The sequence below is a fragment of the Raphanus sativus genome, chromosome 5 (assembly GCF_000801105.2).
Source record: "Raphanus sativus cultivar WK10039 chromosome 5, ASM80110v3, whole genome shotgun sequence".
NCBI classification, from domain to species: domain Eukaryota; kingdom Viridiplantae; phylum Streptophyta; class Magnoliopsida; order Brassicales; family Brassicaceae; genus Raphanus; species Raphanus sativus.
The window spans coordinates 18,432,299-18,504,387 of NC_079515.1; the positions used below are offsets into that span (position 1 = coordinate 18,432,299).

Consider the following 72,089-nt stretch of genomic DNA (forward strand, 5'->3'; position numbering starts at 1 on the left):
CACAGTATTATTGGTTCATTTTCTAATAATTATTAGAACATCCTCAATTAGTGTAATATATGGATATAGGATTAATTTTTGTGCTCTATGGACCAATACTATATTAAGTTAATCTATATTACAATAAGAATCTTCGAATTTGTTATATATGTTCTTAGCTTCATATCTAAGGCATATTTACAATCGATTTATGTATAAACATAATAGATAAGCTGATATTGAATAGTAGAAAATCATTTTCTCTTCCATATACTAAAATATTAAAAATATAAATCAGATCTTTGAGCCTACAGTAAAGACATTTAGTTGGTAATGATGATATCCACATGGAAATTCTCTTGTATAAGGTCAACTCTCTCTAGAAGACGATACAGCTGAGTTTCTACCTTATTCAATACCTCAAGACTCTCATTCTTCACCAATAATTAGACCTTTTCTAGTTACCCTATTTGACCGGTTTGTGTGTATAATATACATATATAAAATATCACCATATTTTATAGGTGTATATGGACATTGTTGCTAAACTGTTTGTAATTAGCGGTTACTTATTTGGATTAGGTTTCTGGAAAACTATACAACATATTGTACATATATGGTGTTTTTTGTAAATGTAGAATTTTTATTTGTGCTAACTAAGTTATGTATGTTATTCCAAAATGTTCTTAATGAACTTAGACTTAAAACACACTTTTAAGAAATTGCAGCACCAGAAACTCCGTCTTATGAGTCTTTTCTGACCCTTATCTTTCCACCTCATATGTGATTCTTGTAATCACTTAATGTAATATTCGTTTCCATAGTTCCTATAAAAACAAAAAATGTGCATAATGTTTATGAAACAATATTTATAAGAATATTCTAATAGATAATGTTGAAAAAGAAACAAAACGTTTATTTTTATTTGCTGAATGTAGAAGCTAGCAGACAATTGAACACTGCGGGCTAATAGTGGCTGTGTGTACAGATGGAAATGGATCACTCTCTTATATAAAAGAAAATAGAAAAGGAAAAAAGAAAGAAAGATTGCTTCCTTAGTAATACAAAGGGAAATTAAATTCAGCCTCCAAATTCCATATATTACTAAGAATATATATAATATATGAGTGTTAAAAAAAATACTAAGAATATATGCGCCTTTTGATACATATTTTCACATTATGATCAATATATATTGTTCTTAGAAAGTTATTAACCTATTCATTCTATACAAGCTAAAACTATAGATGGTACATACTACGTAACACAGAACATGATGTTTCTTTACGGCTCGTATCACATGTAATATCACAAGTCTTAGTTTTTGAAAAAGAAAAATCGTTATACAACATAAAAGCAGCTTTTGCAGATTTCTATATCAAATTAAACACATTTCTTTGTATTGTAATTTTGTAAGCTTAAGACCGTGTATTTATAAGTTCCGAAAAAGACAGTGTTTTTGTATTGTAATAACATATACATGTTTCTTTTTATGTCAGCAAATAGATTAGTTTGTTGTTCTCATAATTGTAAATAAATTTTATGGTTTATTATTACTTATAATTAAAAACATGAGTTAATTTTGTCTTCTAATTGCTTTGCACTAATAAATTGATCGCCAGATGCATGCATAGATGTTAGAGAACAGAGAGGTAAGTAAACCAAATCGACGGGATCCCCCAAATCAACTAACTACACATTTACATATGCAGCCCTGTTGCACATATAAATCAAAACTTTTAGTTTTTTTTTGCTAAAATTTGGGAATCAAAACTTTTAGTTGTATATGGAAGAGTTGGTAATTAAATTTAGAAGGATTAATTTAAGAACAAAATTTATGTTCACCCTCTATGATGAACCTTTAAATCCACTTCCTGTTTTAGAACCAATCAAAGTGTCACGTAGATTATTAAATAAAATATTAAATTAAATAAAAAGTAGTTAAAAAGAGTGATGCCAATTTTAACGACACTAACACCGCCAGTTAAACCATAAAACCTAAATTTAAAATTTTAACCTTATACCATAAATCCTAAATCCAAGTCTTATACGCTAACCCAAATCCTAAATCCTAAACTCAAACCGCATACCTTAAACCTATAATCTAAACCATAAATCCAGATCGTACACACAAAACCCAAACCCTATGTAAAATTATATATGTTATTTGTATCATTTTGTTAAATAATATTTCTATAATATTTTTATATATGTGCTATTTATTTATAAATTTTTATGAATTTAAACTAAGTATCATAAATATATAAGGATCATATCATAAAATAAAAATTGTTTTGAAGTTTTGTTTCTGGAGAAAAAAATAGCTTAAAACTTCAAATATGAAGTTTTGCAAACTTCAAAATTGAGTGTCTTTCTGAAGATGCTTTAAGTGGCACAAAAAAAGATGAATGGCTATAATATACAATCTGCATTGGAATACAGATAACAACCCTTTGATGTCATTTTATTCGGTTGGGTTCTCATCATCGGAAATGACTAATATATCCTTTTGTACACGTACCCATAGGGTACACCAGTAGTATAATTTTTTTTTGATAACTGTGGTGTGATCTCAAAGGCTCTCTAGGCCCAATGACTAATCACCACGAGACCTGCAAGATCCGCTTTTTCTTACCACTTATGGCGCTCCGGGTGGCCAAGGAGAATCGAACCCATGACGGTACTCACAGCTATGAGCTCTTTACCACTAGTCCAAGACCACTTGGTTACCAGTAATATAATTTATAAGGTAATAGCTAGTTTTACTCTAACGGTATATATGAACATCTAAAAGGTAAAAGCCGTTTCAGTGCATATACATGACGATTTCAGAAATTCCAAATTATTTAAGTTTTTGTTAAATAAAACCGCTTGATTTTAGATATGGGCTTTTATCATATCATCATTTCTATAAAATCTCAACACTCATTTTTGGTAACTGGTTTTAAAATCTTAACGTTTTGTATTTACGATCTACGTGTACAACCACAACATTTAAATGCAAAAAAGAAGAAAACAAAAAATACACATTGTAAACACCCGCTCCCCCGACGTCCGACCGGAGTTACAGAGCTGGTGTTATGGATACGTGTCTACCAATTATAACAATACTAAGTGTTCTGTTATCGGTCTTTAGAGATGACAGATGCACTCATTCTGTGAAATACCACCCACTCGTATCCACATACTTCCAATTACAATCTTGCGTATATGGAAATAAAAGGAAGGGCCTGAGTAAATGGTTTACTCACTAAAATGATTCTAGACCAGCCTGCACGCATGACAATCTACACTACTTGATGTGGGAACCATGACTGATTAGCCGCTACAATCAAACAACACAACATATCATTTCTAGCAACATCATTTCTATGCATCTCTATCAACCTAGCGATCAATCAACACAATGAACTCAGTTATTGATATGCGTAACTCAATAGACTCGACCGACTCAACATACACAACCGACTCGACAAGCCAGCACGCCAAACCGGCACTCGCCAATCCGACACACGCCAAACCGGCACTCGGTCACATTTCTACACAGCCCCATGGCTCAACAACATAATATTGACTCATAACATTCTCATTCATAACAACTGATACCATTTGACATCTCATTCACATACATCAATCATTCACATTTCTTACCAATTGTAATATTACTTTACATTCATCTTTTCATTCACATTTGATACCAGTTGTACCTCTATCATCTTAAGTATTCACTTCCTAGAAACCTACCTTTCATAAATCATTCATCACATAGAATCATAACAACCAATCACACAATCATCATTCATCAATCACTCATCACACATCAACGAAAGGTAGTCCATTAAGTTCTTTTAAATAGTGTGAATGTTCTTATGCATCATGATCCATTCATCTAGCAACCTAACAATCATCATGATCTATCAAATTAACTCTCAAACGGGTCTAATGAGACATAACTCCAACATTAATTAAGGAGTATAAATATCATGCGAACAAGATGGGTTCGACTAATCTCACCTTAGTCTAGATCTGGATCTGGATCTGGAAACAAGAGACAAGAAAGAGAGAGATCGGATCACCACCACCACTCGGCTACAACCACCACTCGGCGCCAACGAAGGGAGAGAGAGGAGAGAGAGAGAGAGAGAGAGAGAGAGAGAGAGAGAGAGAGAGAGAGAGAGAGAGAGAGAGAGAGAGAGAGAGAGAGAGAGAGAGAGAGAGAGAGGGAGGGAGGGAGGGAGGGAGGGAGGGAGGGAGGGAGGGAGGGAGGGAGGGAGGGAGGGAGGGAGGGAGGGAGGGAGGGAGGGAGGGAGGGAGGGAGGGAGAGAGAGTGAGAGAGATAGAGAGAGAGAGAGAGAGAGAGAGAGAGAGAGAGAGAGAGAGAGAGAGAGAGAGAGAGAGAGAGAGAGAGAGGAGAGAGAGGAGAAATAGACAGCACGAGAGAGAGAGTCTAGGGATTTCGGTCTCCGAAATTTCTCTGTTGAATTTCACTTCAAGTTTCTGATGGAGAAACAGAAGGGGACTGCAATTCTATTTATAGAAAAAGAGAAAGAAATCCTAGGTTTTCCCTAGAGAAACTCATTCTCCTTGAAAAAAAGTTGTGGCAGGTTTTGGGATGGTACACATCCTAATTCCCAATATAACATCTTACAGAAGATGGAACATGCATCATTTTAGAACTTCCTAAAAAAAAATTTTAGTGAACTGAGAAAAACAGTAATATATTTATTTCTATGTATATTATGGATCTTAAATCTGAGTTAGTCTTTGGAAATTTTATTTGAAAAATAACCTTTCGTACCAACTTCCTTATACTACCATTATGTCACTAACGTTTTGATAAATTGTATGCTTAGAAATCAAATTTCAAAATGTGTAGAAACAATAACCCACTGGCCAGCTAATTATCATTAAGTACATATCCTGGTTTATTTTGATATTATAATTATAAGAAAAATTACATAGACAATTCGATAACTGACAATACTACTTGTTTTATGAAGATCTACGCTTGCCTGCATCACCTGAGATGTCCTATGACGATTCATTCCTGACCAAATTTACTCTTGCACCATGTTGTAGATCATTTGTAAGCTTTTCTTCTATTGTCTCCATAATTATTTAATAAATCTTTTTCTCCGGGACTTAAAATCTGGATTTCCTGTAATATGCAATATTTTACATGGTTTAAAATTCGAACCCCAGATCTAGATATTAAAACTTATAAACCTTAACGATTAGGCTACCGTGTTTTCACGACCTATTTCTACACTAGGGAAGTTTTTAGTTGAAGAATCTTGTCATGTCCACTCAATATGTTTCAGTTGATCATTATTATTAACGATTGGATATCAATATCATACTTTGATTCAGTTTCTATTGTTTTCCACTGCTATACTCAATATTGCTGAACCAGATCTTTTATCATCATTAATATACTTTTTAAAAAATCTCAAATGCTCTTGGAGAATAATGATAAAAGAGATGATCTTCAAATGAGATTCACTCTTACAAAATTAGATCCAAAATTACTTAATTAAATCATCAACCATTACCCTCCAAACAACTAATTTGAAAAAAGTCTTATAACATTTTTACAACCATGCATTTGTATTAGATTATAGAGTTTCATGTTGATAAGAAGAAAGTGAAACTTAGGAGACTGAAATTGATTGAATGGTTTTATTTGACAGTGAAACATAGACTAATTAGTAAGGGATTTTAGTTATTAATAGAAAAAAACTTTTTTTTTTTATTTTGTCTTATATTTTAGGGATACTCATCCTTCTATTGTATCAAGTTTTTAGGTTTTAGAAAGTTAATAATAATCAAATAAACGCATATATAGGTAAGTTTATGTTCATTTTATGAAAAACTATCTTTTAGTTCATTTAAATTAGTTTTTTTTCTAAAGAATCTAACTCTCTAAATATAGCCATTCTAAATCTTTTTATAATCAATTTCTCGGATAATTGGTTTTCTTTCTGATTCAAATCATTTTTGTTGTTTCTTGATTGGTGATTCCTTAAATACTCATTTTAAAATATCTCTAATGTACTCTTTAATATTAGTTACAATAATACAGCTGCATAATTAAAAAGAAGGATAGATTCGGAAAATAGAGATAAAGGAAATGTTGAATTATATATTAAGACCACGAGCGTGGAAGCCAAAGAGCAATTTTCTCACCAAAAGACCTCCTCTCTTTTTTTTTATAACCAAACCTCTCTTCTCTTATGTCAAAAGATTATGTGTAACTAATAAACAAAAAATATTAATCTCTTTCTTAATCCCAGGAAGAATATAGAAACAATGTCTAAATTATCGTTTAATAATCTCATCTTCTTGATCATCATTTTCTTCGTCTTCTTGTGTTTGTGTCTGAGATCATCAGCGTTCACGAATCTCAATACCTTAAGCTTCGAAGAATCACTTTCTCCTTTATTCGGTGACGCTAATCTCGTCCGGTCTCCTGATGATCTCTCCGTTCGCCTCCTCCTCGATCGATACACTGGTATATATATATGCATACATATATTTATGTTTTCACCTGGGTTCTTTATTATTTTCTTATGATGGAAGATGATGATGATGATGATATATAGGTTCTGGTTTCATATCATCGAACATGTATCAACATGGATTTTACAGCTCTATGATCAAGCTTCCCGCCGATTATACTGCCGGCGTCGTCGTAGCCTTTTATGTATAGTCTCCGACCATTTTTCCTGTTTGATTAGCATAAAAACGTTTTTGTAACAAAATAGTTTTTTTTCTTTATTTTATTGATCTGCATGATTATTATTGTTTTACTTTTGTGATCAAATCCTTCCTTATTTTCTTGGACATCCATGACTATAACTCACTTGATCTAATAATAGATCACTCTTTCTGCCTAGAAAATAGTCATAACTTTTCGAGAAAATAGTTTATGTTTCCATTAGATGTAACTTAAGTTTTATAATCTAACAGAAATGAAATATATAAAAAAATATTTGCAGACATCAAACGGAGACGTGTTCCAGAAAACACATGACGAGTTAGACATAGAGTTTTTAGGGAACATAAAAGGAAAACCATGGAGGTTTCAGACAAATCTGTACGGTAATGGAAGCACGCCTAGAGGTCGTGAAGAAAGATACCGTCTCTGGTTCGATCCTTCTAAAGAGTTTCATCGTTACAGCATCCTCTGGACTCCTCACAAGATCATGTAAGCTTTTTTCAATCGATCATTTTTCCGGTTAAGCTCCAAAAGCGTTGACCAAACCTGGTTTTATAATTATATGACCAGCTTCATGAAAAAAAAAAAGAATGTTTGTCTTTCTAAAAACGTTTCTTTCTTCTTAAGATAGTTAATGAATCTACATTATTCTCTCTCTCTTTTCTCGTCTTTTACTTTTTTCTATTTTATTTAACGAAAGAGAATCAGATTTTCTGAAACAATTAATTCGGTATTGCTGTAAAAACACCAGCTTAGCTTTATGGGTTTTTACTTTTTACACGTAAACAATAAGTCTCAGTCATCACGTGTAGCGTATAATTAAAATCGAATTTGTTGATATGATTTTTTTGACCTTCTTGTAATAGGAAGTAAGAAACGTTACTTTAGTAGTATTCGTTAATCATCTATATTTTTCATTAGTGATAAGAAAATTTTAACCAGAACTAAAAAAATTGTTGCCATAGAAAATCATAATTAAACTTTTATCACATACTCAAGGTTAATTTTGTTAGTTATTTATTTTTTTAAAAAAATTCATCTAATTATTCAATATGTTTGGTTTTGTTTTTGTTAATCTTGTCATTAATAAAATTTGTACTTCTTTTGTTGGTAACTAATTCATTTAAATAATCATCAGATTTTGGGTAGATGATGTGCCGATAAGAGAAGTAATAAGAAGTGAAGCAATGGGAGCCGATTATCCAGCGAAGCCAATGGCTCTTTACGCCACCATCTGGGACGCCTCCGATTGGGCAACCTCTGGCGGAAAATACAAAGCTAATTACAAATTTGCTCCTTTCGTCGCAGAATTCAAATCTTTCTCCCTTGATGGTTGCTCCGTTGATCCCATCCAAGAAGTTCCTGTTGATTGCTCTGACTCTGTTGAGTTCCTTGAGTCGCAAGATTACTCCTCTATCAATTCACATCAACGTGCCGCCATGAGAAGATTCCGACAACGTTTTATGTATTATTCTTATTGCTATGATACAATTAGGTATCCGAAGCCACCACCAGAGTGTGTGATTGTTCCGGCAGAGAAAGATAGGTTTAGGGATACAGGGAGGTTGAAATTTGGTGGTACAGAAGCTCGCGAACGGCGGAGGAATCGCGGACAACAAAGGCCAGAGATTGAAAGTGATCCTGATGAGAGAAAGCTTTTATAATAAGATTTATGTTGTTGTTTTTACTTAAAATTCATTTGTGAGTAAAGATGAAAAAAATAAAAGAGTGAAGATATAAAAGAAGGAAAAAGAAAATATGGCAGAGTTAGATGTATAATGTAAATTATAAAACATATCAAAATGTAATATCTAAGATTAAAATTGGTTTTCTTACAAATAAATTTGAAAATATATGGAAGTATCTTGCCAAAAAAAAAAAGAAATGTTTAATACACTGTTGAAAGTTCACATTAAAGACTACTTGCTAGGGTACAAAGTATACCTCTTACAAGCTGGGAAAAAACATTGTTAGAATCAATTCAATTTCTATGTTTTATCAGGTTTATGTCCGGCTTCAAAGATACATGCTCAAATAATTACGAAGAAAATGTATTATAACAAGGTTTTGGTCGATGAAATGCTAAAGCGAAAAATATATTTTTGGCTAGCTTAGAAACGATTGAAGTATTCAAAAAAGGAAAAATAGAGTATAGAGATCTAAAACCATTTAAGGATGCCTTGTTTAAACCCTTTGTTCTAGTGAAACTGATTTGAAACATATAAGAAGAAACATGACAAATAAAATATGACAAAACGGCCATTAAAAATTTTAAACCGTAAACTTTCAAATTAAAACAAAAAAATCTTCGAACTCATATTTGAGCTAAAAAAATCATCAACTTTTAAATATTGGCCATTTAAATTTTATATTTTGTTGACTTGACCCTTTAAGAAACTCAATATTCAACTGTTAAACTCAAGTAACAGCCGTTAAACCCAATACAACGTTGTTTTAAAAAGAAAATTATGTTTAAGAAATTTCCTAAATCAACTTCATCTTCCTCACCCGAAAACTTAATCTCCAATTCAGTTTTATCTTCTCCAAATTGTTTTCAGAAGAAATCTCGCATAGAAGTGTTGGTTTCTCCGGTGACAGTTAATGATTCTCATCAGTTTGATAAAGTGGGATTGTTACTCTCAATTACTTGTCGGGATTTTAGAGTTAATATATAGATGTCACTATAAATTAAATATTTTTTGTTTTAATTTAAAAGTTCAGGATTTTAGTGGCTGTTTTCTTAATAAAATATAATAAGAAACTAATGGTTTTTCTGTATCAAACATTAGAAGAGAAAATACATTATTGGTTTTATAAACATTGTAATGTCAATTATAGAAAGTAATAGATTTACTTGTTTATTAAGGTTTCTTTGTACTTGATCTCTAAGTTAAACTCTTCTATAGTATCCCTATATAAGGAATTTATTATTCATGGATTAAAACACACCAATTCATTTTTTTTCTTCCTGTTTTGTGTTATATTGTTAATTTTTTCAGTCATTCTTCAGTTCATATTTATTGTCGATACTTAATTGAAGTATTATTTATCGATATTCAATTGATTCGAATTTGAAAGCTTTAATCGAGAATACTGATTTGGTCTTGTTCCAAGGAAAAAAAATCATTTGATCAAATATCTTGTCAACTTTATAAGCTAATGCTCAGTTTTTATAGTTTATACTCGTATTTGCTCTCTTTATTAATCATATTCATATGTGTTGCTTTATTACTTGATGTCATCACGTTAGTATATATGCTTATTGTTTTATTACTTATTGCCAATGTTACATCCATTCATAAAAACACACATTACACAGTCATAAATTAGTACTATTCACCACCTTTGGTGTTACATATCAAAATTCGAAGTTTACGACTGCATATTGATAATTTTTTTCATATAGCTGCTTATAGTTGATTAATGGTTGTCCACAAACAAAAAAAGTTTAATGATTAATGTTTCAAAGCATATTAGTCTATTAAATTGTGAATGATACGGCTGCATGGTAATAATGTTTTATAACTTACGATTTTTTTTACGGCTGCACATATATAACTGTTGATATATGATAATTAGTAAGAACAGCTTATCTTTTTTGTTTCGAAAGGCATCATATAGACATGTAAAAACAACGCGCTTGCATACCGTTGCATACTTTTATTATTATTGTTCATGTTAAAACTACACGCCTACATGCATGTTGCTAATATTGCCTATGGGGCTACAATTAGAAATTATTGATGTTTTGTATTCCCTTAAGCCTCAAAGGAATTTATTGAGTTTAAAGATATTCGTAGAAATTGGTATCCTATTGAAGCTATGAACAAAAAATTTATTGAAAGTTTTCATATTACAAGTATTATTCATGGTTCTAAGAAAGTTGTAGAAATATTACTATCATTCTCCATTGGATTGTATTATACTAAGATTAGTACAATTAAAGTAAATGATATAGTAATCCAAAAGTTTACTCAAAACATTACTGTTTGAAATGATCGGTTAGCTAGGCTTTCCAGTTCAATAATGATGCGAAAGATAATCAAAAATACATGAGGACATCCACTGAAGAACCAGAATATTCTTCCTGATGAATATTCGTGTGTTACTTTTTCACAAGGCAAGTTGATCATTCAGCTTTCACCAGCCAAGATAGATCGATTAATGTTAATGAATAAAGTCTCACATTGGTAGTTGGAGAAATAATTAAGTAATATATAAAGTGTTATGGCCAATCTACTAATCACCAATTGATTTTAAGTTTGAAGCTCATAATAAACCTGAATCTAATATGGTATCAGAGCAGTGGATCCTTGTGGACCAAAGTTAAATTAAAAAGAGCCACCCAATATTGGGTCACTCCATGGATGGTATTCCCACAATTACCTACGCACGTGCGTGAAGGGGAGTGTTAATGAATAAAGACCCGATGTCGGGCCACTCTGTGGATGTTGTTCCTACAGTTGCCCACGTATGTGAGTGAGGGGAATGTTAATGAATAAAGGGAAATTGCATTGTACAACAATCAAACAAAAGATAATTCAGCTAATAGCTAAAATCCCTAACTCACCTATACACTGCTTCTCTTTTATAAATAATAGCCATATTGCCCTCATGAATAACCTGAGAAACCTGCAAACAAAGAAAACAAAATTATATTAATAATTAATGTGGCAAAGTTTTCACTACAAGAAAACAAATATTTAACGAGGGCCAATTTCCTCGTTAATTCCTCGTAAAAGGAAGTTTACGAGGAATTAACGAGGAAATGGGTTTCGTCGTTTATCGTCCGTCGTAACACACATTTCGTCGTCATTTCCTCGTAAAGTAGCGAGACAACCATTTCCTCGTAAAAATGAAGTAAAGATTTCGTCGTAAGTTCCTCGCCGCATTTCCTCGTAAAATCCTCGCGGGCTTTCCTCGTAGAAACCACGCGATGCATTCGTCGTTACTTACACGTAATTTCCTTGAAAAGAAATCCTCGTAAATTTGATGTAACTTCCTTGAAATATATTCCTCGTAAACTCCACGTAGATTCCTTGAAAAGATTTTCTCGTAAATACCTCGTAAAATATTCCTCGTAAATTCCTCGGTTAGCTTTCGACGTAAATAACTCGTATAATGCGAATTTTCGAATTAATAAATAATATTGATAAATTTAATAATTATTAATTTAATTTAGTAAAAATATTTATATATTTGTGGTTTATAAATAAATTTTAAATAAAATTCAAATGCAACAAAATATTTTATATATAAATAAGTTTTGGATTTTATAATACATAAACCGAAAAAAACTAAGGCCCGTTCATCGCCTTGTAGAATTCCTTGCTCCTCCTCGTAACATCCTCCTCGTCATGTGTGCCCGATGACTCGCCTGGAATGGGATTTTGTTGTTTCATGTTCCTCAACAAAGTTTCTCATTCCGGATTTGTGGCCGCTATAACGTCGATGAAGGCCTCGAGTCCACTCACACGGAACCGCCGGCACCTGAAGAAGAACCTGGAGGGTCTAACTGACTACCAGGCTCACCGAACATATCTCTGTAGTGAGCAGTAAGCATGTTCTTGCGAACCTGCAAAAATATATTTTTTGAGTTTATGATCATCAATAATAAAAAATCTATCATCAATAATTTAAAAATCTATCTAACGAACATAAATTTCATAAACCTATCTAAATTCCCTAAACTAACCACCTAATATACTAAACTAATTATGGGGAGCAAGGAAATTACCATTTCGAAGGAGAGAGGAATGGGAGAGGAGTTGGAGAGGAAATGGGGAGGAATTGGAGAGGAAGTTGGGACGAATGGAGAGTGTGAGGTTTGGGTTGTATATATAACTTACGAAGGCGTCGCAATTTCCTTGTAGCTTTACGAGGAATTAATGAGGCCCGTCTTTTATTTCCTCGTAAAATCCTCGTAAACTTACGAGGAAATTGCGAGGCCCGTCCCAAATCCAACGACGAATAAGCGAGGCCCGTCTTTCTGGTCCTCGTAAATGCCTCGTAAATTACGAGTTTTTAACGAGGTAAATTTCTAAACCTCTAAAATCAGAAACCCCAAACCCCAAACCCTAAACCCCATCTTTCTTATATTCTACTTCATATATTACAAACATATCTTCCTTTTAACCTCAATATCTTCTTAACATTTCAAAACTCAAAATTTTAAACCACAATTCTTTAACTTCTAATATCAATCTCTTCTTTCTAATATAACTTTATACAAAATCAAATTATTTATTTAAATTTTCTATTTTGCAACAAAAATATAATCTTTTGAAAATTTGAAAATATAATCTTCTTAACATTTCAAAACTCAAATTTTAAAACCAAAATTCTTTAACTTCTAATATCAATCTCTTCTTTCTAATATAAACTTATACAAAATCAAATTATTTATTTTGCAATAAAAATATAATCTTTTGAATATTTGAAAATATAATCTTTTCAAAATTATAAAATTATTAATGGGGTTTGGAGTTTGGGATTTAGACAAAATAGAAGAAAGATGGGGTTTGGGGTTTATGGTTTAGGGGTTTAGACAAAATATCTCGTTAAAACCTCGTAAACCCACGAGGAAATTACGAGGAAATAAAAAACGGGCCTCGGTAATTCCACGTAAGCTTACGAGGCATTTACGACGATTTCGTCTTACGTGGAATTAACGAGGCTCACATTTTTTTTTCGTCGTTATTTCCTCGTTAACTACGAGGAATTAACGAGGTATGCTTTATAAACGCCTAAAATCTAAAACCCCAAACCACAAACACCATCTTTCTTATCTTCTACTCTTCATTCCAAATTTCAAAACTCAAAATTTAAAACCACAATTCTTTAACTTCTCATATCAATCTCTTCTTTCTAATATAAACTTATACAAAATCAAATTATTTATTTTGCAAAAAAATATAATCTTTTGAAGATTTGAAAATATAATCTTTTGAGAATTATAAAATTATTAATGGGGTTTGGAGTTTGGGATTTAGACAAAATAGAAGAAAGATGGGGTTTGGGGTTTAGGGTTTAGGGGTTTAGACAAAATATCTCGTTAAAACCTCGTAAACCTACGAAGAAATTACGAGGAAATAAAAGACGGGTCTCGGTAATTCCACGTAAGCTTACGAGGCCTTTACGACGATTTCGTCTTACGTGGAATTAACGAGGCTCACATTTTTTTTCGTCGTTATTTCCTCGTTAACTACGAGGAATCAACGAGGTATGATTTCTAAACGCCTAAAATCTAAAACCCCAAACCACAAACACCATCTTTCTTATCTTCTACTCTTCATTCCAAATTTCAAAACTCAAAATTTAAAACCACAATTCTTTAACTTCTAATATCAATCTCTTCTTTCTAATATAAACTTATACAAAATCAAATTATTTATTTTGCAAAAAAAAATATAATCTTTTGAAGATTTGAAAATATAATCTTTTGAGAATTATAAAATTATTAATGGGGTTTGGAGTTTGGGATTTAGACAAAATAGAAGAAAGATGGGGTTTGGGGTTTAGGGTTTAGGGGTTTAGACAAAATATCTCGTTAAAACCTCGTAAACCTACGAGGAAATTACGAGGAAATAAAAGACGGGTCTCGGTAATTCCACGTAAGCTTACGAGGCCTTTACGACGATTTCGTCTTACGTGGAATTAACGAGGCTCACATTTTTTTTCGTCGTTATTTCCTCGTTAACTACGAGGAATCAACGAGGTATGATTTCTAAACGCCTAAAATCTAAAACCCCAAACCACAAACACCATCTTTCTTATCTTCTACTTTTCATTCCAAATTTCAAAACTCAAAATTTAAAACCACAATTCTTTAACTTCTAATATCAATCTCTTCTTTCTAATATAAACTTATACAAAATCAAATTATTTATTTTGCAACAAAAATATAATCTTTTGAAGATTTGAAAATATAATCTTTTGAAAATGATAAAATATAATCTTTTGAAAATTATAAAATTATTAATGGGGTTTGGAGTTTGGGCTTTAGACAAAATAGAAGAAATATGGGGTTTGGGGTTTAGGGTTTAGGGGTTTAGACAAAATATCTCGTTAAAACCTCGTAAACCCACGAGGAAATTACGAGGAAATAAACGACAGGCCTCGGTAATTCCACGTAAGCTTACGAGGTCTTTACGACGATTTCGTCTTACGTGGAATTAACGAGGCTCGCATTTGCTTTTTTTTTTTCGTCGTTATTTCCTCGTTAACTACGAGGAATTAACGAGGTATGCTTTCTAAACGCCTAAAATCTAAAACCCCAAACCACAAACACCATCTTTCTTATCTTCTACTCTTCATTCCAAATTTCAAAACTCAAAATTTAAAACCACAATTCTTTAACTTCTAATATCAATCTCTTCTTTCTAATATAAACTTATACAAAATCAAATTATTTATTTTGCAACAAAAATACAATCTTTTGAAGATTTGAAAATATAATCTTTTGAAAATTATAAAATTATTAATGGGGTTTGGAGTTTGGGATTTAGACAAAATAGAAGAAAGATGGGATTTGGGGTTTAGGGTTTAGGGGTTTAGACAAAATATCTCGTTAAAACCTCGTAAACCCACGAGGAAATTACGAGGAAATAAACGATGTTGGTGTGTTTAAAATCTAAAACCCCAAACCACAAATACCATCTTTCTTATCTTCTACTCTTCATTCCAAACCTCAAACCTCAATATTGGTGTGTTTAAAATGATGTTGAAACTTCCATATTTATATTGAACTTTTGCGAGGAATTTGCGAGGAATAGGTAAGTAGCAAAAAAAAATGTGCTTTAGTATTCCTCGTTAAAATCACGTAAAACATTTCCTCGTAAAGAAGACGCGAATTTACGTTGTGTTTACGAGGAAACTCTATTTCCTCATTTCCTCGTAAAGATGATGCAAGCTTTACGTGGTTTTAACGAGGAAAGAGAATTTCCTCGTTAAAACCACGTAACTTTACGTTGTTTTAACGAGGAAATGTTTTCTTCGTTACTTTACGAGGAAATAACGATGTTTTGTTCTTTCTTTGTAATTTCCTCGTAAAGTCGACGTAATTTTACGAGGATTTTATTTCCTCGTTAATTTTCCTTGCCAAAGTGATGTTTTCTTGTAGTGTTTTGTGTCTCTTTTTTGTTCACACTTTGTAATCACACATGTGTTCTTTTGTGAGTCACATTTTTTATGATCACACGTGTGTCCCTTTGTTAGTCACACTTTTTATTAGTAATTATTGAGAAGATTAATCAATTTTGTTCAATGGTAACTTCCGACGAACTCCATTATGTTTACGGCTAAAGGTTACGGTGAGCAAACAATACAACTCTTTCTTTTATTTACCTCTTTCTCTTAAATCATTGATGCTTACAATTGAGTTTTTGCTTTAATCCTCTGTTTTTGTTTTAGTACTCTGTTTTTGTTTTTGGTTTTGTTTTCATACTATGTTTTGTTTGTTTTAGTGATTCAATGGTGAAGAATAACGACGGAGAACCGGTAAAAGCGTCCCTGTGTCAGAAGAAAAAGAGAGGAGATGAAGATGATCTCTGTATGGTGGTGAAAAACAACGGTGGTGAACAAAGTGAAGTTTAATCAGCATGTTTGAAAAAAAGAAGAATTGAAGAAGATGAACTCGTCGTCTATACTATATTCGAGGAAAGAAATAGTATAGTATATATTCTTTTAGTGTAGCTATTTATTTAAGGTTACCATATTATTTGAGAAAGATTTCTATATTATTCCTTAAAACCTAATAATCTGTCATATTTTTAAATTTGATAGTTCTCTTCTTTGTCATTTTGTGTAATTGATTGTAATATGAAATTCATGCTTTCGATTGTTGGACAAATTTGATTATTTGGAACATTCGTTTACTATACTATTTAAATTGTATGGAATAGAAAATATGCAACCTACTAACCAAATAAATGTGCCTCATTATAGATTGTATTTGGGTTTTTAGGTTCCTGCCTAGGATTTAAATTTACTAATAGAGGTTTGGGTATAGTATTTGGAAGGAGGGGGTTGGGGTTTAGGTTTAGTGATAGCTGTTTAGGGTTTAGTATTCAAAAGTTGAGTTTGGGTTTAGCATTTAGTGATGTGTGTTGGGTTATAGCTATATACTATTTCGGTGATATGAAATACCTTCTTTATTCGGGTTTAGAGTTTATATTTGAATTTAGGGTTCAATGTTTATGGTTTAGTATTTAAGGGCAAATGTTTATGGTTTCGTAGAAATTTCAAACCATGTAGTATACTATATCCACCATAAAGTACTATACTATATCTACCATGTAGTATAGTATTATGAATTTGGTGAATGTTATTATTTGGAAACGGGAGAAACTGTTTATATCTTAGATGTGGGTTGACATTTCTACGTTAGGGTTTAGTGTTATTATCTCGGATGTGGGTTGATATTTCCAGTAAATTGTATGTGTTTTATACGTGTGTAATATAGTCTTATTATTAGCCATATTTAACCAAGGCGATGTGGCTTCCTTTCTTCCCTTAGTGGTATGTATGTGTGTGATGTGGTTTCATTTAATTTGGGTGATGTGGTTTGTATGTGTGTGATGTGGCCTTATTATTAGTCATATTTAACTACTGTGATGTGGCTTCCTTTCTTCTTTTAGACTTGGCCTCACTTTTTTTCTTGTGACTTGCTTTTTCCCTTCTACCGGTAAGAGAAAGGGCTAAAACCGGACAAAATGGTGCACAAATGGTAGTTACTTAATACTGTCAAAATCATAGTCACCCACTTAATTAACATTCCAAATTTAGCTATTTCGCCAATTCACCCATGAATAAAGTCCCACATCGGTACTTGAAAAAATAATTAAGTAATAATCAAAAAGATCTCTCTCTCTCTCTCTCTCTCTCTCTCTCTCTCTCTCTCCTCTCTCTCTCTCTCTCTCTCTCTCTCTCTCTCTCTCTCTCTCTCTCTCTCTCTCTCTCTCTCTCTCTCTCTCCTCTCTCTCTCTCTCTCTCTCTCTCTCTCTCTCTCTCTCTCTCTCTCTCTCTCTCTCTCTCTCTCTCTCTCTCTCTCTCTCTCTCTCTCTCTCTCTCTCTCCGGCTACGCTAGGGTTGAATGATGCATTCTTAATACAAGTATGGTGTTAGCAATTACTTTTTGGAAATTGGACTTAGAATTAATTACTTTCACATTAGTTTCTCAAAGTTAAATATTTAGTATTATTTTGTTAGAAACTCATGTGTTGAAATACTCCCAATGCGGATGACCTTAATGCATGTCACCATTGAATATATATGAAAGTATATGAATTTTGCAACTGAAACTGAATACACATTAAATTTGAGTGTTTGTTGCATTTTTTATCTATTAATTCTAGTCAAGTCACCAACCTCATATTCTTAATATGGTTACTGAAAGATAAGGACAAAGTAAAGAAAGACTTTCTCAACATTTGCAATGCCAGGTACTAGAGCAATTTCATTTGTACCAATGGCTCCTAAAAGGCGACCAAAGATACATAACCTTCAATCATTCTTGCTGATTGGCATCGTCAAAACCTCACAGCTCACGAGGACTAACGTCATATGGCTTATCTATTTCTACGTAAGATTTGTTTCTCAAGTTTATGTAGTCTGCAAGTGATATAAATGCATATAAAAAGCAGTAGCACCCTAGCAGGAAAACCATAACGAGATTAAGGTCGTTGAGATTTAAGAGACAGAAAAATACACAAGTAAATCAAATTAAAAAAAAACATTAAGATTCAGAAATAATCAATTGAAGAAAAGACTTAGAAGTTAAGAACCAAACAAGAGAACAAGAAAAATAAAGAGAGAAAAAAAAAAACACCGCGATCAGCCACGGATTTATTACAGAAGCATCACATTCTCAACATGGTTTGTAAAGGTGAAGATTGCTTCGGGGCGATAATGACCCATCGATACCTTCCCTTCAATTCCTTTGATCTCAACTCTTCTAACGCTCTGTCTCTCCAGATTGTAGTAGAAGACATGGAATGGATGGGTCCAACGATGTGGCGCCCAAACAATTTCACCCGTATCAATTGCCCAAATTGATCTCATGGTCCAAAAGGCTGCATCTGGCAAATGAAAGATATGCTTTGACCATTTCTCCTTCTCAGGATCATCTAGAACCCATAACTGACCATTGATACTACTATCATAGACTATGACACCTAACTTTCCCTTGTAGTTTATTAACGTCAAGAACGAATACAACTTAGAGTTCTCATCATCTATTTGTATAAACCTAAATTTCTCATACTTAACGTCAAAGCATGCTATCACTGTATTCAAGTTGCCGCGAGCTATGTAATACAAAATCCCGTTGATGCATATCCCACTTCCGTAATTCTCAGGAACATGCGGAAACAAACATGCGATCTTCCTCCATGATGGTTTTCCTTTACCTACCGTCAGAACTTGATGCTCTCTAGAGTTAATTTGTTCTCTATACCTTGCCACAGTCATGCACAAAACCTTGAGTTGATCCTCGATTGGATCATACCCTAAAAAGCTTCTGAAATCCTTATTCTTTGCTAACACTTTAGGTAAATGTACCTGCTGACCCGTGCTAGGGTTACATATCACAGGGACCCTTTCCATCTTTTCCTTTAACATCTGCCTATCGTTTAGATAGATAACCCCGTTGGTGGGTATACAAGTTTCCTTGTACCAATCTCCGGAGACCCCCATATGATAATCTGCTATTACAACCTGCTCATCGCCATTTTGAGGCTGAGGGGACGAGAAGAAATGCCACTTGCCGCCAAATTCGAACGTGAACAGAAGACGTGGCCGAGTTGACGAACATGTCAGGAATGATTTCGTGAAATATGGATTGCAAAGTAAGGAACCCCACTGCTTCGAGACGAAACGGAATTTGGCAATGGTTTTTGCCGGTAATCTCTTGAGTATCTCCATGATAAGATCGATGGGAAGCGTCTCTGGGTTCCCTCCTACATAAGTTGAGGAGGTAAACTTTCGGACGGAGTGAGAAAAAAGTTAGAGAGAGGTGAGAGACTTTTCTCTCTAGGTTCTCTCCCCCTCGACCTCTTCTCTCGGCGACTCTTGTAATCTCCGTCACGGTGGCCGACGGTGCCTTCTCAACCGTCGGTCGCCACCCCAACTAGCGTTCCGTTCTCTGCCTTCTGTCCTGTAGCCAATCGTCCAACCCCCTCTTCCTTGTTTAAATCTCTCTGGATTCCGTCAAATAGCGGCCGGATTTGACGGCTCTAAACAGAAGTTGAGTTGTTCTTGTCTTCTCTGGAGGATTGGCGAAGATGTAGTTGGGTCCCTTGCCTGCAGGAAGCGTCGATTAGAGGTAGATCTAGATTTAGGGTTTCGTTGGATCTGGGTCAGATCCGACTAGGTGGCTCCGCCGGACAGCAGAGCGTCGCTGCCTCTGCCTCTCTGGTTTGTCGCTGCCTCCTCTTGTCTCCACCTCTCCTTCAGTCGATTGATCAGCCAGAACTTCCCCATCTTGACCTTCGGATCTAAGATGAAAAGACGAGTTTGAGGCTCTCGTCGGGGACTTCTTCTTGTTATGATTTCTTAGCTCAAAATCTTGACGGCTCTACTAGCCGTTTGTGTTGTTGGAGCTTCGGTTCCTCTGTTCTTCATATTTCCGGAAGGAAGCCGTCCGTTGATGTTCCAGCCTCGTCCTTGTTCTGAAGCTAGAATCTTTTCAGTTGATGCTCGTGTGAAGGGACCGGAGTAGAGAGCCATGAACCTCCGCTTGTTTCCGCCTGCGTCGCTCCGCACCTATCTGCTAGCTTCTCTTCTTTGGATTAGGGTCTCCTGAAACCACCGGGTTTGGCTTCTGGAGATGTTTCAGCGTCTGGAGTGGACCTCATCGGTGCTAGCCGGACCAGGACCTAGTCAACCCTGCTTCGCCGTCGCACCCCTTCGAAGTCGCCTTCGGGATGAGCCTCGGTTCCTAGGCTCATTCTCCGGCTGGTTGCTCTAATGTTCGTGGCTCTTTGTGCAGGTTCCGGCATCAAGATTCAGCCTTGAACTACTGGATTGACATTTGAGTTTTGGTTTCATGTTTTAGCTAAGCTTTAATCACTTCTTAGGAGATGATTAAACCTTTGTTTCTCTGTGAAAGTCTTTTTTATCTTTTTTTGGGGCTTTCTAAGAGTCTTGCTTTAATTAGCTAATCCTAGATGCATAAGGTTTGATCTTCAAGCTCTGAATGTATCTCATGTATCATTATCTTGGTAATGAAATTCACATTCTTGTCAAAAAAAAAAAAGTTGAGGAGGTCGTCGATGATTGTGTGCGGCGTCTGATGATCTTACAGTGATTCATTGGATTGTACTTCTCTCGGTTCATGGCAAAGTTTGTTCCGCTCTAAGAATACAATTAGGACACGTACAAACTGTACAGGTTTGTCAAAAAATATCTTTACTTTTATCATGCATTAACTTTTCAAAATCTTTAACTTAGTAGTCTTTTTCTGTATCTTTGACTTCTATATAATCCTTTAATCTTTTACTTTACTCAACCAGTCATCCACTGAACTTCAAATATATATATGGTAAAGATATCATCCCTTATGTGGTAAATATATCATCCCTTATATTAAGAGATAATAAACTTTAAAAAATAGATTTTAATCTAAAAGTTTTTTACAGGTATATTATTTTGATGTGGTAACACCATAAAGTTTCATCCCCCGAAAGTTTCACTTAATAACACTTTAAATCTTGAATTTTTTTTACTAACACTTTTAACCTTGAAAATGACATCTCTATCATAAAAAACCCCCAAACTAAGAAAATGACCTGTTTAACAGGTTAAAACAGGGACGTCTCGGTTTTTTTCCAAAAAAATATTTATTAATTCATAAAATAAAAAAATCATAAATTAATTATAAAGTCATAAAATAAATAAAATTCATAAAATTAAATAAAACTTCAGAAAAATAAAAAAAATTCATAAAATCAAATAAAAATTTATAAAATTAAATTAAAATTCAAAACAATTGGTAAAAAATCATAAAAATCAAATAAAATTCAGAAAATTAAAAAATAATCAGAAAGTAACTAAATATCAGAAGTTAAATAAAGTTAAAAATAAATAAATAATTAAAAATTATCAAAATATAGAAATTAAATAAAAATCATAAAATTAAATAAAAATTCATGAATTTTACAAACAACAATGTTTTTAACAACCATCAAATTGACATTTTAATCGTTTAAAAGTTAGTTTAATACAAGCATTATGCATATCAATGTTGACAATGACGATGATATGTCTGTTTTGAGAAAAATAATCTTGTAATTTTTTTAAAAATACCTTTTTAGTTTTTAATCTTTTTAACTTTTGAATTGTCTAACTTTTTGTGAATTTCATTTTATATAATTTTCTGAACTTTATTTAGTTTCTGAAATTTTATTTTATTTTGTTTTTATTTTATATTCGGAATTTTTATTTAATTTTCTGAATTTTTATTTAATTTTCTAAATTTTCTTTAATTTTCTAAAAATTTTAATTTATTTTTTGAATTTTTATTTAATTTTCTTTTTTTACCTGTTAAACAGGTCAATTTTTTGGTTTGAAAGTTTTTTATGCTACACATGTCACTTTGAAGGCTTTATAAAAAATAAAACAAAAGTATATATACAATATAAATAAAAATAAATAGTAACTAAATATACAATATTAGAAATAGAAGTATTACATTAAAAATCTATCGTAGTATTATCATTTGATATAAAAAATAGAATAATTAAATATAATAAATAGAAATAAGTAAATATACAATATACGAAAAAAAAAAAAAAATAAACGAAACATCTATCTGAAAATGCGTGGTAAATAAATAAAAAATAAATATACAATATAAGAAATAAATTATTACATTACAAACTATTATATTATTATAATAGGTAAATATAAATATAAGAAAAATAAATCATAGGTGAATATACAATATAAGAAAATATATAGTAAAAGAAAGAAACTTATAATAAATAAATATACAATATAAGAAAATAAATAATAAGTAAATATAAAATATAAAATATATATCTGAAAATATATAGTAAAATAAATGATAAGTAAATATACAATATAAGATATATACATATTACATTATACATCTATGGTAATATTACAATTTGATATAAAAGAAAAAAAAGTAAAATAATTAAATATAAAATATAAGTAAAATAAATAATAATTAAATATACATTATAAAAATGTAAAACACTGCATTAACATCTATCTGAAAATGTATAGTTTTACATATTTATTATTTTCAAATATTTTCATAAGTAAATATACAATATAAGAAAAACAAACATACAATATAAGAAATAGAAATACTACATCAAACATCTATCATAATATTATCATTTGATATAAAATTAAGAAAATTAGAATAACTAAATATATAATATAAAAATAGAAAACAAGAAAATATACAATTAAGAAAAATAAATATTACATTAAAAATCTATCGTAAATAGAAACAGAAATATTACGTTAAATATAGTAAAAGCCTCCTTTATATAGGAAAATATGTTTGGACAAGTTCACATGAAGATAGTGAAAAATCAACTTACAGAAAGTGTTTCTCATATGGCTTCATCACTCATACCTTCTTTCTCTATAGACAAAAGTGTTCTGCATTTTCTGCAGGAAAATGTAAAAATACAAAAAAACATATCCATCATTGAATCTTCCAATTATAGTGTTTTAAAATGCAAAGAAAATATAGAATAGAGACTGCATTTTGAATAAAAATATATGGTTTTCAAACGAGTAAGATAGAGAGATTGGCGAGTGAAAAATTATGGATTTTTACCACACACATGATTGTTTTCAGTCTTCTCATTTCAGCTCATTTTCCCTAAGAACAAAAAGAAAAAAATATAATGAGTTACAAATTTTTGGAATGCTGGTAAATAGTATTGAACAATAGCTAAGAAACAAAGTTCAGATCTATCATAAACAAAAACACTAGCCGTAAACATACGCAAGCAATGGTAAGACACAACCAAATCTATCACAAACAACGGCAACAAAAAGGAGTCAGGGACACAACCAAATCTATCATAAACAAACACACCAGCCATATATACAGCCACAATTAATATTACAAGTTAAAAAGTATACCATATTGATCTTCAAGATGTACACAGAGCAAGATCTCAAAAGCAACAAACAGTGGTTTTGCCATAACATAGTGAAAAAGATTCCACTGCCAAAAATCAGAACTTTAAAATTTACAAAACAACATGATGCTAACAAAGAGTAAAGGTTATAACCACACAAGATGTCATAGAGGGAGCATGCAGTGAAATCTACCATGATAAATTATAGCACGAAACAGTTACAAGGATGTAAATATAAATATGCAAAAAACAGAACTCAAGGATGATAAAAGCTTCTACTTTAGACATCCTTAAACACACAAGGATCTAATTTTTATAGTTGTACCCAAACTAAACTTAGTCAAAACTCAGTATTACATAAACCCTCAACTGATTCAGATAATTATCCTAACTTTAGCAATACAAAAGAGAAGTCAAGACATCAATTACAAAAAAAAAAGAAACTGATCGCCGTGATTGAGAAAGAACATGAACAAGTTGGAGAGCGAGAAGAAGGGTGAAGGAGAAGAGCAAAGTATGCGCTGAAACCACTTCTATACACCAATATTTCTTTACTCTTAAGTCTCTAAATCAGTCAGAGAGCCCCTTTTTAATACAGCTCACAATTCAAAATTTGATTGTGTGAAATTGGAGATTTTTTGCGGAAAATTTCAAGAGGTAAACACATAAGAGAAGAGAAAATGATTTTTTTGTGTGGAAAAAATGGTTTTTTCGAGTCATCGATAGAGATGAGTTTCCACGACAAAGGTAGATGATGGCAAGCTTAGTTTACAATAATACTCTTTTACTTTTTGTGTATGACTGTGTATAAAAGTAAAGGACAATTTTGAAATTTTAACATGAGATTTATACTAAGGCTACAACTATTAGTTAGATGTTTCTTTGTTAAAAATACTCGAAGTGATATATTGTTAGAAACTAAATTAGAAAAAACTTAAAAATAACTATATTTTTTATTTGTAAAATAATTAAAAAAAATTGACGTGATAAAAGTTAATTTAGTATTTATCTAAAAATGAATAAAACTTTTTAAATATATTTAAATTATTTGTACATTTGTGTATCCGCCCGTATATTTAAATTATTTGTACATTTGTGTATTCGCCCATAGGGCGGGTTTAACCCTAGTTATTTAAAAAGATCTAAATAAAGGAATGACATAGCAGCGTAAATAATTTTAAAAGGTAAGGGCATGATACTAATAGGGTTCTGATTTAATAGTATAGATAAAATACATTACATAGAAATCTAAAGATAAACATAGCACATAGAGGAGACTAATAAAAAAAACCATAACAGAGAAAGAGAGACATTACTGATAAACAAAACACATAGAGACATATAAGACCAATCGAACCACAACAAAAAAGAGAAACCATAACTGAGATAGGGAAACACATAGAGACAGAGAGCCACAATAAACAGAGAAACTATCATGGAGCCAAAACCCATAAAAACATAAAAACATTGCAGCTAAAATTAAATATTGGAACCTAATTTTTATGGAGAAAAAACTAACCTCTAAACCATGTTCTCTAACTTGTAATCCCTAAACTACGACCTCTACTTTGTAACCCTAAATCCCTAACACAACTAAAAACCATAACATATATTTGTAATAGCCGTGTTACAAAAAACATTTTGTAATAAATTTTTGTAGTAATCAAATATACATAGTCAAACTTTTTTTAATTAATAATATTGCAAATTGCAAATACATATCACAAAAACATATTACTTTAACTAGAATCGAGTCTAAATCTGAGTCGGGACACGAATCTTCTCACTCGTCTTCTTATAAATATTAATCGTTGGGAGGAGCCACGTGTAAGATTTCATAATCAGAATCATCTCCCACGACATATGATTCAATCTTTTTTTTATCAAAGACATATGATTCAATCCTTATTATCTCATTTGGCCCAACAACATCTTTATGAGTATCGTATTGCGATGCAGTTAGATCAACATTAGATTCAGATGGTTCATTTACTCCTTGGGGAACAACCTTCGTACATGTCCACCAGTCAGTCGCATTTCTACGGCGCATATGCGAATAAGGAATGAAACATACTTGATCACAATTACCAAATAGTATGAAAAGATCGTACAACACGTTTAACTGCTTGTGCTTTTGCTTTTGTTAATACTGTTATCTTCTATGGATTGATGATTGAAAGGATACTTTAGATACATAGTTTTTGGACTACATTACTGAAAACAATAATAAATTAAAATTTTAACAAGTGACAAGTGTCCAGTTACATGGTCGTATAACAAGTTGGTGCGACCTGGAGCAGCTTCAAACTCATGTTCTGGAAGATAATCCATGTACCAGAAAGGAAATGGGTCATAGCAAGACCTAGTGGGCTTATTGGAGAGCTTATTGGCCTGATTCATGAAGTATTGGACCGAGAGAAGTTTATTGGCCTTGATGAGGCTTTTAAAGAGAAAGGAATGACTATGGACCAGCATGGACGACTAGTATGCAATGTGATTGACCAGGAAATGGATGGGAGGAAGCTGGATAGACAGGAAATGAAATGGGAGATCTGCTACGATCAGGAAATGCACTGTTCAAACCGACATGGACGAGAAATGAGTTGGAAATGGAAGATGAAGAACAAGAGCTGGAAAGGGAACATGATGAGGAACTTTATCATCCAAATGAGCATAAGGAGCAGCATGGTCGGACCTGGAACAAGATGGATCGAGCCCAAGCAAGATTTGTTCGAAAAAGGCCTTTATCGGCCCAAAAAGTGGAAGGACAAGCCAGCTTGGTTTATTATTGACCCAATATGATTATGCACGACCATTATGGTCTATTTTAAGTTTATTTGGTTTTATTATTTATGTAAACTCGTTAGGAATAGGTTTTGGGCTTTATAAACCCATTAGGAGTCGGTTTGGTGTTTTAAACCAATTAGCAATAGGATTTGGTTTTGGTTTTCCTAAATCACATTGGTTTAGGCTTAGGGTTTTATGTTTTATGCTTTTAAACAGCTGCACCACGTCCATGTATCATTCAGCCATTCTTTTATCAATAAAATCATTTTTTGGTGCAAACCAGTCTTGAGACGACACTGTCTCCTTTGTTCACAAGTGGTGAACGTGTTCTATATCACACTAAGGGAGAGTTAATCTTCTGTGATCCATCCTAGACACCAAGCAGGGTGAGCCTGTGTCTCAGGAGTAGCAAAACATCTTTAGAGCAGCTCATAGCTCTAAGGAGAAGACCACCTCCATCACCTTTCATCCACCCGCGCCCCCTTCAAGTGATCTAGGGAGAGACAGCCATTCCAAGGCTGCACCACAAGTTGAGCTGTTGAACCGAAAGCTAGATTGTGCCCTGTTTCCTTTTCTGTTCTTTTTGTTATTATCTTTTCTTTTTTTTTTAATTGAGAAACTATATTGGATAAAATTACAAATTTTGAAATATCCATAAAAAATTCAATTAATATTTTTATTATAATTTTATTGAGAACTTATTTTAAATATTACTAGTGGAGATGTTTTCAGGATTTTCCCACTCTTTTACCAAACTCCCCTACAAAGTATAGGACATGGTGTAACCACAGTAATTGCAAGTACAGTTATGAGCGTTTTTGAACGCGGATGATTGCGGTTTTAAATGTTTTTAAGAGATTTACACGATAGGTACAGTGTTTAGAAATTGATACATTTACTAGGCGTGGACACGGGGCAAGTACTTACTGTTTTAGCTGTATTTGCTATCCGATTTGCCCCGTTCAAATATTACAAATTTTACTTTGTTACTTTACTTGTTCTAAATAAGTACTTGATCTTTCAAGTACTTGTTCAAAAATATAATACTTGCAATTTACTTGTCTTACTCTGTTATCTATATAATATGGACTAACACTCTACCAAAACTTTAAACTAATTTTACGTATATCTAATCTAACTTTTGAGTAGAATAACTTTGACTATATGTGAAAGTGAAAAAAAACCATGCTATCTATAAGTATAGGTTTAAGTTTTTTAAAAATATTTTTTGATATGAAAAGTACTAATGTGTAATAAAACAAAGAGAGTCATGCATACACTAGGTTGTTATAGATTTATATCTCAAACCTATTAGTTATATACATTCCATAGATCTATAAGTTATATACATTCCACAGGAAATATATTTTACTTAATCTTAAACATAACTAAATGAGTAGTAAGTATTAACAATCAAATACTATTTTTCCCCTACTTGTTATTGGATCCGTATTTACAAGTAATACACTATTTTAACTTGATAGCAACAAATACTTGTTTTTTTCAAACGAGTACGAGGTAAGTAGTGGGTACGGGGCAAATACCAAGTATTTTTTCCCAGCCCTAACGTTTACAAGATGCTTATGACTGGTTAACTATCAAATACAGTAAATATTAAATGATAATTAACAATATTTACATTTTATATAATTATAAAAGTATTAAAAGTCATAATACTATAATAAATATAAAAATATATTAATAAAATTATACTATTAAATTTTAAAAATATAGAAAATATTTTTTTAAGTTTTGTAATATAAGTTAAAATATAACATATACATTTCACTATTTCTACTTTTTCAATTTTAAAAGAATATTTACCTTCAACCACAAATGCTAACTGAAACTAGGTTTTAATTTTAAAAAGTTCGAGGGTTGAAACAATTTGAAATGATTTTAAAGTTTTGTGTAATTATTTCAAAATGCTAACAACCAGTGCCAACCTCAAAAATTGAGTTTGAGGTTCTCACGAGGAAAACAAGGTGTTAAAAGTAAAACATAGAGAAACCTTGACATCCTAAAAGAAAAAAAAACCACAGCTCACGTGATTAAGGACTGATAAAGGTAATCTTTATGTGATCACAAGTATAAAAAGCAGTAGTAAAATACTAATAGTAGCCAAGGGAGCCAGATGATATGAAGAAGATTAACGAGATCAACATCATAGTTAAGAAAGAAAAAAAAATCCACAAGATAAATAATCATTTTTTTTAAGTCAACTGAAACGATCCTCCATTAAGCTCCGAGTTCTTAATGGTGACGTAGAGAAGAGAGAAGCAAATAGCGATGAGTCCCGACCAAACATAAACAATTGTCGGAGTTCTTCCTCTTCTTCCCATCAATCCTTTGGCAAACGGATACATATGAACCAGAACCCAAACTGCGAAGAACGTCCCACCAACGAGATTGCTCCACTGTGGATTGTCACTGAAAACGGTCCGACAAAACGCGAAAAGAATGGCCACGATGTTCAAGATTATGATGGTTAACGGAGGAATCATCAAAGACGTCCATTTAAAGAGATAAAGATCAGCGAACTCGTCGTCTTCGTCATCCCCTGAAGATTTCGAAGTCAACGTGAAGGAGATTTCGATACCAGCGATGACTTTGAGGATACCTTGAAGAACAGCAACCAAATGGGCGCTCGTACCGCCTATCAACCAGAACTGCTCGTTTCTCCACCATTCTTCTAAAGAGATACCTGACCACTTGACTTCAAGAACAGCTAACCCGCATAGAGACAAGGAGATTGTCAGAAGGTAACTGAGGAACCATTTGTTAAGGCTATCAACCACGAACTGGCCGGAGAAGAGAGATAACGGCGGGAGGAAGCAATAGGTTAAGATGAAAATGCTGGTGAACGGGTAGATCCCGACGTTGAGGTAAGAGATTCTCTGGAGGAACTTGAGTTTCCTTCCGGCTAAAATAGCGTTGTTCCTGGAGAAGAAGATCTCGACTGATCCTGTAGCCCAACGGAGAACCTGGTGGAGCCTATCGGTTAAGTTTATAGGCGCGGATCCACGGAACGCGTCTGGTTCAGTTACGCAATAGAATGATCTCCATCCTTTCTCATGCATTCTGAAACCTGTCACCACGTCTTCGGTGACGGATCCGTAGACCCACCCGACGCTGATTCCCCACTCAGTCTTGTCCTCGTACCAGCATGATATGACGTTAACAGCCTCGCTCACGGCCGCGGGATCAAGCGGCTCCCGGCCGCAGGTCAAGGATCCAGGTGGACGTCCACGCGCGCTCGAATGTCCCATGGCTAATGGCTTTCCTTGGAACTCTGCCACTTTTACGGAACTCACTAGCATACTCGAGCTACCGAAATGCTTTCGAATCAGATCGACATCAAACTGATCTTCCTCCTCAACTTCAACGTCAACGTCAACGTAGTACGCTGCTTCAGAAGCTACGGTTGCAGGAGTTCGTTTCCTTTGCTGTGGGAAACAGCAGCTACAGCATCCAGACGGTTCTGTCTCCACGGGAACAAGAGGTGGGTCGAAACCGTAAAGAGCAGTTCGTCGGAACAAACATCCTGTCCCGACGTACATCGGACCTTGAATCCCATCGAGGGCCCGCAGGTTGATGTCGAAGAAGACGGTGTTTCTGTTAGCATAGCGGTCAGAGGGATCAATGCCTTCGAACCTCTGCGGAAACTGAACATAGCACACACGGTCGCCATCTTGGTCCATCATGAAACAGATCCCATCTCTAAATGCTATAGAGTTGTAGACGTAGTGGTCACAGTCTAAGTTCAATATGAACGGTCCGTTAGACATTATAGCTGAAGCTCGGACCAAGGCGTTCATAGCTCCTGCCTTCTTGTTATGCTCATAACCAGGCCGTTTCTCCCGGCTCACGTAAACAAACATCGGTAAACGAATGTCTACTCCTTCAAAATCAAGCGCGTCTCCCTCACCGCCTCTCCCGTTAACAGGTTCGTCTTCAGGAGGATAAAGCAACACCTGCCAATAAAAAAAAATTAAATTAAATTAATTAATCTCCAAGTCAAAAAAGTTAAAAGAGATTCAGAGCATGTGTTTTATTTTTTTTACCTGTATAATACTAGCATGGTCGCCTCTGGAGTGGTTCTGACAAGGAACAGTCCAAGTACCAGGCCAATGCGTGCCGTCGCTCATCCAAGTAGCTTTAGGAGCTACTATAGCAGGCCTTGGTTCTTTGACTTGGTCCTCTTCAACTTTCACTTTCCAGTTCTTCCATTTCTCCAAAGCTTTAATCTCTTCTTTGCTATTAAACGCATCCGATCTCCTTCTTATCGAATGAGACAACGCGTTTACCCGAACCTTAAACTCTTCGTAACCACGTTTCACGTACCTTCGCTCTCTAACAAAATCATGCCTCACTTTACCCTTGTAAGGATCTTTCTTCAGACCAAAGTAACTCTCCGGATTCCGAGGCTCGATCTTATGTTTCCTGCAAAAAGGTACCCATATTTTCGCAAAGCTAGCCGCTTCAGCCATTGCTTCGAACGTTAGAAGAGACCCTCCATCGTCGGAGAGGTAGCAAGAAAGCTTCTCAATAGGATAATCAACGGCTAGTATGGAAAGGATTGTGTTGGCTGTAACCAATGGAGGCTCCTTCTCTGCATCAGCAGTTGAAACAAACACATCGATTCCAGGAAGATCTGATTTCCCGGTCGGGTTATTCCGGTTTGGTGATTCGAATCTCGCTTTCAACGCTTCCGTGTCTGTTGCGTGGTTAACCGGATAAAGCCTAGGGATTTGGTCGATTAACCAAGAGAAAGCAAACCAGATTTCGCAGACCACGGAGAGACCCCATAGCCAGATTGCTTTCTCATTTGGGTTTCTCACTCTCCAAACGAGAAAGAAACATAGAGCTACGATTCGGACAAATATTAAAATCCTGAAAAGACAGAGAGAAAAAAAAAACACTGTCAGAAAATCTTAAGAAAACATCCTATCACGCTTTTTAAGACACATCACGTCACATCTCAAAGTGTTTGTAACCGACACGACAGTGAAATATCTCAAAGACATAGAGAGATAAGAGTATACCGATACAGAACCATGATGATCGGAGAGATTTTGACAACACGAGTTAAGGGCTGAGATATCTTGTAGAGCAAGGCATCTTCTTCTTCACTGATTCTCAGTTCGGTTTGATCCAAGTCTTCGTCTTTGTAAGAAGAGCCGGTGTCGATGTCTTGGAGAGCGATATGAAGCGGACCCGGATTGTTATCCGGCGTCGGAGGGACATGGACGGTGTAGTTCGCGAAATCGGAGCTGCTTCCGAAGTCGCTGCAGATATCTCCGTTGGAAATGGACACGTGGCTGATTCTAGGATTCTTGCTAGAAGTCTCACCGATCATTGTTTAAGACTCCGGAATCTGAGTCAAAAGGTTTCTCAGATTCAAGAAGAATCAATACTCTGTTTTTATTTTGTCAAGTAAGTATGTTTTATTAAAGATTATTGGGAATTAAATCCAAAAGAAACTGTTACCTTATTGGATGAAATCAGAATCAGTGAGGAGATTTTTGCAAATGTTATTTCTTCTCTAATTTCTCATTAACCATAAACTCAAACGAAACTTTATTTTTCGTACGAACAAACGAAACTTATCAGAGAAAATATAATGGGGAACTTTAATTCGAAAGGTTTATTAATAGAGTGTTGTGTGTACATAAGGGTTTTTGCGATTGAGGTTTTCTACGATATCTTCTTGAATGGTCAAAAAATGGTGGGAGAGATTTATTTCCTTAATTGTATATATTGTTATCTTTAATTTTTGGAACTTAGTATTTAAGACATTATTAAAACGCGTTGAACAGCTGTTAGCGCCTTGCAGACTTGCAGTAGAAAGAGAGAAAGAAAACAAAAAAAATGAAAGGAAGAGACTAGTCTAAATGGTGAATACAACTATACAAGTAACTATCGAGGATATAGTTCATGCCTTTTGCTAGTTTATCAAAAAAAAAAAAAAACTATCGAGGATATTTTCAGAATTTACTTTTTAATATGACCTTGTCTACAACAAGGTGACTCAGACAAGGGAAATATTAGGACAAAACATGGAAATGGTCAAAGGTAACCGGGAAAATTTGTAAACACGCAAATACTGAATTCAAATAACGAGTATTATTTTTTGGATTTTTAACACTAAAACCCATCAACTAAGTTTATTTTGGGTTAAAACTCTCAAACTAAGTATTTAATGAAATAACCTCCAAACTAATTTTATTTAATAAATTAAATCATTTCAGGTCATAATTACTGGTACTACTGATAAATTTTTAGTTTATGAGTTTTTATATTAAGTAAACATAGTTGGGGGATTTTATCATTAAAATAAAAAATTAAAAAGTCCAAAATATAATAACATTATCTAAAAATTAGTAACTTTGGTTTTCAAAATTAGAATTTTTTAATTTATATAGATATGTGAGTCTGATTTTTTTAAATCAACACTATATATGTATAAATTAAAAATGTAAAACCCGAAAATAGGAAAAAAAATTATCTAAAACTTTACCTGTAATAAAAATTATCTAAAAAATTAAAAATGTAAAAGACAAGAAAATATACCAAAAATATATTTTATCTAGTAACTTTAATTTTCAAAATTAGCATCTTTAAAATTTCTATAAATATATGAGTCTGATTTTTTTAAAATTCAACATTATATATGTATAACTTTAACTATACATTTTTTTATTGATACATATATAATGTTGATTAAAAAAAATCTGACTCATATATTTATAGAAATTTCTAGAAATGCTAATTTTGAAAATTAAAGTTACTAGATAAGATATAATTTTTTTATTATATTTACTTGTCTTTTACATTTTTTTAATTTTTATATAATTTTTAATACAGGTAAACTTTAGATATTTTTTTATATTTTTGGGTTTTTACATTTTAAATTTATACATATATAATGTTGATTTTTTTTTTTAAAAAGCAGACTTATATATCTATACAATTCTTTTAAAATGCTAATTTTGAAAATTAAAGTTACTAGTTTTTAGTAATGTCATTATATTTTGGATTTTTTTTAATAGTAAAACTCCCCAACTATGTTTAATTATTGTAAAAAACCCTAAACTAAAGATTTACCAGTAGTACAGGTAATTATGATCTGAAATGGTTTAATTCATTAAATAAAGTTAGTTTAGGGGTTATTTCATTAAATACTTAGTTTGGGGGTTTTTATCCAAAACAAACTTAGTTGCGGGTTTTTTACATTAAAAATCCTTATTTTTTATACCATATAGTATTAAAAGATACCTGAGAATTCAGTTTTCCATATATCGTGCTCAAAGATTATTATGACCGTTAACTACAAATGTATATTTAAAATTTTTAAATTTTTTAAAATATTAAGGATACTTATAATTTTTTTTTCTCTAAACTTTTTTTAAAACAAAGTCCGAAATTACAACAAACATAAATAAAAGGCCCAAATACAAACTTGCCACTTGCAGAACCAACCATAGTCCTAAAGACCACAAAAGAAGCTCTTACCAACACGGAAAACTTAACATGTGTCGTAATCAAACCCTCCAGAGCTATCACGACGATTCTACAGAACAACGTCGACGGCATAGACTAACCGCATACTCTCTGTTCCACCTGAACAGTATACCCAAAGCTCGAATCATTTAGCAGACACACTGAAAGATCTACGAGACCTACAAAGCTAACAACCGTCTAAAATCGTTCGTAGTCATCCTAGATATTTTCAAGCTCCATACACAACCGAGTGGAGGAGAAAATCCTCGAAGACTTAGAACAAGAGGCAAGAAGAACAACTGAAGCGCTCGGGATCGTAGATCTACCTAAGACAAAGCCGGCGATCGAGATGCTAGAGAAGCATCCCTTCCTAGAGACACAAAGCCGGCGATAGAGATGCTAGAGAAGCCATCCCCTCCCGGAGACAGAAAACCGGCATATCTGATGCTAAAAAGCCATCGCTACCCAGAGAAAGAGCCGAACGACCACCGAAGAAGCAGGCACGTCGCCGGAGACTTAAAATCACCGATCCAATTCACAAAAGAACTTAACAAAACACAAGAAGAAACTAAACAAGACTTAGCTCAAACTAAAGAGGAGGAGCAGATCCTCCCTCACGTAGTGGCGGTGAGAAGCACGGCCAACCACGGAGAGAGATCGGTGGCTATGGAGTTTTCTTCATTTTTATATCTTTATTCTCTCTCTGTCTGGATACTTATAATTATTAATATATAATAAAAAAGAAATATTTATAAATTTTGAAAACAGATTTGAATACGAAAATTATTTATATATAAGTGATTTTATAAAAAATGAAAGTTAACAACTAGTTAGAAAACATTTGAATTGAATTGTGATAATGGTTTAATTTTAATTATGAGAACCAGAGGAACTTTAAGTCTGTTTCTCTGTGTTTTGATGGTTTTTTATCAAATAAGATGCCAACTCAGTTGGTTCGAAAGTTGTTTGGTTGAGCTTTTGTATAGTGTTATTATCGATCTGTTTTATTTGGTGCTCTCCCGGCTAAAGATGACGTATTTAGTGAGTTTTATATGTTCTGGTTTGGTGCATATTGGGTGCCGGGTCGGGCTGTCTTGCAGTATTGGGAGTAGGAGTATAATTGATAAAAGCGGGCAAGGTGTGGTTCTGGGCGCCGTTTCATCACTTGGTCTCATTATACCAAGTCTTGAATTTGTTTCTTGCTATGGAAGGGAGAGGACAAAATATACGAGGCTACTTGGATTGTGGATACGGGTATATAAATGGGCATTGGAGGAACGGAGAGGATAAACAAAATACAAGTGTTTTTTGGTTTATCGTAATTTATTTTATGGCCACTGAGGTAAGGCAGATGATTACTGGAGTTGTTATGGGTCTCTTTAAACCCACTAGTTTAGCTCACCAGAGCAAATTACATATTATTTTATGCGAGTGTTAAGTTGGAATTGCAGAGATATGGGAAGTAAATGGACAATTAGCTACTTAAGGGAAATATGGCATAAGCATAAGCTAGATTTTTTGTTTTTGTCGAAAACAAAACAAGATTTTGACTTTGTTCAGGGATTTCAAGCTCATTTTGGATTTGACAATTTGGTTACGGTGGATCCAATTGGAACGAGTGGTGGATTAGCTCTTTATTTTAATAATGAGTATCAAGTCAAAATTTTATATTCTAGCAACCGTATGATTGATATAGAAGCGAAGGCACTAGGGAAACGAATCTTTATGACATTTGTCTATGGAGAACCAGTCCAAAAATTGAGGGAACAGGTTTGGGAACGGCTAACACGATATGGACTCGCTCGAACAGAACCTTGGTTCATTATTGGCGATTTAAATGAGATTACGGGTAATCATGAGAAAGAAGGGGGTACTATAAGAAGTCAAGCTTCTTTTGTTCCTTTTAATGACATGATCAGGAACACTGGTTTACTAGAATTTCCAGCTCGGGGAAACAAAATGTCTTGGCAAGGAAGAAGGAATAAGGTGATGGTAAAATGCCGGTTGGATCGTGCATTAGCAAACGAGGATTGGCACACACTGTTTCCTTGTTCATATACTGAGTATCTAGGATTAGTGGAGTCCGACCACAGGCCAATTGTGGCTTTCCTTGAGGACAAAGTGCAGAAACGAAAAGGACAATTTCGTTTTGACAAAAGATGGATCGGTCAGGATGGATTGAGGGAGACTATTGAGAGGGGATGAGATGACACTTCAAGGAATAATGTAGGAGGAAGTGCGAGCAATTTTGTGTCAAGAATCATAAGTTGTAGGCACGAGATTTCAACATGGCGCAAGAATAATCCTCCTTACGGGAAGGAAAAAATTGGCGAGCTTCAGAAGGCGCTTGATGAGGTACAGACGGATAATAATAGTACCCAAGAGGATATATTAAATATATCTAAGAAGTTACAGGAGGTGTATAAGGATGAAGAAGAATATTGGCATCAAAAAAGTCGAAACACATGGAATACAGCGGGGGATTTAAACACAAAATTCTATCATGGCCTAACAAAACAGCGTCGTGCTCGGAATAGGATCGTAGGACTTTATGATGAAAATGGTAATTGGGTGGTTAAGGATCAAGGTTTGGAAAAAGTTGCAGTAGATTATTTTGACGATTTATTTCACACAACATCTCCGACCGAGTTTGACGGTTTTCTGGAGGAGGTAACACCTTCTATTACCCCTCAAATGAACCAGCGATTAATCAGATTAGCTACGGAGGAAGAGGTTCGTCAGGCACTCTTTATGATGCACCCGGAGAAGGCTCCGGGACCGGATGGAATGACAGCTTTATTTTTTCAGCATTCGTGGAATATAATCAAAAATAAATTATTGGATTTGGTAAATGATTTTATTACTTCTGGGGAACTGGATACAAGTTTAAACATGACTAATATTTGTTTAATCCCGAAAACGGAGAGACCTACAAGGATGAAAGAAATGAGACCTATAAGTCTATGTAATGTAGGATACAAGATTATCTCCAAGTTATTATGTAAGAGGTTGAAGGCGTGCCTCCCATTGCTTATCTCAGAAACTCAGTCAACTTTCGTGCCCGGCAGACTGATATCAGATAATATTCTGATTGCTCAGGAAATGTTCCATGGATTGAGAACAAATAAGGCACGTCAGAACAAGTTTATGGCTATTAAGACGGATATGAGTAAAGCTTATGATAGGGTGAAATGGAGGTTTATCCAGGAGGTCCTTTTAAAGATGGGATTTGATCATCATTGGATCAAACTCATAATGGAATGCATAGCATCGGTACAATACAGCGTATTGCTGAACGGTCAGCCAAGGGGAAATATCATTCCAGAGAGAGAACTTAGGCAAGGGGATCCGCTCTCACCGCACTTGTTTATCTTATGTACGGAAGCACTGATTGCAAATATTAATAAAGCTGAACGAGAGAAACAGCTGACAGAAATAAATGTGGCCAGGGCCTGTCCATCTATTTTCCACCTACTTTTTGATGATGACAGCCTTTTTTTCTGTAAGGCAAAAAAAGAGGAATGTCAGGCAATTATCAGGATTTTAAAGGAATATGAGGAGGTATCGGGACAGCAGATAAATTTTGATAAATCCTCAATTCAGTTTGGGCACAAAATTGGAGAATTGGAAAGACAGGAATTAAGGGATATACTTGGGATACAAAATCAAGGCGCGATGGGATTTTACTTAGGAATACCTGAAAATTTGAGTGGCTCAAAAGTTCAGGTATTCGGTTTTATTCATGAACGCCTCAATGATAGAGTAAATGGTTGGACCTTTAGATTTTTTTCTAAGGGAGGAAAGGAAGTTATCATCAAATCGGTAGTCACGGCATTACCAAACCATGTAATGGCTAGTTTCCGCATTCCAAAGACAGTTATTAAGAAAATTACGAGTGTAGTGGCAAAATTTTGGTGGAGTCCAGGAAGCTCAACTAGAGGTATGCATTGGCAATCTTGGGACAAAGTATGTTTACCTAAGGAAGAAGGAGTCTTGGGCTTTAAAGACTTTACGGATTTTAACACAGCCATGCTAGGAAAGCAATTTTGGAGATTAATAGAGAAGCCTCAAACTCTATTTTCTCGAGTTTTCAAGAGTCGATATTTTAAAAATGCATCACCTTTGGAACCGATTCGTTCGTACTTGGCGTCCTATGGATGGCGAAGTATTGTTTCTGCTAGATCTCTGGTAAGCAAAGGACTAATCAAAAGGGTGGGATCAGGATCAACCATATCAGTATGGAATGATCCCTGGCTCCCATCCACCCGCCCAAGACCAGCCAATAAAAACCACCACAATCTTTATCCGGAACTGACGGTAGACTCACTCATCAATGAAAATTCGAGGACTTGGAATATTCAAACGATTCAGAGTTTGGTTGACCCTGAGGACGCTAAAATTATTCTAAGTATCCCGTTAAGCAGATCGATGCTAACGGATAGGGATGGCTGGCATTTCAATAACAATGGGAGGTATACAGTTAAATCTGGTTATCAGATTGAAAGGGTATATCCAGATAGAGAGCGGGCTTTACCAGAACTAGGACCCTCCATCATCCCGTTGAAGGCGCAGTGTTGGAAAATAAAATGTCCACCTAAAATGAGACATTTTCTATGGCAAATGCTTTCTGGATGTATAGCGGTGAAGGAGAATTTAAAAGCCAGAGGAATAAATGGAGATACTATCTGCACGAGATGTGGAGACCAGGAAGAGTCTATCAATCATATTTTCTTTGAATGTCCACCAGCGGTTCAAGTTTGGGCGTTATCTAGGATTCCATCGAATCCGACAATCTTCCCCAGCAACTCATTATTTGCAAATATAGACCATTTGTTCTGGCGGGTAACACCAGTAATCGAAGATCATCATTTCGCATGGATATTGTGGTACATTTGGAAGGCAAGAAATTGTAAAGTCTTTAGCAATTTGGATATTGATCCACGGGATACTCTTCAACTAGCCGAAACGGAGTCCCGACTTTGGAAAGAAGCACAAGATACCCTTACCCAAGGAGTAGAAGTTTCAACGACATCAGCTATAAATCAGGTTCCACTAATTCCAGGCAGGTGGTGTTTCTCGGATGGATCATGGAAGGTCAATGAGAGTTTTTCAGGTCAAGGATGGTATAGTATTTTGGAAGGTTTTGATGGGTTAATGGGGGCTAGGAATACGAGAGCAAGTCTTTCTCCTCTGCACTCAGAGATAGAGGCACTGATTTGGACAATGGAATGTATGAGGAACTTGAGGCAGTATAATGTTACTTTTGCAACGGATTGTTCGCAGGTGGTGAACATGGTTTCGGAACCAGACGAATGGCCAGCTTTTGCAAATTATTTGGAAGATATCAGAATTCTGAGCAGAAGTTTTACTTCTTCGGAGGTGGTCCATGTACCCAGGACAAAGAATACGAAGGCGGACTGTCTAGCACGTAGAGAAAGAAAGCAATCGTCTTACGTTGTCCATATGGATAGAGATCCTCCAGTTTGGTTAACAGAGTCAATATGAGTCTGTATTGTTGCTGACAAAAAAAAAACATTTGAATTGAATAATTTTGTTCTCGATTGGATGTGTAATCAGATTTTTATCCTCGTTTCAGGTTTAAATAAAATATCGTTTAAAATAATCTTGAATCACAATTTTTTTTCATAAACACAATATTTTATGCATTTTGGTGAAATACTAAAGGTATTAACCAGTGAAAAATGTTTATATAAAAGTTGGTTCAGAAAAGAAAGTTAAGTGTTCTTAAGTTTTGAAAGAACTCTGAAAAGATATGTTCTGTCCGGTAAAATTAAACCAATTAAAAACAAACCGAATGAAAAGAGACAATGATCTGAATACAGTAATAGCAAACAAAACCAAAGTGGATGTTATTTTCTTAAAATGCAATATATATATGGTTCTGTATATAAACTGATCAAACCGAAAGGAATTTTTTTTTAATAAAATATAATTCTATAGGTATATGTAATTATATAATAAATTGATCATATATATATACATATTTATTTCCAATATTTTAATAATTTGTTATTTTGTTTTAGTTTAAAATTTGTTTGATTTTTTCATCGAAATTGAGTAAAATAATATTTAGTTGATAAAAATTTATACTAAATTTTAATTATTCAATAATATTATTATTTTACTAAAATTTATTATTTTTATTTTATAAAATCATAATTATTAACTTATTATTTCTACTAATTATTATTTTAAAAGTTAATTAAATCGAGAAAATTATATTCAAAAGGTAGAGTACTGAAAACATATTTTTTTGATAAGTCTGATTTCTAATCATATAAACTAAAATTCACAAAATTTTATAAAAGATAATTAAAGTTATGGTTTTTTGGAATAAATAAACATAAAACCGCAAAATATATAAACCAAACCGAACCAAACCAAAATAAATATGATTTTTATATGGTTGTTAATTCTCATAAACTGAAACTAGAACTTGATCAGTGCCTCCACGCGGATGTTTGATTTAATTTGTGGTCAACGTAAATTCATAAACCGTTGGTTTTATAAAAAGTCTCATCATGTATTTTTTTATGTTTTGTAGTTTACATATCGAGTAGAATATATTTTTTATAATATTTGTATTTGATAATAATTTTTTTTGTACATAATATTATATTTAAAAAAATTTAACTTGATGCAATTTGACGTATTTGTATTATTCATATATTAACATGTTGTTGTTTATTGTTAATTTATCTTAAAATGAAACAACATACTAACATTTTAATGGTTTTTTGCATGAGTTTTCAATATTATTAATTTTATGATATTTTTTTCTTGAAAATTGAACTCTCAATTTTTTTATATTTGATTAAACTAAATAAAGTAATACTATATCTAAAAATTGTTTTATATAATATATAATATATATTTCAGTTTGTGTTTTTATTTCAACACAAAGAAACAACAACCATTATAATTAATTAATTTAAACTGATTTTAAATGTAGTGGCATAATCTATAAATAAAAAATTCAAAAATAAAGTATTTAATTTATTTTAAATGTAATGGGATAAATGTGCAAAAAGTATTTAATCTGTTATTCATGTTTTAAACACTTCTCATTTTTCATGTTATCTATGTTTCCAAAAAGTATTTAATGGTTATGTCATCACACCAAAACATTTTTCCCCCTTTCAAACCAATGAAGCTTCTACCTCCAACCTAATTCCCACATCCCAAAACCCTAATTTTCCTTCTCAACTCTTAATGCTTCCTCTCCACCTAATCCCATCCAGGAAGGTATTAACCATGTCAAGTTTCCTCGCCTTTTGCTAGTAAAAAAAGTTGAGAGCAAAAGAAGATAAAACTTTTAATCGCCTGGCTCCTGTTACAATCTCAGCTTCAGGCAGACCAAAAATTCTTATCCTAGACTCTATCTTCCAAAAAAAGAGTGAAGATCCATAAGGATTTCATAATCTGCTACTTCAATGGCTAATCTCCACATTTCAATCAAATACAAAACGTATTTAACCATATATGGGGCTAACAAAAAAGGCTTGAATTCCATAACAACCCTTTAAACTGTTCTATTTTAGTGGAATTCCAAGCGAGTACCTGAGGATTGGAGAAATGTATCTGGTATGCTGGGGATTCTATGTTCCATACGGCGCAATGGTCCTCTGAACACTCTGTGTCAACTCCTCGGTTGATGGCAATAAATATTTGGACCCACCTCACCGGTGTTCCTCTGGACCTGCGGTACAAAGAAGGACTAAGTCTTGTTGCGGATTGTTGGTTCATCCAAAATAAACAGATGATTTCACTAAGAACCTGGTTAGCCTTATTGTCTCGCATGTGAAAGTCGAGGTGGACCTCACCAAACCGCTTCCTGATGTTGTTGAATTTGAACGTCAGAGCGGTGAGGTTGTTGAAGTTCTTGTGCACTACCCGCGGGTCTCCTCCACATGCTCTCATTTCCACGAGATACGGCATATTATAAAAAATGCCTTCATTACACTCCCTCCTCCCTCCTGAAAACCCAGCTGGAACTAATGGATCCTCAGGAACCCTTGAAACCAAGCGCAATGTTAATGTTAAGAAGCAGATAAAATATCAGATGAAATCAGTGGCTGACAAAAACAAATCAACTGCTTCGGGTCTTCTACGGAACCTTCTATAGCACTTAATGAATAAATGGTTGACTCCTTCGCTAAGGAAGCATTAGAAGTTCAACAAACTGACTCGGTACCTATGCAGATTGTTATGCCAGAGAAAACCATCCCTCCTATTTTTATATCCTCTGTCTTTTCCTACACACCTGATCCTGTTGTGCGACCTTCTTTAAAATGTTCTCGATCCTCCCCAACCCTCTATCCTCCTCTACCCTCAAAACCTATCAATTCTCCCTCCTCAGATCTTTGTTTCTGCCCTTTTCCCATTCTCAAAATATCCCTTTTTCATCTCCTTTTTCTACTCAAAAGACCTTTCCTCCTGATAGAAACCTTCCCTCATCGTCTTCCCACTCTCAAATCACCCTTTTTGTCCCAGCTTCGATCAAAACCCATGAAAATTCCACCATTTCTTCTTGCTTAACTTCTAACCATTTTGCCACTTTAGCTTCACATTTTTGTCTTCAGAACTGACTGATCACTCGGGGGGTTCTCCTCAAATCCCTCAATGAGTGCAATTTCTTTTTTTTGGAATATCCGAGGATTAAATGACCCTTGAAAACACCGGTCTTTTGCTACTTGGCTTAACATCCATAATCCGGTTTTTGGAGCCCTTTTAGAAACCCATATAAATGAACCTTTTGTTGAATCATCTAATGTTCAAAATCTGCCCAGATTGGAGTTTCTGCTCTAATCATACTGCTGACCCTGATGGGAGAATCAGTATCATCTGGCAAAATCCGGTTCTACTCAGTGTGATCCATCAGACTTCTCAGAGCATGACCTGCATCCTCACTCTCCCAAACAAGCATCCATTGTATTACACTGAAATCTTTGCCTCAAACCTGAGTTCTGATCGCTCTGATCTTTGGGCTACTATGTTGTCTCTTCACTCAACGCTTGATCTAGATGACAAGGCATGGATTGTTGGGGGGGATTTTAATCAGATTATATTCCCAATTGAGCATTTAACCATGAGGTCATGTCTCCCTGAAAGCCTTATGTACCACCTTCAAGATTGCTTTCTTCAACTTGGGGAATTTGATATGAGGTATATTGGTCCTTAGCATACTTGACAAACAACCAGCCTGACAACCCAATTGCAAAGAATGTTGATCTCAACCTCAACCTCAACCCCCACCTTATAGATACTAAACCCTAAACCATAATCACTAAACCCTAAACCCTAAACTCTAAACTCAAATCTCAAAATCTAATGCTGACTTCAAACTCACCCCTATTCCTTTAAATACGAAACCCTAATAACTAATTACTAAATCCTAAACCCAAATATAAACTCTAAATCCAAATATCAAAATCTAAAAATAATACATAATATTATGTAATATTAAAGTATAATATATAAATATTATTTATAGTTAGACTTAGATTTATAGACTAGAAATGGTAATAATGAATGTCCTAAATAATCAAATTTGTCTAACACTCGAAAATGAATTTTCATATTACAATCAATCACACAAAATGACAGAGAAAATAACTATCAAATTTAAAGACATGACATATTATTACATGTTTGTGGAATAATATAGAACTATTGTCTCAAATAGTATAGAGTTATTGTCTCAAATTGACTTTGCAAATTCTTAGTTTTGATTATTGCGCATAAACCAATATAGTATAGAAATATAATATAGTACACTAATATAAGGGTTTATTTACTATCTAACGGCCAAATTTTGTTTTAATCACTACACATAAATCAATGTAGTATGAATTTCATACAATCAATCACTCAAAATGACAGAGAAGAGAACTATCAAATTTGAAGACATGACAAATTATTACATTTTAAAGGAATAATATAGAAATATGTTTCAAATACTATGGTACATTTACATAAAACTACACTAAAGAATATATAATATACTATTCATTTCACTGAATATAGTATAGACGGCGAGTTCATCTTCTTCAATTCTTTTCTTTTTTGACATGCAAATACACATTCACTTGAATCACCATCATTATTCTTCACAACTATATGAAGATCGTTTTAATCTCCTCTCTCTTTTCCGGCATGGCGACACTTTTATAGACCCGCCGTCGTTATCAACACTGGATATGTAAAGCATCATGGATATAACCATGATGTGATAGTCTCAATCTCGTTTGCAAAATTCAAAAACAAAAACAGAGTATGAAATAAAAAGCATGATTGTGAAACTGAAAATCAATGAGTTAGGAGAAGGAGGAAAAGAAATTAAAAGAGTTGGTGTGTATGCTTACCATGTACGCCTTCACAGTTGTCTCTTGTTTATCACAATTGGTTGTCTTTCTTGTGGAAAGAAATCAATTCAAGAACAAATCTGGGAAAAAGACTTTCACATTTTGCAAAGTCATCAAAATAATTACATATGAGAGTGTGTGATTTTTAAAGGGCCACAAGTTACTTTTCAGTATTATTATTATTAATTTTTTTTTTTGCAGGTTTTGTCGGCTGCACGTGAGAGCAATATGGAAATATCATGTATAAGAGACAAATTGTATATGTCAGGTAGGGGTTTTAGATAGTGGGTGAGTTATAATTTGTTCGAAGGTTAATAGGTGCAATTTCTCTAATAAGAAAGTCTTTTCTTCAAAAAATGTAGAATATATAACAATGAGTTATTTTTGGGTTCATCTCCTAGGATGAACGTATAGGTTCACCAACCAATAGGATTTAGTTATTTCAAATTGACTTATTCTTGGGTTCACTCCTAGAGTGAACCTAGAGGTTCACCTAACCAATAGGAATCACTCAATTTCACAATTGATATCTTTTAAATAAGGAAACAAAATATTATCAAGTTATATTATGTTTTTAAAATAAAAATGTTAAAAATAAATAAAATAGTAATATATGCAAAAAAATTAAAAATATTTTAAATCCGTCATCAAAACACTAAGCCTAAACTCTAAAATTTAAATTAAAAACATTAAACATTAAATCTTAAAAATACCAAATCCTTAATCCTAAAAAAAAGTTTAGGAATTACCCAAAGGTTTATGGTTTAGAGTTTAGGATTTAGGGTTTAATATTTCGATGACGGCGTTAAAATATATAATTTTTTTGCATATACTAGAGTTTAGGATTTAGAGTTTAAGATTATCCAAGGGTTTAGCATATACCAAAGAGTTTAGGGTATACCCAAGGGTTTAGGGTATATCCAAGGGTTTAGGGTTTATGATTTAGGGTTTAGTGTTGATTTTATTCTTTGAAAATGTTAAAATATATATTTTTTAAATTACTTTTTGTAACTACTATTATTTATATTTGTTTTTATTTTATTTATTTTAAAACATAAAATAACTTGACAATATTTTGTTTCCTTATTTAAAAGATATCAATTGTGAAATGAGTGATTTCTATTGGTTGGGTGAACCTCTATGTTCACTCTAGGGGTGAACCCAAGAATAACTCTTTCAAATTTGACATCATTTAAAAAAGGAAACAAAATATTTCAAATTATATTACGTTTTAAAAATAAAAAATAAAGTAAAAATAAATAAAATAATACTAAAAATGCAAAAATAAATATATTTTTCCTTTAGTAAACCTTTGGATAAATAATAAAACTTTGATTTAAAAAAACTATTTATAACACAATCAACAAAAAAACTATACCCTAAATTCTAATCCTAAACCCTAAACCCTTGGGTAAACCCTAAACCCTTGGATAAATCCGAAATTCTTGGATAAATCTTAAAATTTAAGATTTATCCAAAAGTCCAAGATTTAATGTTTGTTGGGAGCGTTAAAACTATTTTTTGAAAATATTTTTTTTAGATTAAAAAGTTTTTTTTTGTGATTAGTATAATTTTTATTTAATTTTTATTTTAAAAATATAATATAATTCGATAATATTTTGTTTCCTTTTTTAAAAGATATTGAATCTTAAATGACACAATCCTATTGGTTGGTGAACCTAGAGGTTCACCATAGGGAGTGAACCCAAAAATAAGTCTATAACAATTTCATTTTCTCAACTAAATTTATGTTTCAAACAGCAAATTTCTTAATCAACATGCTTCTGCAAAAATACTCCCTTGCTCGTATTTCTTATACGATTTTTATATATATTTGACTATAATTAAAACCCTTTTAGTTACACATTAGAACTATATATATATATTAACATATCAGACTTTTATCCTAGTATCAAGCACTACTATATTTCTTACAAAAAAGCTTTACCATGATGTCAAAAAAAAAAAAACTTTACCATGTTTATTTATTAAATGCAGTAGTCGCGTTAACTCGATACGAAATATAAATTTATTAAATTTCTACTTTTTAGTCATACAAATGAAAAGTATTTGGTTTGGTAGAAACAACTTGTAAAAGAACGTCATCTGATCGTAGTTACAATTCGTACTCATTCTGGCAAATGATATATGTTAGGTTTGACTTTGAAATTATGAACAGTTTTCTATTTACTAAAGAAAAAGTATAAACAGTTTTGAAATTGGGACATCATCTCCTTTGCCCATCTTCCTCATCACTCAATCTCCTATACCCACTAAAATCATCTATACCCATACCTCTTTAATGAATTGTGGAAAGACTAAACTGACCTTGGTTTGTTGAATGAAAACCGAAAATTGTAATGTGATTGGGTTGGGTTTGTGATTGGAAATCGTTGGTTTGGGAAGTTTGGTTAATGGTTTTATAAAAAAAAAAATTAATTGAGAAAAGCTAAATTAAAAAAAAACCGAAGCTCCGTGGTGGGTCTCCCGTCTCCTCTACCTCCCCGCAGCTCCCCCATCGGGGCTCCATCCGGCTCTGTCGCCGCAGTTTCTCTCCTCCTCCTCCATTTTCAAAGTGTTTCCGGAGGTCTAGCATTCCATCGGCGCAAATAGAGTTGGGTATTGCAGGTAAACTCAGGACCCCCAACTTCTCTTGAGAAATGCATGTATTTGGAATCGAGCTAGGAGCAATGCACAACGGCATTGTTTAGTTGATGGGTCAATTAGTATAGCGATTTGGTATAAAATGCATTAATGTGGTTGAATTAAACGTTGATAGATGCGATTCGAAACCTTAGTGTTTTGGATTATTGTTGGAAAACTGGGAAAAGTGGAATAACTAGGAAAACTCGAACAACTGGTATAACTGTGTTGATCTTGTGCGATATTTTTGGCAGGATACAATGACCAATAACGTATTCGTACATTTTACATATGAAGACTGCATGTATGGTATATCTGTGAAGGCATCAGTGGAGGATGTGACGTTGTCAATGTTACAAGAAAAGATGTATAAGAAGCTTGGGTTGGATGAAAGTAAGGAAAAACTGAAATTGAGCTACATTCCGATGGTGAGACGTTGCCAGAAAGCTGTAACTATTGCTGATGATGACGATCTTTATGTTTACCTCGGAAGTGTCGATAAAGAGAACCAAAGATGTCTTTTGGTTGTGGAGAGTAGTGAAAGGTCGGGACCGAGACCACAAGATAGACTTTCGATAGCGGGTAAACGTTCTGTTGGTATGAACTACAACGATTTGCAGCTATTGGAACATGAAGTTGGACCTAATGCAATTACATTGTACGTTGGTGAGAACCAAGAGAATAACGAGGTGCGTGCTATGGAGACTGGTACTGGTAAGGAGACTGACACTGGTATGGAGACTAATACGGCTGCGGAGACTGATACTGGTATGGAGAATGATACGGCTGCAGAGAATGAAACGGCTGCGGAGACTGATACGGCTGCGGAGACTGATACGGCTGCGGAGACTGATACGGCTGCGGAGAATGAAACGGCTGCGGAGACTGATACGGCTGCGGAGACTGATACGGCTGCGGAGAATGAAACCGTACATCCAACCGCCGATAAGTATGTTGAAGAGCCACCTGCAATAGTACGGAGTAGTTGTATAGAGGAATGGGCCGATGGTTTGAGTCTCAATAAACATGACGAATTTCCAAGTAAGAAGGCAATTCAGGAGATGGTGGATAGAGCTGCATATAGTGAATGTTATCGTTATGTCACTAAAAAGTCTGATCGAAATCGATTGGTGATAACATGTTCGCAAGCTGACTGCAAATGGGTAATACGAGCTTCAGGGATTGGTGGGACGGAAATTTTCTCAATAAAAAGCTACACGAAGATGCATACATGCTCGCGGACACAACAAAGTGACAGCAACGACAAGAGAAGAGCGTCAGCAGAAGTAGTGGCAAGTTTTTTGAATGAGGAATTCCCAGGAGATGTGCAAACTCCAACTCCAAAAGATATTAAGGCTCTGGTTAAGTCCAAACTTGGTGTCATGATATCCTACTCCACAGCATTGCGTGGAAAGAATTTGGCTTCTTGTGATACACGTGGTAGTCCGGAAGATAGCTACAGGATGATGTATAGCTATTTGTACATGTTAGAGCAAATGAACACGGGAACAAAAACTAGTGTGAAATTGGATGACTCAGGTAAATTCAAGTACCTCTTCATAGCGTTGGGAGCTTGCATTGAAGGGTTTGCAGTTATGAGAAAAGTGATTGTTGTCGATGCAACATGGCTGAAGAACGGATATGGGGGTGTTCTAATTTTTGCCAAAGCTCAAGATCCTAACCGTCATTGCTATCCACTTGCGTTTGCTGTACTTGATGGAGAGAATCATGCTAGTTGGACCTGGTTTTTTGAGATGCTTAGAAGCGTTATACCAGACTCTTCTGAACTGGTTTTCATGAGTGATAGAAATGCAAGTCTGATATTTGCCATAGCAAACGTGTACCCTCAGGCTCACCATGGTCATTGTTTATGGCATTTGAAGGAAAATGTTAAAGGGCATGCTTCTAACGTCAACAAAGATGTAGTCGGGCATAGATTCATGGAGCTGGGAAAGATGTATACAATGGCTGATTTCAATGCTGCTTACGAAAAATTTAAGCTAAGGTTCCCTTCAGCTTACACGTATGTGGAGGAGAAAACTGAAAAAGACAAATGGGCAAGGGTTTTTTTCCCCCGTGACAGGTACAACTTGGACACAAGCAACAGCGTGGAATCAATGAACAAAGTGTTTAGAGAGGCAAGGAGGTGGGCCTTGATACCAATGCTGGATTGTATCATTAGGACATTCTCTGATTGGTTTAATCAACGTCGGAAGGATGCTGTTTCACAATCATTGGGTACCAAGCTAGTGCCTCTGGTTGAGAACTACTTGCACGATCTATGGGTTCTTGCGCGAACGCTACCTGTGCGGGAGCTTAATAGTTATGAGCTAGAGTACGAGGTAAAGGATAGTAATGGGAAGATGTTTTTGACGAACTTGATTGCCAAAACTTGTACTTGCAAGGTGTGGGATTATGAAAAGATTCCTTGTCTGCACGGACTGGCTGCTTACATCTATTACACTAATCAGGTGGATAGTGGGGGTGGTAGGAGCCGTGATATCAACATAGTATATCATGAGTTGTGCTCAAAATACTATTGGACGGAACTGTGGTCATTGGCGTATTGGAGGACAATTTATGCTGTGCCAGACATGTCTGTATGGGAAGTCCCGGATCACATCAGGGAGCTGAAGATCATACCTCCGGATCCTATCAAGCGTAAGGGAAGGAAAAGAGTTAATAGACTTCCATCTGGTGGAGAACGCCGTAGGAGGACACAAAACAAAAAGCGGCCTAGGCAAAATTTTGGTTTCAATTGGCTGTTATTTGGAAATGGTTCAAGCACTTCAGAGCAGAACACGGCCTAACCACGATTGGTTTCAATTGGCTGTTATTTGGAAATGGTTATTTGTATGTTTTTGGAAAACTCTGGAAAACTATTTTATCTTCTTTGTAAAACTGCATTGTGTTTCGAGTGTGACATTATTATTATTATGACATTTACTATTATGATTACTCTAGTCTAACTAATAATTCAATTAAACATATTTTTTTCAAAACGTTTTTCAAAAATTATGAAAACTCTTACTATCTCCATAATAAGCCTTATAGTTTCACTCACACTTTGTGAATGAAGAACATGTCACAAAAGAGATTATCAGATAATGTTTGTTTCCCAAATATTTGTGCAGTAAACAAGATAAATATCATGTTCAAGTACTAAAATCGAAAGTAAAACAAGAAAACCAAACTGAAAGCATTGGTAACACTGAATAAATTATAAACCACAGAAAGTACAACTATGAGCAAATCTCGTAAAACTAGTATCTTATGTAAAACTAAGAACAAATTTCGGGGAGGGAAATGAAATTACATTGGCGCCAAAACATATGAGGGAAAATAATTATTTTAATTATTTTAACTATTTTCATTATTTTTCTCTATGTCACGTCCCATCTCTCTGTCTCCACTCCATCTCTTTATTGATCCCATCGATCCATCTCTCTCTCTCCACTCCCCCACTCCATCCCTCATTCCTCTCTCTCGATCTCTTTCGGTTTCTCCCATTTCTCTCTGACAGTAAGAACTGAAGCATGACTCATCCCGAAGAGGAGTACAGTCACATGAAGGCCTTGAAGAGACACAACGACATGCTTGGTTTCGTGGCTGATGCGGAGTACGGCGTCCCGACCAAGTGCCCGTGTGGTGGAGGTATCATTCCTGAGGTATCTCCCTGTAACAAGTTTCCCAATGATTTTGATACGCAACCTGGAAGGAGGTACTTCACCTGCAAAAACTTTGAGGTAATTTTCATGTCGTGCAAAACTGGTAAAGCTTGTATAACTAGGAAAACTAGGAAAACTAGGAAAACTGGAAAACTGGAAAACTGGAAAACTGGAAAACTGGAAAACTGGAAAACTGGAAAACTGGAAAACTGGAAAACTGGTAAAACTTGTAAAACTTGTTAAACTGGAAAACCTGAGAAACTTGTATAACTTGTGATAAAACTTGTGCAGAATAATGGTCTCCACTTTCGTACGCCGTGGGTGTTCGCGATTCAGGACGAAGTTACAAAGTTAGTACACCGTGTCGAAGAGATGGCTGAGGAGATTGATCGCCTCAAGTCTCAGCTTTACCAACTTCACCGTCCATGATCCCATCTTGTTGCTCTAAGTTGTTGTTGTTCTAAGTTGTTCTTGGGGATGTTGTTGTTGTTGTTCTACGTCGTATGATGGTACTTTGATCTATGTTGCTACTTTCTTTCTCTATGTGTGTGTCTTATGACTTAAACTATCTATCTAATGTTTATGTGTTTTGTGGTTTACTTCTCTATGCGTGTGTCTTGTGACATTATACGAAAATAACAAGTTTGCAACATCAAACCAAAATCAAGAAAATGATTAACTAAAAGTCGAAAATGATTAACTAAAAGTCACAGACCAAATCTATATCATGATTCAGGACGTGAAATTGATTAATTAAAATTCGAAACTCTATATACGAACTTGCTAAAGTCGAAACTAATTGACATGAAAATGATTAACTAAAAGTTTGCAACATCAAACCAAAATAACAAGTTCAAAGTACCATCAAATCAAAATAACAAGTTCAAAGTACCAAAAGCAAACATATAAAAGACACACAAAATAAGTTCAAAGCACAAGACATTGTGCTCTTAAGATCAAGTCACAACCAACATAGATGTGTACTGGATGTCACAGCAGCTCGGACCAAAGGGAGTGACGTGAAAGACCATGGAACCTTCGAGTTTGAAGATGACAATGTCTCCTATTCGAAGGTCATGTGCCTCAGCGAACTCCTTCCAACCTCGGGTGAGTCGCCTCTCTTCTTGTATCACTTGCCATGTTTGATCCGTAGCGTCGGATGTTAGTGTCCATGTGTTCCCATTCGTCTTCCCTTGGATGTGCTTGGAGAAAAATACAATGGGTATTGTCTGCAATCAAGATTTGAGGTAAGTTACACAAACAAGGAAGAAATCAGGTTCTTGCAATCAAGAAAAGGCAATAGAGAAAGTGTGTTTACCAAGTAAGTCTGGAATCCAGGAAGCAAAGGTTGGAAGAAATGAAGTTCTTGCGGTTGCGCCATCTGCAAACAAGAAACAAAAGTTAGACAAATCAACTAAGTTAGACAAATCACGGACCAAATCAATCAAGAAACAAAAGCTAGACAAAGTTAGACAAATCATTTTGCATGTCAAGGAACTTGCTAAAGTCACAGACCAAATCTATATCATTTTCAGTTTAATTCGACCATTTGCTATAAAAGAAAACTAGCAAATGAACTCAATCAAGCATCATGAACTCCATCGAATGAGCTACCATAAAATTCTCAATTTTCAGTTTAATTTGACCATTTGCTATAACCGAAAACTAGCAAATGAACTCAATCAAGCATCATGAACTCCGTCGACTGAGCTACCATAAAATTCTCAATTTTCAGTTTTATTTGACCATTTGCTATAACCGAGAACTAGCAAATGAACTCAATCAAGCATCATGAACTCCATCGACTGAGCTAGCATAAAATTCTCAATTTTCAGTTTTATTTGACCATTTGCTATAACCGAAAACTACCAAATGAACTCAATCAAGCATCATGAACTCCATTGACTGAGCTAGCATAAAATTCTCAATCAAGCATCATGAACTCGATATAACCAAAACTAGCATCATGAACTCGATCAACAGAGCTAATTCATGAACTCAATCAATCAAATACGCTAAGCAAAGCCGTCACTCCATCGATGGACCGAATCTAAAAAACCCTAAGCTACTTAATTAACCATTTGGTGGTGTTGCCATGGGATTGCCATCTAAAAAACCATAAGCAACCTTAAACAAAGATGACGTTTTCTCCATCCGAGGTAAACTTGATCGATGGAGAAACAGAACCGACGAGTAAGACATACTTTCAGTTGTGTCGCTATCGGTGGGATTGGCCGTCGCTGGTCTCCTCTTTGGTGGGATTGGCCGTCGCTGGTGGTCTCCCTCGGTTGTGTCGCCGAAGGGAAAATGGAAGAAAAGGGAAAATGGGGGAGAATCGGGGGGATGGTTTGGGAAATGGAGAAAGGAAATTGGTACAATTCGGTTTTTGGACGGTTAGGTTTTAATTTCGGATCGAAATTAGGGATTGGTTCGTGGTCCAACTCAATTCGGTTATTCCTTCGGTTAAGGTAGGTACAACCGGTAAATACTTCAAATTTTCTAGGGTTAAATGTAATTTTCGGCTTTTTATTTAACTTTTCATTTTTGTTTTGTTTTCATGTCTTACGGAGATTAGAGATATAGCTGGGTGGGTATAGGAGATGATGTCCCTTTGAAATTCTAAACAGTATTATATTTCTGAGCGAGTTAGAACGTTTAACAAGTCAAGTTTAGTATGCCTATCAAAACTATTTAATTGGTTTTTAGTAAATACAGAAAACACTACTGGATTCATCGTTTGAACTAATTAGACAAATAAAAATATGTTGGTCGTAAGTCATAACTCACAAGTCATAACAATACAAATGTTGCTAAACATAAATATTTCTTTAGTTCCATTTGTTTTTTTTTATTTTTAACGCTGATTTATTATGATATTACAATTCTAAAAAATATTATATATTTTTTTTGACAACCGACAATACTATTTGCTTTGTGAAAATCTATGTCTAACTGCATCACCTAAGCCGTCATATGAAGATATATTCCTGACCAAATTTTTTTGCATCATGTTGAAGATCTATTGTAAGTATTTCTTTCGTTGTCTGCATAATTCTTTAATAAATCGCTTTCTCCGACACTTGAAACCTGGATTTTTTTTACAATCTGCAATAATTTGCATAGTTTGGGATTCGAACCCCATACTTATGTATAGAAACCTTTAAACCTAAATCTCTAGGTTACAGTGTTTCCATAGTCTCGTTTGGTTTTGTATGTGTATTTTATGTTTAGCTATTAATATTCTAATCAATTTATATTGATTTTCTTTAATCAATTTATCCTAAATTTTATAAATATTTTGATTGCTAGAACGGAATTGATAAGAGACTATATACACTTTATTTAATTTTGTGAATAGTTACTATAAGTCATTTTGTGTTAGATATTTGGTAAGTGTTATTTATTGGTTCTTAAATTACTTTATCTCTTGATTAAAATAAATAAAAAATAAAAATAATCTTCGTCCAACTAAATTAAAACAATGTTCTGAAACTTCATATATGAACGACACGTTATCAAAAATCATTTAAGTAACTTCTCAATTAATATATAGTAGAATTTTAATCATTTCAAAAATGATAACTTATCTATGATATCACATTGTCATTGGAAAATGATGAGATTTTTTTTTAAAAATATGTATATATATTTGACTATTTTACATTCATTTGAAAGATTTTAGAATATATATAGAGAGAGTGAATGAGTGAGTTTAATTAATATTATTAGGTTTACATTAGTTTTTTTTTTTTTGTAACTGAGGTTTACATTAGTTAGTTTTTCTGGAATCTATGATTTACGTGGTTACGGTCACAGTCTCATTTGGTTTTGTATGTGTGTTTTATGTTTAGCTATTAATATTCTAACTTGTAATGGCCATCTCATAAGAAGAAATTAATCTTGCACGAAAAAGGGTCCAAAACATTTTGTGGATAAAGCTTTAACAAGGCATTTTGAATAGTAACAAATAATTTTATCATTTAAACAAAGAGAGACTGAAGTGCCATTCGCATGAACTCTTCTTGGGATCGCTTCTAACTAGATTGTTACGCAATGTACACATCCAAATGAATAAAGATTATGTTTGGAGTGTGTACGGTGATTTGTATACTAATCTCAATATAATGTGTAAACGGAATTTTGAGATACGTAGTTACAGGGCCGGCTCAGTGCAATTAGTGATCATTGGACAAAAATATTTTTGAACTACACTATATTTTGTAAAAGAAAAAATATGTTTTTGAAGAAAATACTTAAAATTTACTATTAGAATAAGTAACTATATTATTTATTTTGTTTTATTTCCCTAAATTTTCACATTATCATATTTTATGATACTATCTAAATTTAAATTTAATATTTTATCTAAACTTTACATTTTAACATACAAAATGAAAAAAAAAAACTAGAGTAACCCATGGGACGATCGCACTGACTGCCTCATATGTTAAGCTAATCATGCGTAGTTTTCTGACGAACAACCACCTCAGAACCTTGCTGCAGAGCCGAAGATAGCAGAGCAGTCACCAGAGCTGATACACCTTGTGAGCGGCGAACTCATCGGATAGGAACTCCATCAAAGAACCGTGAGCATATTGAAAAATAATTAATAATCTATCAAAAGATAAAAAAGCAAAATGAGGAAAATCAAATAGCTGGCAGCTCTGGTGCCCACACGCGTCACCGTGTACTGAAGTGAATGTTTAGAACTTTGTACCAAATAATTTTGATTTTGACGACATTTGCTCTCTCCATCAAAAAAAATTGTAAAGAGTTTCTTTTTTTTTTTTGTTTAAAATTGTAAAGAGTTAATTAGCTGAATACCCTAAAACAATGTAGATACCATAGAGGGGGGGGGGGGGGGGTGGGGGGGTGGAGAGGGGGAGAATGGTAGTGATGGGGCAAGAAAATGGTGGAGATTTAGTGTATGGAGTGCAAATATCTAAGGTTTGGTGTGTAAAGAGTGCAAATATTTAATTGTAAAAGTACAGGAAATATTATTTTCTTATTTAATTTCAGGTGAGATATTGTTAACAAATTCAGTTGGATCAAGATTGACTATCCCTCATGATCAAGATTGGCTTCTTATACTACTGCTTCAGCCTCTTGAAGAGCAGAGGATCTTCCTGTTTATTTTCTTTTTTTAGTCCAACTAATTCTACTACTTTCCAAGATGATTTTTTGGTTGTTTGTCCTATCTGAGGATGTATGGGAAACATTCTTTTAGGTTATCTCAGTTCTTTTCATCATAGTAATTTCTAGATTTTACGAATTTGACATCTCTTAAAACCAACTCCTTTCTAATTTCTAGTGCATAACATTTATACCCTTATTGATTAGAAGAATATACTACGAAAATCGCTTTGATACTCTTACCTTCAAATTTTTTTCTTTGTTTTCTGGTATCAAAACAGAACAAAATCACCCAAACACACACAAATGATCAATGGAAGGTCTGGTCTTGTTTACTACCTCATAAGGAGAGACATTACAGAGGATTTTAGTTGGTATCTGGTTGATAAGATAGCATGCTGAAACCGCAACATCACCCCAAATCTCTTTGGGACATTAGTGTAGAATATCATGCTCTTTATTATCTCCATTAGATGTTTATTTTCTTTTCGGACACTCTATTTTGTTAAGGTGTGTAGAGAGAGCTTGTTTGATGGATTATTTCATATTTTTCTAGATGATATTTGAAAGCATGGATTTTGTACTCACCACCATTATCTGACGAAAAAAAATTTATGGGAGCATTGAAATTGTTAGTTATGTAGTTTTGGAAGTTAAGGAAAGCTTCTAGCACCCTATGTTTGGATTGAATCAATATAATTCATGTATATTTCAAGTTTTTTTCTAATAAAGGGACAGCGTATTTATGGTTCTCTCTAGATGCACAAGGTTCTGTCCAAACATCGGAGTATACTACATCAAAGCAATGCTCATAAATATTCATAGATTTAGTAACATAGACTCGCAACATTTGCCAAGAATACAAGTTTCACAACTATTATTCTTAAAAGAGAGATTAGGCAACACCAAATTTTAGGAACGAGAGTGATGGTGATCTAATCTAGCATGTTACATACATCATTAGCTAAACAAAATTAAACTAAAAGCATAAGAGAAATAAGAACTAAGTTTATTATCTTCTAGCAAATACAAGTCTTCCTTGCTACACCATTTTCAAGCATCTTACTAGTCTCAATATCCTGAAAATAAACATCATTAGGACTAAAAATGAAACTGCAATTAAAATCAGCAGTAGCCTTCTTAACCAAAAGCAATTAACATGCTTTAGACTCTTTGTCAAATAGTTTCAGGTTCACTATGATTTTAATAGGTATTCTATCACCATTCACAATCACACACTTCCTAGAGCAGGTTCTACATTGCTAATAAGACTAGAATCCCTAATCATGTGATAGGATACTCTTGAATCTATGATCAATGGTCTAGCAGTTTGTGATGCATTTAAAACATTACTACCGATTTTACCAGAGTTTGTATTGAGAGCTTTGATTAGTGATTCAATGTCTGGCTTGAGGATGAATGTGTCATCTTAAGATGGCTTAGAGGAAGTAACAACAGCATGAGAGGTTGAAACCATTGATCTCCCTTTGCCATTGGTGTGCATAAGTGGAGAAACTTGTTGGAAAGCTTGTTGAGTAGCTTTATGAGCCCTTTATTGATTGAATTTGGATGGTGGCATGAGATGAAGATGAAGGATCCAGCATTGGTTCTTCATGTGTCCACTTATCTTACAGTGCTCACGAGTCACATTCTCCTATTTTCTTGTTCGAAGAACACTTTGTTAGCTGAAGCAGCTTAAGCCTTGTTTGCTATGTAGAGCTCTCCTTTCCCTCCAAAGAAATCAAGTGAGCCTTGTTCCTTTTGAATATGTGTGCACACTTCTTCAAGGGTTGAGAGCTTCTACGCACCCAAAATATGCTATTTTGGCTCGATGAGATCATTGTAAGTTAGGTTGAGTGTGAGAAACAGACCAAACACTTTGTGTTGCTCACACCTCTCATTCAAGATGGTTGGGTTATTGATATTAGACCTCAACATCTAAAGATATTTCCAAAGAGTTTTAAACTTCCCAAAATGTTGAGTGAAGTCCATGTCTTATTGGATCAATTGTTGATGGATCTGTTTACATCAGAGACTTGGTCAAGATTTTAAATATTTTCATAAACTTTTTTTAAAGTGTCCCAAAACTTCTTGGAGATTTCACAGTATGAGTAAGCCTCCATTATGGGACTATCAAGTGATATATGATATACAATATCATGATGTCTTCCTGACTCCATTTGGTTTCATCTACCAACACAATATCTTCGGATGGTTTGCTTTGGCGCTTCACAAGAGGTAACATGCATCCATAAGCCTCTTCTCCCAAATACATTCTTGACCAAAGTAGTTCGCTCCTATTAGAGTGACTGGAATTACAACAACCTTGTTTTGCTCCATCTGTAAGCTATGGACCGCTGGACAATAGAGCGTATCTAAGAGATTTTTGAATAACTAAACATAGAGAATGAAGAGGTTTAGAGTAGAATGTGGAACAAAAGTAAAGGTTTAGGAACTTGCAAGCTCTAATCATGTTAATATTTATGAAGAACAGAGGAGGAACATTATCAAGAACAGAAGAAAAAGAAAGAGTGTTTAATCCAGATGAGAAAGTATATAGAGAATGTTTTATTTCCCTTAAAGAATTAACTCTTACTTACAATCACCATTTAAAACAATTAGGGAAAAAAAGAAAAGTTTAAAATTTGTCTTGAGAGGACAAGTTTGTAGAAGAGCTCTTCCATTCAAATTCAAACCATTTTGAACTTACTCCAACAGTCTCATTTGCTTCCTAAAGTCAATTTGGACGAGGTCACCTCGTTACTTTATCTACCAAACAAAGTAAGTTAGGACTTCACATTTGGTCACATTTGAAATTTGGCTTGGTCTGAGAAATCTTTTGAAGTCTGGTGAAGTTCTGTGAGATCTCTTTTTTACTTTTATCTCTTCCTTTTTAATCTATTCTTCTCTTTGGTTCTTCATTTCAATAATATATGCTTTCGAAGAAATGGTCTGCTCCTCGAGCAGTAAAATATAATTGGTTTCTCAACCCTTTGAGCTAAACTCGAAGGCAATTAAGTGTCACAACCGTTTGAATTTTGCTTAGGATCTTAGCATATTGCTGTTTTATTTTATGCTTTTGTTTTAGTTTGTATGTTCCATAAGCGTGTTAAATGTTGTTATAGTTGAATTAGTTTAAAACTGTTTTTAGTCAGTTTAATCAATCGGTATGGTAAAACTGATTTGTATCTCCAGTTGATACATCTACAAAACAACAAGACCTAGTGGAAACCTAGCCTAGTGAAACAGATTTGTGTATTGAAGTTTTGACGTTGGTAGCCTCACCCAAATTAATGCAATATCGAGGTCGTCTCTGATTATATTAGCTTATCTCCTGTGCACTCTTTCTCATCTACTAGTGGAATCGTCTTCTTTTATATACACCTTTCCGTTTCAAAATCAACCTATTCTCACTGAAGATAGCACAGCCTTGATCGTTATATTTAGCTTAAACAACAACGGCAGGTGCTTAGTTTGGCCTTTGTTGTCCTATTTGTCACTTGCGCTCTCTCAGATGTGTATTTGTACTGAATCTCTCATCTGCTTCTTTTACAAGTTTGGAGTCGTGTTCCGTGGTGTCTTTTTACATTAATGCCTTTCAGTTAAATGGCTGGTGTTATTCTGTCTGTTTTAAAACAGAAGATGTTACCTAACTTGTTAAAGAAGGCACTGCTATCCTCAGTAATTACTTGATTAGAGTATCAAATATAGACCATGTCTGCTTGTTGTGGTTTAAGCTACAGGTTTGTATCTGAAGTCGATAGAGCTACAGAACTGAAAATTGTTTCATCTTTCAGAGCTTCAAACTATTAGAGGCAATTTCTTTTAGTTTCATTTGTGCTGCAGAAAGGACTAAGGTTAGGTCATAGGTGGTGCCAAAAAGGCTCTCTTCAAAACTAAATGTTCCCCTGAATCATTGCATCAATCTTTGAACAAAATCTATACAAAAAATAAAATATCAAAATACCAATATTACCCTTCACTCTTAGCCAGTAGTCCCTCCTCTCGTCTCCCCCTCCTTTCTCCTTCCTCCGCCACAAAAGCACAGCCAGCTAAAACAATCAGCACAGCAACACTCGGATTCAGGGCATTTTAGACATTTCCAACAAGAGCATTTCGGACATCTAGGCTTCCCAAAGCAGCTGCAGCATTTTAACTTGGGAATGCAACAACTACTACTAACACAGCTCGGTTTCTTACAGCAAGTGAAACACCCTTTCAACGACGGACACGAGCACTTGCAACAGCTACTAACACAGCTCGGTTTCTTACAGCAAGAGAAACACCCCTTCGACGACGGACATGACCACTTGCAACTACAATCGCAACGACAGTCGCAACTACAATCGCAACTAGGTTTGGGACACCGAGGGCATTTCGGACTGCACAGTCCAAAACTACAACATCCTTTAGATTCATCTCTCCTACGGATGTCTTGCCGAATCTTCTTGAGACGAGATTTAGTGGTTGTATTCTCCATGTCTTGTATAAACCGATAGAGATGTCTAATGTATTCCGGATAAATCTCGAGGTTGCAATGTCCACCACCTTTTATCCAAAGCGGTTCATACGGTTCCTTTGCCATCTTCCAAAGTCTGTTTCCGTGTAGCCAGTTTACCACATCATCCTCTGTTCCCTGCGTAGCCACACATATGTAACAAAATCAGTAAAGTTTCATCACATAAACAAGAGACCGAGAATTATACTTACGTGTATCACAAGAACCGGGGATTTCACCTTCTTGATCTTGTTAATGTTCTGCAATTAACCAACACTAATCAGTATTATAACCCTCAAGAGGGCCAAGACCGCCACTTCCTAAACCGAAAATACAATGCCCATAAACCAGCAAAATGAAAAACTTTACCGAATAAATGTCACAACAAAACTTGAACTTGACATGACAGAGAACACGAAGACCAGAGAGAATGCCACTATGAAGAACCACACCTCTAAGCCGAGGAAGCTTAGAGGCAAGGTGCAGCGTCGGTCCACTGCCAACGGATTGACCATACAAGATCAAATCTTCTTGCCCAACCCCGTATTCGGTCTGCAAACACTCGTAAACCGCCTCAATGTCCGCATACGTATTGTACTCACTCGGCTGCAAACACACAGATTATAAACCACAATTGGTCAAACATGTAGAACTCTCAAACAGATCAATTTATCGATGGAAGATAAGAGACTTTCCTAGGCTCTAGGAGCTCGATGCAGAACATCCAAAGAACCTAAGAAGCTAACTAAATCACATTTTTTATAACGAGAATAATGTCTCGAGATTAATCTAACTAATAAGTACAGTGAAGTAGACGCTACACACCTTACCGGTAGAAGCTCCGTATCCTGAATAATCATACCTGCATATAATAGAAATCAAAATTCTAAGTAACGAAACAACAAATGAACCGTCACATATTGACCCTAATTTATTACTCAAATGAAAGGTTAAACTTTATACAGTACTAGTATTTACCTACCAATCTTAAGCAAACGTTATAAAAGCGTAAAATACAAATTGATGGTGGTAGGTGAAAAACTTTGAAACTCAATTTAAGGGTAAACAAAATGTCATATTCGCGAATCTAAAATTTCAATAAACCAAGGAAAAGAAAAACATTTTACTAAAATTGTGGAGAATTAGAAAACAAAACAAAACAGAAAGATAAAAGGAAAATTTGTCGGAAACATCACCAAATCTGAGCTTTTGGGGCAAAGAGTAGAACTCATTCCCCAAAAGCCTGGAGCTTCTCAAAAATATAAAGACAACAACAACGGAAAAACTTATTGAAGGAGTAAAAAAGGTGAAGCTTTAATTTTTTTATGAAAAGAAATATATAACAAATATACAAATCAAAAGGAAAAGAAAAAACGATGAAAATTTAAGAAACAAGTACGCTGAATTTAAATCTAGTAATTTATGAAGCTGTCTATGTACAGAACTCATAAGCATTAAAAATATAAACATTTCCAAGAAAATCCAATAAGCCAATAAGATGTTTTGCTCAACATGAAACGACGACGGATTACGGATTATGAAGAGTACGAAAATCAGAGGGGGGGGGGGGAGGGGAGAGAGAGAGAGACCCCATGAGATTGACTCGGAGATTGACTTTGAGTTGAACGAAGAGATCGAAGAGTTGTCCCAAGTCTGCGGCGTTCCCATGTGAGTACAGAAGTGTGAGTCTCGCGTTAGGGTTTCTCAGGTAAAAAGCTGCGACTTTGTTTCCACGTCTCGTCTTCACCACTCTGACGTCGAGTGATGAGTCTCCGGTGGCGGGAAAAGTGGAGGAAGCGGAGGAGGACACGGCGGAAAGCTTTCCGTCGGGTGTTTTTGTGACGTGGTAAGTGGGAGGAGAGGGAGGGAAAAAAGCGAACTTGGCAGCGAGGTGAGAGAACATGCACCCCATTTAATCACGGCGGAGACACCAAAGGGAGAGAGTGCATCAGTCAGCCGTTAAGAGAGAGAGAGAGAGACACGGGAGGAGAGAGAAGGGCGAGTACAGAGAGATGGAAATAAGAGAAGAAATAAATAGTGGAAAATGTTTTTTTTTTTAAATACAGGAGGACGATAAAGAGAGAAATTAAGCAGAAGCAAGAGAGAGAGAGAGAGGAAGGCTCTGAGCTATGAAAGAGAACAGAGAAAGAAGAAAGATAGAGAGAGATGTAGGTGTGTGTGTCTGTGTGTGTGTGTATGTAAGCGTGTGAAAGTGAACGTGCGTTTCCTAGGTAATTGGTTAGTGCTCTGTCTTACTCCTTCTTCTTCATTTTTATTTTTACTATTTGTTTTTCTCTTTTAACATTTTTCTCTGTCTCAGAGCATCTCCAATGTATTACTCCAAATTTTACTCCAAAATGGTGCAACTCCAAAATGGAGTGATGTTTTACTGCAATGTATTACTCCATTTTTAACTCCAAAAATAGTTAATAATTTTTAATAGTATCTTATACTTATAAAAGTTTACTAATTAACTCCAACTATTTTATGTTTGCAAAAATACTTAAAAATATAATTTATTTAAATTAAACATTTATTATTAAAAAGTACAAAAAATCATAAAAATAGAATAAAACATAATGTATAAGTTGGTTCAATAATAAGCATTAGAATATTTTCCCACAAATGATCGATTAATGCATTTCGTAATGAAAAATGAGTTTCTTTATCTCTGATATTCTTAAATCGAGTAATTTTTTTTTGAAATCAAATATTTAAATCATTTATTTTATATTATTTTTATTTTATATTATTTTTATTATTTAATTATGTTATGTATTTTATGTCAAATTATTAAATAATGAAATAACTTATGTTGTTGTATCATTTTAAAATATTATTTAAATAAGAAATAAAAACATTAAATATTTAAAGGACCATTTAATAAATAAAAAAAGTTCAACTCCAAAATGGAGTAATGTGTAAGATTACTCCATAAATGGTGTAACCCTAGCCATTACTCCATTTTGGAGTTGGAAATGGAGTGGGGTTGGAGAGAATTTTACTCCAAAATGATGTTTGGAGTAGAAAATAGAGTAGGGTTGGAGATGTCTTTAGAGCATCTCCAACTCCACTCCATAATTTACTCCAAATTGAGAAATGAAGTTGAAAATGGAGTGGAAAATGGAGTGATGACCAAAAAATAAAAGCATTATTCTATTTATAGAGTAATGTTTTTATTTTTTGATCCACTCTATTTTCCACTCCATTTTTCACTCCATTTCTCAATTTGGAGTAAATTATGGAGTGTGGTTGGAAATGCCGTTAGGCTTGTTTCTCTTATTAATATTAATATATGCTTTTTGATTGCTAGTTGTAAATTATGTGGAGCAAAACGTGGAAGAAAATGGACTTCATTTTATTGCTTTGTTGGCTTTCCTCCTGCAGTTTTTAACTTCTTTTTTATTCGACCAAAAAACTTCTTTTTTTTATTCGACAAACTTCTTCTTGCAATTTTTCATTATTTTTTAAAAGATGTCAAAAATTAAATAATTTATCATAAAAAATTAATTTTGTCTAAGTAATTATGCTATTTTAAAATAAAAATTAGACAAATGGTAATAGCGCCATAAATCATCGTTACTAATACAAACAATGTATAAACTGTGTTTGCATATTATTAATATTTTAATAAATTAATAATTTATAATCGGCTAAATATATTTGTATGATATTTATATTTTATGTTCTATGTTAAAATTTGAAGGTTTTTGTTTTGTTACAATTTAATGTAATTGATAATATTTATTTAGTTATACTATTAGTTAAACATATTAATAAAGTAATATTTTGAATGTTTAATAATGTGAAAAATATGATTTTTTATTTTTTTAAGTTATCAATAATATTAATCAATCTATAATTAAAACAAAAATAATTAAATACATTATTTTAATATTTGGGAAAATACTATTCACAAAACATTAAATTTGTTAAATTATGTTATTTTGGTATTTTATTGGAGATTTCAATGAATTACATGAATTTGGTGTTTTGATGTCTTATTTGAGTTGACATGAACTATAACTTTTTTTTGTTATCGAACTATAATTTTTTTTTACTGAAGTTAAAGGGTGTTACTTAAGATAAAAGTTATAAGTATTTGTGAATTATGAAAATAAGAAAGAAACTGACCTTCTTTCATGTCTTGGTATAGCTGACAGCTTTATGTTTCCATACTGAAACAATGGACTGTTAATGTCATGCTACTACCACAGATTCGAATAGCTTCACTGATAAAAATGCTCTCCACAACGAAAGTGCCATTAGATAGTATAATAAATTAATAATAAACGAAATAAGCAAATAAACTAAATGCTAAACAAAATGCCGAGGGACTTTTAGCACAGCTCTAACCAATAACACCAACTCTAGAATTGTATGTCACACAAAATGCCGAGAGTTTCGAGTTTTTAACACTAAATTTTATACCAAAAATAGTATTATATTGTAAATTATTTTGATAATTTTATTAATGGTTTGTAATGATTAACTATTATTTTATTTATATTTTAATTTTATTTGTTAATATTATAATTTTATCTTTTCAATGTATATTTAGACTAGATAGAAATATTTTTGTTTAACTAATTTAAATATTTTAAATTACAACTTTAAGCCGAGGAATTATTTTTGTTTAACAAAAATACCGAGGAAATATTTTTAGTTACAACTTTAAATTATTGGAATAATATTAATTACATTTCATTATTAAGTAAACCATAATAAAATAATTTTAGTATAATAAATAGTACGGTCGTAATAAAATATTTTACGCCATTTATAAAAGGAAAAATGTGTAATGGCACGGTCGTAATATCAAGAATCACGCGCACTCTCTTCCGACAATTCACAAGTCTGGAGAAGACGATTTGCCCAATTCTCTAATTTAAACTTGAGGTCGCCCATTCCCCTAATTTCGAACTTGCGATTTGCCCAATTTGCCAATTTTTATAGAAATCGAATATAGCACTTTCACAAAAAAAAACTAAATTTAATGGAATGATAACACTGAATTAAGCATTTTAGAATTCCACTTAAATTAACCTTAAAGTATCTCCAAAATGACACTATATTTTGAAGTTTGCAAAACTTCATATTTGAAGTTTTAAGTTAGTTTTCTCCAAAAGCAAAACTTTTAACTTAACTTCAAAAGAATTTATATTTTATATTATAGTCCTTATATTTATGATACTTAATTTAAATTCATAAAACTTTATAAATAAATAGCACATATAAAAAATATTAATTAACAAAATGATACAGTTTATATATAATTTTACATAGAAATACATAATTAAATATTAAATAACAAGTAAATTACTACATTATTCTATAAATCTATTTTCTTAATACTTTTATATATGATCAATTAGTGCATTTGTTAAGTTTCTTTTCTAATATTGTTGTTATCTAAATCTAGTTTTGAAAAAAAAATATTTTAAATATTTTATTTAATTTCTTATTTATAAAAATTAAAATTATAAAAAGCAAATTTTAAATATTTATGAGTTATAAAATTTTAATAGATTAAAAATATTAAAGGAATTTTTTTAAGAATCATAAATACAATATGTAAATATAAGAACCAAAATGCAATGAAAATAATGAAACTTCAAATTTTAAGTTTTGAATAATGACACTCTATATTTGAAGTTTCACTACTCAAAATTTCAAATTTGAAGTTTCATATTTTTATTTGCATTTTGGTCTTTACGATTAACTACACATCATATTTATGATTCTTAAATATTTTTTTAACGTTTTAATTTTTAAAATTTTAATATCTCATAATTATTTCAGATTTATTTTATAAATTGAAGTTTTATACATAAAATCAAATTTAATTCAATTTATATTATTTTAAAACTAGACTTAGAAAATAAGAATATTACAAAAGAAACTTAATAAAAATATTTTTTAAAAGGTACACGAAGATTAAAAAAATTGACACACATTTAAATATTACAACAACACTAATGGTCTAGTAAATTTGTTCTGGAACCTCCAAAATCTTTAAAATATTGTCTATACAAATTTTGTATAACCGAAGGTGGAGCATTACGAAAATGTTTTAGGGAATAATGTAGTATTTTTTGTATTTTAATATTTAATTATGTATTTTTATTTATAATTTATATTGAAGTGTAAAATTTTATTAATTAATATTGTTGTAATATATTTTGTATATGTTCTATTTATAAAAAGTTTTATGGATCTACATTAATTATCACAAATACTAGGACTATAGAGTAAATTAAAAATAATTTTAAAATTAAGTTTAAAGTTTTACTTTTAGAGAAGAACACCTTAAAACTTCAAATATAGAGTTTTAGGGTATCTCCAACCCAACTCCATTTTTTACTCTAAAATGGAGTAAAAGTGAATATGGAGTAACAAATTCTCCAACTCAACTTTATATCTCACTCCATTTTGAAGTTTACTCCATAAATGGAGTAATTTATTTTTTGTTTGTTCATGACTCTATTATGGAGTGAAAAATTGAGTAGAGTTGGAGCAATTTTACTCCATATTCAATTTTATTCCAAAATAGAAAATCCTTTTAGAGATGCTCTTAGTGATCAATCAGATGATCTAGTAGATATTTGGGTTCGACCACACCCATCTACTCTATTACAGTTTGATTTATCTACTTATAAAAAGCTATTGTTTAACTCTAAATGGTCTAACAAAATATGAATACTTGAATATGATTTCTCTATATTCTTTTCTATCAAACGGCTGTATTCATAAATCACATATGATTTCTCTATACAAAACTTTTATATAATTACAAAATATATAATGCCAAATATTAATTAACATAGATAATTAATCAATCATCTAAGCTAATATTCTGTGTTTTAAATCGGTCGCATCCTATTAGTTTTTAATCTAATCGATTCACAGAAAATTGATCAATTCATACATCAACAACGGGTTGTGGTCCTGATCAATAATACATACGCTGATGATATGAAATATACATCAACATAAATTTATTTTAAATTTCATACAAGAACTAATAAAACTATGCTAAATCATGCATTGATATCTTCCTCTTTTCAAATGCTTATGGATGATGACATGTCATTAAGGGAAGCTGACATGTTGATGAGCTGTCTATTACGGTTTAAATAAATAGTTATTAAAACATTTTTTTTGTCAAAACTGTTAAAAAGAGATTTGAAACATGGTTGAATCAATGAATATTGAGTCGCTCAAACTATTGTGACAAACTGATTCATTGTTTATATTTCCATCAGTCTTTTTTTATAAATAGAATTTATGTTGCCCTTTAAATGGGAAATTCAGATCCGGTTACAAAGTCGATCTGAACAAAAGCTCCTTAATCAATGTATTACAACCTAACTTTGTCCACCCACTAGACCCAACAAATTCCGCTAGGCTGATTTTGAAATCCTAGAGAATTGGTTGCTGTTCTCAACCATTGACGATAACCACATGACTGTGAGGTTCACCTCGTTGCCTCGGATGTCAAGAACTCCTTTGTCGTCTCCCAAGTAGCTAGTTTCCGATAAAATTTTCTAACCTTGTAACCGTCACTCGCGATCAATTGCTAGAAGCGTAAAGATTAGAGATACTCTTACAAAGAGACATCCACCTCCATTGCCGCCACGAGCGAGCAAGAAAACGGGTTGATATCTACGCCAAACCCTATCCAGAAGTCTCAACAACCTGCAAGTAAATTCAAGCCACACTGTCGCAAAGGACAAACAGACCAAAACGACACTGGGAAGCGAGCTTAGACGTTGACTCGAGGCGATCAATGACTCCCGAGAACCACCTCTACAGCTTCAACTATTAAGAACCAATAAACCATTTACCAAACCGCTGAAACCAAGCTTCTGAGTGAACGGAGCGGTTAGACAATGAAACGCAATGAGACTGCTCTGGTGAGAAAGTAGCCATTTCTAACACAGAGGACCAGACAGGATACCGTGAGGAAAATATCAAAAGACAAGCAGAGTCGCATGTGACTATCTAGAAGCCATAGACGACTGCTGTCACAGCCACCATCAACAACCACACGCACTGTAATGAAGCCTGATACCATCTACGCCCGCTTATCAAGACTCCAGGCATGCTTCCGGTGAAAGAACCCACCAAAAATCACTTGGTAACAAGAAGAAGGGTTGAACCTCACCGTAATGAAGCCTGATACCATCTATTTCTTCAAGTTTTCTAAATGGATACTTTTAATATGAAACTTATATAAGCTTTTGATGAAGTCAACTTAAAATTAAGGTTAGTAGACTTCAAATTACGATTTTAATTTTTTTATCTTATATCTTTTATATAATTTTATATTATTTTTCAGATACTCTTTTCCATGGGTTTCATCTCTCCGTGCCAAAAATGTAAGATTTAAATAAATAAATTTGAAATGTATGTTTTAAATGTTGAGGCTAGTAGACTTCGAATGAAGTGTACTAAAACAAATTTTATGTGTGAAGTCTACTAAAATGTGATTTTAGACTTTTGATCTCATATTTTTTTTATAGTTTAAATCATTTATTAACATTGTGGGTGATTGGTTGGGCTGTTACTGTAAAAATTTAGCTTTAACATTTGGGTTGTAGGTGTTTTGGTTGTAGCCGTAAATTTGTTGCCGTAGATTTTTAGCAGAGATTTTTGTTGTAGTTATGGTGAATTTAGTTGTAAGTTATTTGCTGTAATTTTTATCAAAATAAAATATGATTGACAATATATTAAAAAATTGTACCTGTAAATTTTTAGTTATAGTATTTTAATGTAATATATAAAAAACTTTTATGTAATTAAAACCCCCATAAACTTAATATTTTATAATAAAAACCATATAATAATAGTAAAACCACTATCTAAATAATAATAAATTTTACCTACGGAAGTTCCATAAATTCATTGCAATCTCGTCACGAAAACCTTAACGAAGAAAATGAGTTTTACAAATAGTCAAAAGAAATTATATGTAAGATTATGGGAAAAAACAAAAAAAAAGAAGATTAAAATAGAAGACTTACTGCTTGTGTTTGAAAAGTATGGAACGACCCCTCGGTTTTTTGTATTTTATGATGATAGATTAGAAAATCAATTATTAATCCTTATATAAGTTCTACGTTAGGGTTTTTTCTTTGATGTTTGATTTTTTCTTTTTTTCTTAAGTGATAATTTTGTGTGTTTTAAGTTTATTTAATAAGTACAAAATATTTTTCTTTTAAAACTTCTACAACCTAAATAATAGATATATAGCACTATGAACTAAAATAAATAGAAAAGAGAAAAAAAAAATTTGCTGTAACTTTGAAAAAGAAATCTACATCTTGATTGGTAAAATTTTGCTGTAACTTTAAATTTTAAAACTAAAGCTATCATGATTGGTTAGATATATTGCTTTAAAAATAAATAAAACTAAAGTACCAAGTTAAATCCCAACCAATCACCCACAATTATTTTATCTATTTGCAGATCTTATTAGCATACTTCATTTGAACCACCAAGAGTCTAAAATTATGAATAATCAAACAAAGTCTTGAATAATCTTATAAAATTTTCTTTGTAATAAATTATCATCATAAAATATTAGTTTATAAATTACTATTTTAGTTGTAATTCACTTGTATGTATGATTTTTTTTTCTTAGCTATCAAATTTATAACATACTCTAATCAACACACAAAAAATTGAATCACCAGATGCTTGACCATCTTCAGCAACGTTATCTCATCCAGCCCTCATCAGAATCATTGTCAGCAAAAATACTATCATCACCATCAGACACATCCACATTGTCGTCAATTCCAATTTATTTATGGCACTTTATTGATACACAAAGGCATATAGTATGCTTCTTAGATAACTCTATCATGTTCCGCACTTTGTCTATCATTCATGACATGCATATGAGGAGTATCCGGAGCCATTTCCTGTAACATTATGTCTTCTAAGGAATAAGTTAACTCCACCATCTCGATTTTTTGTCCAGATCATAATCTTTTGTACCATTTTAAGAAGTTCACCATGTGTACAACCATTATGCATAAAGTACATTATCGACCACAAACTTCCACAGAGAGTCTTTCATCACCCATTCTCGGTATACAACAGATAACTGAACCATTTCCTACAAAAAAACACGGTATACAAAATTAACAAACAAATAAGTCATGTTTGATGAAATTACAAAGTAAACTTTTAATGAAATATGCACTTATTAGTTAACAACATAGTCAAACAAGAAATTTGATAGTTTCATAACTGTAACATATTAACCTTTAAATTCATTCGAAACCTTTAAGATTCACTAACACACACTGTGAAACAATAAAATCATGAAAAACTAGATGAATAAATAATACGCAACTTCACTTTTAACATAACTTTTTACGTGGATCCCATATGAAGTCTGCACCATGCTACCACAATAGACCTATTTTCAATCTACATATGTAGACTGTCATAGACGTCTACTCTTTGGGTTATTCTTTACAATTAAAAATTTTGCAAATTATTTTTCTGTATTTGAAAAAGGTTGCAATTTAAAACAAGTAGACTTCGTATGCAGTCTATACTTTTAAAAATATTAATTTTGCTATTAAAAATAATTTATTCACTATTTGACTTTCAAGAGCAGACTACATATGCAGTATAAACTTCTAATTTCTTTTAAAAGAGGTCAATTTTGCAATTTATGAAGTCCGACTTTCTATGTGTAGATTAAAATAAAATTCTACCAAAGTATAGACTTCATCTGAAGTCTACTCTCAAAACTGACAGGTTAGTTTTGTGTTTGGCCAAAATAAAATAGTAAATTTCATATGCAATCTATGTTTTTTTCCTAAGATTCGTAGACATCGTATGAAGGTTACACTTTAAATTATTTCTGGTCACTTTTAACATTTTAGTCAGCCATAAAACTAATGTATTGATAAGGAATTTAATAAAACCCTAATCAAAGTAGTATAGAAAGGATGTCAATCCAATCCTAAGTGATTGAGAAGCATAAAGAATATAAGAGAATGCCTAATCTAAATGCAACCGAGAGAATGATGTAAACAAGTGACAAATGCTAATAAGACTAATGCAAACTTAAACTTTCACTCAAATAGATAAAATAGGACTCATGAGCTTAGGGATTTGATTTCAGGTGATTAAATTTCAAACTAGGATGACAAGCTTTCAATCAAAAGATTTCCTTAAGTCTAGAACACTAATTTAAACAACTTCTTTGTCAAGATAAATGCTAATTTTTTACCATTAACTAAACATCAAATTTCTTTGCTCTAATAAACTTAAGCAATCATTAAGAACAAGTTTACTAACTATCTAAGCTCCCTTAACATCAAATGTCTTTGGTGAGGTAAGCTTAAAGCAAGATTCATTTGGATCAGACATTCCATCAAACACCTTATGGACATGAAATGTCTAAGGATCTAGGTTAGAGAGGCTAACACTAATCTAGCATTAAGGACAAAAGATAAGTAAGGAAACAAAGAGATCTAACACTAAACACCATAGATCTTAAGTTAATCACCATAACCCATGAATCCAAAAGGTATACTTACTAATAGACATGGATAACCCAAAACCCATGGATGACTGAAGATTAATCATATGCTTCGTGATCAAGATAAACCAATAAACACA

General features: G+C 33.4%; 5 protein-coding genes and 3 long non-coding RNA genes across 9 annotated transcripts; 2 read left to right on the top strand and 6 right to left on the bottom strand.

Moving 5' to 3' along the window:
* Positions 1–6,149: 6,149 nt before the first annotated feature.
* Positions 6,150–8,520, top strand: LOC108859520 (probable xyloglucan endotransglucosylase/hydrolase protein 30). The gene is made up of 4 exons (XM_018633426.2): positions 6,150–6,490; positions 6,582–6,682; positions 6,978–7,186; positions 7,836–8,520. The coding sequence occupies exons 1-4, from the start codon at positions 6,289–6,291 to the stop codon at positions 8,359–8,361; spliced, it is 1,038 nt and encodes a 345-aa protein (XP_018488928.1). The 5' UTR covers positions 6,150–6,288; the 3' UTR covers positions 8,362–8,520.
* Positions 8,521–18,544: 10,024 nt separating this feature from the next.
* LOC130512429 (putative F-box protein At1g46984) lies at positions 18,545–21,031 on the bottom strand. Its single transcript, XM_057010399.1, has 2 exons — positions 20,964–21,031; positions 18,545–19,673 (listed from the first exon to the last, which is right to left on the bottom strand). The coding sequence occupies exons 1-2, from the start codon at positions 21,029–21,031 to the stop codon at positions 18,545–18,547; spliced, it is 1,197 nt and encodes a 398-aa protein (XP_056866379.1).
* Positions 21,032–28,683: 7,652 nt separating this feature from the next.
* On the bottom strand, positions 28,684–32,414 carry LOC108859715 (putative cellulose synthase-like protein D6). Its single transcript, XM_018633621.2, has 4 exons — positions 32,101–32,414; positions 31,656–31,987; positions 30,675–31,503; positions 28,684–30,584 (listed from the first exon to the last, which is right to left on the bottom strand). Exons 2-4 carry the CDS (start codon positions 31,967–31,969, stop codon positions 28,824–28,826), a joined length of 2,904 nt encoding a protein of 967 aa, XP_018489123.1. The 5' UTR covers positions 31,970–31,987; positions 32,101–32,414; the 3' UTR covers positions 28,684–28,823.
* Positions 32,415–33,987: 1,573 nt separating this feature from the next.
* LOC130512760 (uncharacterized) lies at positions 33,988–35,107 on the bottom strand. The gene is made up of 2 exons (XR_008946346.1): positions 34,440–35,107; positions 33,988–34,233 (listed from the first exon to the last, which is right to left on the bottom strand). It is a non-coding gene; the product is annotated as an uncharacterized LOC130512760 (long non-coding RNA).
* An 8,828-nt stretch (positions 35,108–43,935) lies between these two features.
* On the bottom strand, positions 43,936–44,667 carry LOC108830199 (uncharacterized). The gene is made up of 2 exons (XR_001946148.2): positions 44,499–44,667; positions 43,936–44,376 (listed from the first exon to the last, which is right to left on the bottom strand). It is a non-coding gene; the product is annotated as an uncharacterized LOC108830199 (long non-coding RNA).
* Positions 44,668–46,725: 2,058 nt separating this feature from the next.
* On the top strand, positions 46,726–51,414 carry LOC130512792 (uncharacterized). Its single transcript, XM_057011127.1, has 2 exons — positions 46,726–50,887; positions 51,101–51,414. Exon 1 carries the CDS (start codon positions 47,402–47,404, stop codon positions 49,949–49,951), a length of 2,550 nt encoding a protein of 849 aa, XP_056867107.1. The 5' UTR covers positions 46,726–47,401; the 3' UTR covers positions 49,952–50,887; positions 51,101–51,414.
* A 182-nt stretch (positions 51,415–51,596) lies between these two features.
* Positions 51,597–52,845, bottom strand: LOC130512794 (uncharacterized). The gene is made up of 2 exons (XR_008946395.1): positions 52,128–52,845; positions 51,597–52,038 (listed from the first exon to the last, which is right to left on the bottom strand). It is a non-coding gene; the product is annotated as an uncharacterized LOC130512794 (long non-coding RNA).
* Positions 52,846–59,808: 6,963 nt separating this feature from the next.
* Positions 59,809–62,655, bottom strand: LOC108830191 (uncharacterized). 2 transcript variants are annotated; one of them, XM_018603792.2, is made up of 5 exons: positions 62,030–62,655; positions 61,266–61,302; positions 60,810–61,046; positions 60,653–60,700; positions 59,809–60,578 (listed from the first exon to the last, which is right to left on the bottom strand). In XM_018603792.2, the coding sequence occupies exons 1-5, from the start codon at positions 62,350–62,352 to the stop codon at positions 59,928–59,930; spliced, it is 1,296 nt and encodes a 431-aa protein (XP_018459294.1). In that variant the 5' UTR covers positions 62,353–62,655; the 3' UTR covers positions 59,809–59,927. The 2 variants fall into 2 exon arrangements, with proteins under 2 accessions (XP_018459294.1, XP_018459295.1); XM_018603793.2 differs by having other exon boundaries at positions 61,271–61,302; positions 62,030–62,240.
* Positions 62,656–72,089: the final 9,434 nt, after the last annotated feature.

Bases quoted from the DNA above. Each gene is read 5' to 3' on its own strand.
- LOC108830191 (XM_018603792.2), bottom strand. From the start codon at position 62,352: ATGGGGTGCATGTTCTCTCACCTCGCTGCCAAGTTCGCTTTTTTCCCT. The intron at 61,047-61,265 runs GTGTGTAGCGTC...GTGTGTTTGCAG, and splicing joins ACGGAGCTTCTACCGGTAAG to CCGAGTGAGTACAATACGTA. The intron at 60,579-60,652 runs GTAAGTATAATT...GTGGCTACGCAG, and splicing joins CCCCGGTTCTTGTGATACAC to GGAACAGAGGATGATGTGGT.
- LOC130512429 (XM_057010399.1), bottom strand. From the start codon at position 21,031: ATGAACCGAGAGAAGTACAATCCAATGAATCACTGTAAGATCATCAGA. The intron at 19,674-20,963 runs GACCTCCTCAAC...CGTCCGAAAGTT, and splicing joins CGCCGCACACAATCATCGAC to TACCTCCTCAACTTATGTAG.
- LOC108859520 (XM_018633426.2), top strand. From the start codon at position 6,289: ATGTCTAAATTATCGTTTAATAATCTCATCTTCTTGATCATCATTTTC. The intron at 6,683-6,977 runs GTATAGTCTCCG...AAATATTTGCAG, and splicing joins GCGTCGTCGTAGCCTTTTAT to ACATCAAACGGAGACGTGTT. The intron at 7,187-7,835 runs GTAAGCTTTTTT...AATAATCATCAG, and splicing joins TGGACTCCTCACAAGATCAT to ATTTTGGGTAGATGATGTGC.
- LOC130512792 (XM_057011127.1), top strand. From the start codon at position 47,402: ATGACCAATAACGTATTCGTACATTTTACATATGAAGACTGCATGTAT.
- LOC108859715 (XM_018633621.2), bottom strand. From the start codon at position 31,969: ATGATCGGTGAGACTTCTAGCAAGAATCCTAGAATCAGCCACGTGTCC. The intron at 31,504-31,655 runs GTATACTCTTAT...CTGTCTTTTCAG, and splicing joins ATCATCATGGTTCTGTATCG to GATTTTAATATTTGTCCGAA. The intron at 30,585-30,674 runs GTAAAAAAAATA...TTTTATTGGCAG, and splicing joins ACCATGCTAGTATTATACAG to GTGTTGCTTTATCCTCCTGA.